The 53886-nt window shown below is 36.2% G+C and overlaps 2 protein-coding genes across 4 annotated transcripts in view; both read right to left on the bottom strand.

Moving 5' to 3' along the window:
* The window catches only part of LOC136968647 (uncharacterized), a 2663-nt gene extending 208 nt beyond the window's left edge, over nt 1–2455 (bottom strand). The window contains exons 1-6 of the mRNA XM_067262650.1: nt 2060–2455; nt 943–1673; nt 713–865; nt 467–595; nt 200–403; nt 1–128 (exon numbers count right to left, since the gene is read on the bottom strand). The exon at nt 1–128 is cut by the window's left edge and continues 208 nt beyond it. Of these exons, the coding sequence (XP_067118751.1) occupies nt 1–128; nt 200–403; nt 467–595; nt 713–865; nt 943–1673; nt 2060–2444 (1730 nt within the window). The 5' untranslated portion in view covers nt 2445–2455. The remainder of the gene's footprint in view (nt 129–199; nt 404–466; nt 596–712; nt 866–942; nt 1674–2059) is intronic.
* A 17263-nt stretch (nt 2456–19718) lies between these two features.
* LOC136968624 (procathepsin L-like) lies at nt 19719–52340 on the bottom strand. Of its 3 annotated transcripts, none has more exons than XM_067262625.1 (8): nt 52318–52340; nt 50718–50845; nt 44364–44503; nt 44086–44274; nt 43780–43971; nt 42577–42742; nt 41439–41547; nt 19719–20035 (listed from the first exon to the last, which is right to left on the bottom strand). In XM_067262625.1, the coding sequence occupies exons 2-8, from the start codon at nt 50842–50844 to the stop codon at nt 19936–19938; spliced, it is 1023 nt and encodes a 340-aa protein (XP_067118726.1). In that variant the 5' UTR covers nt 50845; nt 52318–52340; the 3' UTR covers nt 19719–19935. The 3 variants fall into 3 exon arrangements, with proteins under 3 accessions (XP_067118726.1, XP_067118725.1, XP_067118724.1); XM_067262624.1 differs by lacking the exon at nt 52318–52340 and adding an exon at nt 52027–52115; XM_067262623.1 differs by lacking the exon at nt 52318–52340 and adding an exon at nt 52001–52032.
* Nucleotides 52341–53886: the final 1546 nt, after the last annotated feature.

Raw genomic sequence — 53886 nt, 5'->3', positions numbered from 1 at the left:
TGAACTGATGCTCGTTTGGGAGGACGAACCAAACTGTACACAGTCATCAGTCTATACAGGTATAAGAACTGTACTGTTGTGGGATGAGAATTGCTTCCACTTCCTTGTCTTATCATTCCAAAGAAACGCTAATTGAAAAAAAACATAAGTTAAGAGTTTAATACAAGATTATATAATCATTACACTAAGTCAGTTTTACCTCTAATGGGTCCTGATTAAAGTGAGCTGTCAAGATATAATATGAGTTTGGAAGCAATTGTTTAATGAGTGCCGAGATACTAGTTAGCGTCAAGCGTAGATTTTTTGCTGTCTGGTGGCTCAAAAATCCCTTTTGATCACTGCTTTCAATCTGTAATCTGAATGTTTCCCATCTATTTAACCATTCTAGAGATTCTTCAATAACCTATTTTAAAAAAGTTGTTTATTAAAACATTTATAGTTTTTCCTAGTGAATCATTACTATTACCTTGAGATCATTTGAATCGTGTCTGATTCCATCCTGTGGCAATCTGCGATTTAAAGCATCAAAAAGAGCATTGATGCGACGTATGAAACTTATTGTAACATCTGCATTCTTTAGGCTAGCAACCTCACGCTGTTTTATAAACAGCATAGCATCAGCAAAAGTATTACTAAATATCTATAAAGAAATGAGATAAATAAAAGTATTCTTATCGAATCAGATTATATAAGTAAAAAAAAAAAGTGTTACTTGAGCTGCCAGCAATACACTCATTCTCTGGAAGTTATTGGGATTAACATGTATTTCAGTTACTTTGGGACATGCCTTTAATCCCTTTGGTAATTTGGAATCTTCATCAACAACTGCTTTAAAATGCTGTAATTCAACCCTTCCTTCAGGAAACTAAAAGTAAAAATGAAGAATAATGCAACGGCTTATATTATAAATTAGGTGAAAACACTTTATTTTCTTAGTTTTACCTGAAAGTATCTACTTTTCAAAAGATTGTTTCGCATACATTTTAAAATCTGTGGCAACACAGAATTATCGCCACAATCAACAAGTCCAATCATTTCACCAGTAGCTTTTGAAAGTTCTATATGTTTTTGAAGTGTAATTTCATCAAAAATTAAAACTCCCAGGCATTCTGTTTGTGGAATAGTCTCCAATTTTGACTTTAAAATAACAAAAAGATCTTCATCAAATCCAAATTTGGCATTAATGCCTCTGATATATTGATACAGTGTAGACTGACAAGGTAAAGGCAAGTAATCATTATTTCTCAAAAATTCATAGACAGATGGTGACCTAATTTTTAAAAGCAAACAGTCAAGTAACCAATTAATGTCATATCTCATACCCTTTTTGCTTTTTATATGGCATGCTTTCAGCATGTGCTCTATTACAAGTTTCTGTCTCGGTGGTAAGGAATCGAGTTTATCAGCTGACAACTGTTTTATTTTAAGTTCAGCATTTTCTTGATGAAGCTTGAGATTTTCTGTTTGAAGAGTTTTCAGTTTCTTCTTATAGATCATCTTTTGCTTTCTGCACCGATACAAATCCTCTTTGACTTTTAACAATTCAGACTGCAAAGCAGAGATTTTATTGACATATAACAGCTCAGGATGCTGTGTAGTTGCTGCTTCAGATGTGGAGGGTTCTTCTATTTCATTTTCTACAGTTGTTACTTGAGAGTGTGTATCATGCAAATCTAATGATTGATAAAAAAATATTAAAAAAATCAGACAATTAATCTTAAAGTATTTATAAGAAAAGTTAGGCCACAGAGAGATAGCCCTCAGTGAATCACAGTGGGTCTCACAAACCCAGCTCAATCTTTAGTTAGCATTTTTTAAATATAAAATGTTCCTTAAAAATACTGAAAAAATTTATATTTTTTCAACTTTTCGGCCCGATCAACATGAGATTAGAACGTTTTTTTATTTGATTTTACTTAGACTAGATGTCTTAAGCTTTCAATCGAAAAATTTATATTAAAACACAGGGTCCGAGAGACCCACTGCAACTCAGGCAAGGGCAAAAAGTTACATGGCTCACTAAGGATTAAGATTACATAAAAAACATATAAATATTTACCTTTGGTATTGACTTTTCGGTATCTCTTCGTAGATGGTTCTTCATTTCTTGTGAGACATCGCGTTGATCGTTTTTGAGGTACAGACTTACTAATGTACTTAGGACAATTAGGGAAGTTTGATGGATATGCATCTGACGTTAATGCCCAGCGATCTCGTGGAATTTCTACTTTCTCTCCATTTATAACATGGGAGTAGGTTTTTAAAATAAATCTACTCGCAAAATGTACGTCACAAACATAACATTTACTTGTTAGCTTCTTGTCGTCTCGTGGAATGCATCGCATCCACTTCTCAATCTTATAGCTAGGAACACGGAAGAAATGTCTCTTCTCGTTCGATGACTTATATCCTGCCTTGCATCCTGGCACAAAGCACGTTGGCATTTTTATGTAGCTAAAAAAAAACAATTATTATAGGTCGAAATCACCGAGTTCTGTACATCCAAAGCAAGAACAAGGCTCTTCTGCCAACAGTGGCGCCAACTAGCGGCAAAAATTGGCTCTAGCTAAGTTTGAACTATGAGTCGAAAGACCAGGGCCGTATTCTGGTCACCGTCTCTGGTCTCTCGTCTCTCACAAGCCGGTCGCTGATTGGCTACTCGTTTGGATTAGCCAATCAGCGACCGGCTGGTGAGAGACGAGAGACTAGAGACGGTGACCAGAATACGGCCCCAGTTAATCTACCGACTCTGATGATGATAATCGAGGCTATCGTATAGTTAAAAATTATTTCTGCATTTTGTACAAACAAAATAAATATATTGAAGAATATAAAAACATGAAAATTATACTTTAGAAGTAAATTTAGTATCAAAAACGTTCGATTCGGCACGACACAGTCCGACCGAAAATCGTGCCGATTACCGGGGTGCCAATTTACGAGTCTCTACTGTAATAAAATTTAGCTATTTTTTATTTTCCCAAATACGAGTATACCTAATCGAGATATATTTTGAAGTAGAAAAAAGTAGTATTAACATTTCTTACATAAAAATTATTATACAAATAAATAACGCTACAATAACTGCCGTAAAGCGGTCGCTCTACCGCGGCTCGACTACGGATGACGTATTTCCGGAATCCGGCGACGAGTGGCTAAACCGGCCGTACGAGGTGACCTTATATTCTAGGATCTTGGGTGTATAACACTAAGAATACGTAAACCAAAATACACGATACAGAGTAAACATAAAATTAGTATCGGGCTTTTAACGAAAACTAAAATGTAAAACTAGAAATTAGAAATTATAAATAGTCTTTTCTTCCATATTTTTTGAACGTAATTGTAAAAAGGCATCGAGCGGTGGCTTCCGAACGAGCGTGTCGAGTGGACGTGGCCACCCGAAACCGAGCGTAAAGATTTCTAATTTCGGAATAAGTCTATATCGATCGTAAATTGGACGACGATAAATCGTACTGTAAGGAACTGAGTCCGAGCGTTATTTTTATTTTATTATTATTTTTCCGTTTTATTATATTTTGTTTGGGGCTTATGTTTATTTAGGACGAAGGTTCCCCACCACTCTCTTGTTAGTAACGAAAAAAAGAAGATAAAACAACTCACGGAGAAATAAGCGCCGTAGGAAAAATCTCGCGCACTTGCGCTGCCCGGCGGAAGTAAACGGTCCGCAGAAAAAAATGGAGGGGGGCGTCCCCACACTCACTAGTAAAGAAATACTTGATAAACCGTCTTAACATCCCAGAAAATTATGATAAATACTTTGTAAACGGTTTATAAGCTTTGTAGGAAACTTAAAACTGCCAGAAAAGAAAATTAATGTTAGCAACTAAGTATGTAAATAAGGGGAGTAACACAGCTGAAGTGTGACGTCACCTCACAGTATAAAACCCGTACGTTAACCGAAGAAGGAGAGGTGATTTCCAAATCGAGGCGACTTTGAGAGCGAGGTGAATTCGAAAGCGAAGTATTTTCCGATAGAAGTCCACATTGATAATTGGACGATCCAAGGTGTTAAAGAGGAATTCGATTGACGATTTGACGATATCGAAAGGATCGAGGAAATGGGTTCTTCGTATAGTGAGGTGACGGATAGACGTTTAATTAGTAAGAGATTTTGTTCATAGTTTCTAAGTATTTGATTTGTCGAATTTTCAAAGGGGAATTAATATTAAGTTAAGCTAAGTAGCTGAGTTTATTGTCGGGTTGACTCGTTGATTTTCGTTAATAAATTTTGTCTGCATTATCGACATTTGTACGTAGTACGTTCTAGTTACTAATAAAATCAAAAAGTTCAAATATATTTAGACTTGATATTTATCGTTATTCTTACTAATTTTTCGGTGCACGCTTAAAAGCCCAGGCCTGGCAAACTAATCTCGAATCCGCGTAAAGTACCCGTTAGGTTAACGGAAATTTTACCAACCGCAGTTAGTGTCGGTTTCCTAAGATACTAAAAATAGTACTTTACAGTACGGTCGACGGTGTCTGGGTTTACCCGTAGAGCAAAAGCGAGAGGCGGTTTCTGTCCGTTCGGTTAAACGTAACCGGGTAGCTTCTAAAATTATGCTTGATAAGTAGTCGAGTGGTAGCGAACGTTAAATCTCTTTAAGCGGTGACGAGAACCCGATTTAACACTAGGAAATTATAGTCTCGTTGGTCGAGCAGTAAAACTTTTACTGCTCGACCGTTGTCGATTCCACTTTTGCGGGCGTTGTCACGAATATAATTTTTAAGGCCGCTACGTGAGAGAGGGACGCGAGCGTAGTCCGAGTCGGTGTCCTTCGCGGCCGACTTAGCCTCAAAGTCGGCTTTTCAGTTTCCTAGTATGCCCGTATGGCCGGGAATAAATATAAAAGTTATCTTAGTACACCCTAAAAATCTTGTAAATATAGATTACTCCCTATGGAATTTCAGGACTCTGATTTATATATTTGAACCCAGGCAACCAAGACGAGTTCAACCATACCCTACTTTTGGATCAGAGACGAAAAATAAAAAAGTTATCATACTTTTTTCGGCGATCGCGCGATGATAGGGAGTCGCGTCGCTCTCCGCTAAGTCGGCCTCGCTATCGCAATCGGGAGTCCCGTCGGTTGCCGTTAAAATTGCCTTTTAGTAGACGTTTCCCCCCCTTTTTTTTTACTTCGTTCAAGAACTACCGTGAATCGATCACTAGTTTAGCACATGGCGGCGTGTGGTGGCGCCCATACGAGAGCTCAGTCGGGCCGCCATGTTCGCTGCCATAACCGAAATGGCGATCGCGCGATGATCGGAAGTCGCGTCGCTCTCTCCGCTCTCGTATCGCATGTTTAACCCTCCGGGAGATGACTGTAGTCTGACGTCACGGTTTGCAGACTTTACCGCAAGATGGCAGTACTAGCAACTATGGTGCCGTCTTCATGAGTGCATTAAAAAAGTATGGTAAGTGAAAAAGTAAGATAACTTTTTATTTTTCGTCTCCAGTCCGAAAATAGGGTACCATTGAACTCGTCTCGGCCCCCTGAGTTCAAATATATAATCAAAGTTCTGAAATTCCATAGGGAGTAATCTATAGTACACCCGATTTTGAATACAGTGCTGGATATATGTGATTTTTTTATTGCTACTGCAATTGGGATTTAATACAGCTTTCGGGAATGACTGAGGAGCGCTGTAAGGTACGGTACTGTACATGTTGATACAGTTTTGTTTGATAACGAAGTGACCCACCGAACGGCTTGGTAGACACTGTCTACCAAGCCGGCCACTTGTTGAGCCGTTTGATGGGCTAACTTCATCCGTTGTTGCAATTCTGAGGCAAAGTTGTCATCTATATCATAACGCACTTCCGCCGGCTTAGTAACGATATCAAACGGATAGGTAGGGTCTCTACCATACAAAAGAAAGAATGGGCTCTCATTCATAGAAGCGTGAACCGAGGTGTTGTACGCGAAGAGAGCGTAAGGTATCCACTCGTCCCAATCGTGTTGATCTCTGGCTACATAATGTGCTAAAATATCAATTAATGTTTTGTTAAATCTTTCCACAACGCCATTACTGGCGGGATGATAGGCGGTGGTGAGGAGCCTGTTTATGTTCAGGAGCTTGCATACTTCGGTAAACATTTTCGAAATCAGATTCGGGGCTCGGTCCGTCAGTAAGTGCGTCGGCGTCGAGTGACGTAATATAATATTGGTAACGAAGGCTTTCGCGATCGTCTTACTACTAACATCCGGTAGTGGAATAGCTTCAGCATACCGGGTAAAGTGATCGACGAAGACTAAGATATATTTATTCCCCGTAGTGGTGCGCGGGAGTGGTCCAACAATATCCATGGCGGTACGTTCAAAGACGTGTGAAAGGGGAGCAAATAATTGTAATTCGGCTTGGGCTCTGCGTCCGCGCCGACGATGTTTCGCGCAGCTTAGACAGCTTTGACAATAATTTCGTATCTCCTTGGTCATTTCTGGCCAATAAAACGACTTAGCTATTTTAGTACGCATCTTAAGTTCTCCCAGATGTCCAGCGATGGGATTATCATGGAAGGTATATAGGAGATAATCCTTAAGAGTGGCTGGGACAACAATTTGTTCCCACCAGTCGGACTGTCCTTTATTGGTGCCTTTGTGGCATAGGGCGCCTTCTTCATTGAGATAGAATTCGTCTAAGGTAAGGCCGTTCCAACTTCCTGAGATTGCTCCGTCTTGCAATTGTTGGATAAGGGGTTTCCACCGCGTATCTCCTTGTTGCGCCTTCGCTATTTGCGTCAGGGAAAATATAGGGTCTACCTCCTGGATTTGCCGAATAGGGATGCGGCTAAGAGCATCTGCATTTTTATGCGACTCTCCCGCTTTGTGAACCACGTCAAAATCGAATTCTTGGAGGAAGATAATCCATCGTGAAAGCCGCGAATTTGTAGTTGAGTCCTTACAATCTAATAACCAATGCAGAGGTCGATGATCCGTGAGTATCGTAAATTTTCGTCCATATAAGTAAGGTTTAAAATATCTCACAGCCCAAACAGTAGCTAAACACTCCTTCTCAGTCGTGCTGTAGTTAAGTTCGGGTTTTCTCAGTAATCGACTTGCATAAGCAATCGGTTTCTCTGTGCCATTTTCCTCTTGGGATAATATGGCTCCTAAGGCAACATTCGAAGCATCTGTAGCAAGGAAAAAAGGCTTCGAAAAATCCGGTGATTTTAATAATGGAGTGGAGGTTAGAATTTGCTTTAGCGTCTCGAAACTTTCTTGTTGAGCCGGGCCCCATTCGAAAGAGGTATCTTTCTTCAATAAATCCGTTAAGGGTTTGGCAATTTTTGCATACTTGTCCACATGTCGACGATAATAACCAGTTAATCCCAAAAAGGATCGAATTTCTCGCTCATTTTCGGGCCTAGGGAAGTCTAAGACGCACTTTATCTTATCGCTATCTGGTTTTATACCCTGTTCGGAAATTTCATGGCCTAAAAATTTTATTTGCCTCTGCAGAAAATGACATTTTTTTGGTTTTAGCTTAATTCCGGCTTCGCCTAATCGTTGGAATATTTGTTCCAAGCGTTTGAGGTGAGTAGGGAAGTCGGGACTGAAAGTCAAGATGTCGTCCATGTAGACGAGGCATGTCTTTCCCTTCAGACCATGCAGGACGAAGTCCATGGTTCTTTCAAAGGCTGCAGGTGAGTTACGGAGCCCCATGGGACACCTGTTCCATTGATAGTGCCCATCAGGTGTGGAGAAGGCTGTTTTCTCCTTATCACATACACTCAGTTGCCAAAATCCCGAGACTGTGTCCATTGTGGAGAAATATTTTGCTTGGCCCATCAAGCTAAGGGATTCCTGCACTAAGGGCAGTGGATATGGATCTACTTTGGTGATTTTGTTTAACTTGCGGTAATCTATCACTAATCTTAAACCACCCAGTTTTTTCTTAACGAAGAAGCGCTGCTGAACTCCAGGGTGATGTAGAATGTTCGATGATGTTATTTGCTAAAAGTCCATCGATTATTTCATTTAATTGCTGCCGTTGCGCATATGGAATTCGATAAGGGGGGGAGTAAACGGGCGCCGCATCGCCGGTATCAATTTTATGTTGCACAATATCGCAATACCCCAAATCGTAATCATTTACGGCAAAAACGTGTCGATATTTATATAATAAGGCTAAAAGCTCTTGATGTTCGTCTTCCGGGATATCAGTCCAGTCAAATAATTGGTTAAATTCGGCCGCTGATAATTGTGCCGTTTCTCCTTCTCGGATAGTCCCGACCGGGTCTGTTTCCTGGACCGCCTCGAAATACATGCCTACTTTTTCTCCTTTCTTTAAAGTTATCGTTTGGTGGGTCGAATTACGGAGACGGATGGGTACTTGTCCCTTTTTGTTGGGGGTGACCAATACATCGGCTCCGAATATTCCTTCCTGGGCAAGGGGAAGTGTCTCAATTACTCCCATTTTATTACTTGGAAGGCGACGTCCTCGGATTGTCGCGCTTACGATATTATCCGTCATGGGGGGAAGTCGGCACGGTTCTATTAAGACTACCTCCTTTCCTTCTTCTCCGTTTACCTGTCCTTGTGATCCCTTTTTAGATCTTATAGCCGCAGTTACCTGGGCCTTTTCCCTCGATTTATTCTGACTTCCCTGGACCTGTCGGTTACGCGTTGTCGTTTCGTCGGGTAGTTCCTTCCCCGACTCGTCTCCGGACATCGTGGAGTTTAATAACGTTACTACCGTAACAGCAGGTATAATCAATTCTCCTTTCTTTAAGTTGATGAGAAAGCCCTTATCAGAGATCATATCTCTCCCAATAATGCCGTCGCAAGGATATGTAACGTCTATATCTACTAGACAACACGCGAAGGGGAACTTCAGGTCGCCGATTTTGAAGGTAGGGTTCGCAATACCGTAAGTTTGAATGAGATGACCGGTAGCGCTTCGTAAATCGGTCTCTTTATGGTGGTCGATTTGTATCCTTTCCTTCATTGTTTTGGCAAAAGCTTTAGACAAGAGGGATACCTTAGCTCCAGTGTCTATCTGCACAATGGCCGGACTTCCTCCTATATAACATTCAAAGGTAGCTTCACTTCGAATATCGGGATAAGTAATAGCAGTTACCGATTGAGCCTGTGGTCTCCCGGTGTGTGGTTTTTGCTTTTTGTCCTTTATGGGAGTGTATCCGGCACGTGAGGGTCGTCGCCGCTTATTATACGGGGATCGCTGGCCCTGGACGCTTTGCACCTTTCCTTTCCACCTGTTGGGTTTCTCCTCTCTAGCACGACCCCGATAGCTCTCACCGCTCTCGCGCCTTCTTGGGGCCTCCGAATGCTCGACGTCGCTTCGCGTACGCGTAGGAGCATCGCTAGGGTTGTTCTCTCGGCGATCGGAGGGATTCCGGTTCCGATAGGGTTGATTATTCGGTCGATTGGGCATACGACTAGGGTTACCGGCGCGGTAGCCTCCTCGCCGGGAAGGCGGATTATTCTGATTACCTCGATTATCTCCCCAATTATTTCGCTTCTCTGGAGGGATTCTAGCATTACCGGTCGCGGAGGTTCGGGTTAACCCTTCCACTCTGGCTTGCAGTTCTTGCATAGCCGACGTTAATTGAGCTATCTGATCCTGTGAGGGGGAGTCTGTCACCCGCTCGCTGTCCCGGACTGTTCGTAATATTCCCCGCAGATGGGAGGTGAGCTGTTCGATCGTCTCCTCACTGATCGCGGCTTTGAGCGCCTCATCGAAGGTCTCAGCCTCGCGACTCATTACTCTTCTACGGATCCTTATAGCGATCCCGTTAAGGAATTGCGCCTTTAACCGTTCATCTAACTCCTTCTGTTGAATGCGCTGAATAATAGCGGCATCTGCTCCGGGCTCCGGCGTGATCTCGATTTCCATCGCAAGCGCTTGGAGCCGGGCGGCGTACACTTGCACGTCCTCGTCCCGTTTCTGTACGCAGGTATAAAATTTACTAAGCCTAAACGAATAAGGTTCCCGTTCGAACTGCGCGATCATTAAGCACTTGAACTTGTCAAACTCGTCGACCTCTTTGATTCGTCGATCTTTTCGGACGAATTCCCGAGCTATTCCGGTGAGTTTGAGTTTGGCTACGGCCAACATTTGGGCCTTTGACCATGCCGCGACTTTCGTTACGTCCGCTAACGAGTCAAAAAAATCCGTAACTCGGAGACCTCCCGTTTCTCCAGAAAATACGGGCAGGAGTGGGATAATTCCGCCCAACCCTCCTAGGGTGAGGGGGTTTGGATTCTGATTTGCGGGAGCTGGTCCTGCCGCAGGTTGCGGGTTGCCCTCCATTTTTCCTAATAGGACTACCTCCGATACTATTCCTAATCTTTCTTCCTATAATCTAGGTCCCTACTTCGACTGGAATGGTCCCTTTTTATTCGAATATGATCCTTTCCGCTCTATCGATATTTCGAAGGAGTCGAACCCCACTCCTGACACCAATTTGTGGGTGCCGGGAGGCGGCCAAAGTCTCGTTCCTCCTTTTTGTCGGCTAACAGGTCCGTGAGACCTGCCCACGTCAAGATGGCGGTTCGGATGAGTTACGCGTTACGCGTTATGCGAGTGGAGGAAGTGAATGGGGTCGACGGTAGAGCGGCGGATGATAACATTCAAATAAAAGACATAGCCAACGGATAATAACAACAACAAGAATTTATTTAAGCTAGCAGGATAATTACAAAAAGGGGCGCGCGACGGTCGCCTCTTTCTGGATTCGCGGAGGGAGAGTTTACATAAATTCGGGTCATACCTCGTGATCCGGGTCGGTCCTCGTAGTCGACACGATTCCGTTGATTTCAGGCGGTTCCCCTCGATTTTGTCCGCACACGCACAGTCTAAAGAAAAACGTAACCGACCCCCCTTTTCTCTGTCGTCGCCTTTTTATTCTCTCGGTCACAAGTTCCAGTTTCGCCAACCCGCGTTTTTCGACTCTTGTTCCTCCTGATTCATATTTTCTTTTCCTTCGACTCATATCCCTTTTCCTTCTACACGCGCGGAAAAGGATGTATCATTACCGGCTTAATTCCGGTGAGTTCGAACTTTCACACTATAATAATCTCTACTCTGTGCGTATGTGCCCCGTTATGCTTCGGTACGAAGTAAACAAAGCTACTTGCACACGGCGCACTCTCTCGAGGTCTCCCGTGCAGAGCACGTGCGTTTCGTGATCGCGTCTTGCTGCACTGTACCGAGCCTCGATGAACCGTCGTGTCAAATACAAACACATCGCATCACGTGCAACGGATCGGACCGGCATCGATCGAATATTGAGATTTACAGATTAGTCTTCAAATATCAAAAAGGAGGACACTTTTCAAGGGAGAACCTTACTAATAATAGCACTACTCTCGGTGGGAAAATATCAAATTTTAAGTTCCCTATGTTTTATTTTATTCGTAATTTCATCTGATACTCTTACAATATTAATTTTTTATACTCCGGGCAGCTCAAGACATGGCTATAACTGATGATGACTATATGACATTGTGGAAAAACTGCTGGGAAACAGGAATGGGATCCCACTTGCATGGTCTGTTCTGTCGTGGGGGAAAGGTCCAGGGTTTCGACTTACCTCGCAAAACATGGTCCGCGTTAAACAGTGTCAGGACGGGCCATGGCAGGTGTAGGGACTCTCTGTTCAAATGGAAGAAGGTTTCAAGCCCGGGGTGTGACTGTGGTGCCCCACGTCAGACTGTTTAGCACATTGCACGTGAATGTAGCCTCCGGGCTTACCCGGGAGACTGGAGTGACATATTAATGTCCACTTCAGAGGCCTTGAAGTGGATAAGCGAGTTAATCTACAACTCTGAACGCTCTTTATATCTTTGTGTACTGTAAATGTGCAGTCACACTTTTGTACAATTTTACAATGGTTTAATTGCTTATAGACTTACTGCTTCTTGTTCTTTTATTTCACTTATAGTTTTGTATTACTCCATTTTGTTACGCTTCGTTCATGTCATGTATAAGCCATACGCTAAATAAATAAATTTTTTATAGAATAATTCATTTGGGTGCAGGGTGTCTATTCTTAAATTTATTTTATTTTGACTCTTAATTAATAATTTGACTCAAAACTAACAAAACCAGTTTCAGCGAGTGGCGCCTGATCGCCGTAGCGGCATAATTTAGAACTAAGACTTAGCAGACTCTAGACCAGGGGTGGCCAACAAACGACCCGCGATTAATTTTTCAAAATTAGCTACTTAACTTCCAATGATTGGTCGAATGGATTGGCGATACTTCATTTTTTTTTTAATTCCATTGTAGAGATTTATAACTTTTGTATTCGTCTGTTATAAATTTACACTATTTGAAAGACCCCGCACTCACTGTTTATCTTAATCTTAATATTGTCGGTTGGACGCTTGCTGCGAGGCTTAGGTGTCCCGTAGATGTTTCGTTGCTGGCTGGTCGTCCTCTAGCGGTGAAGTCAGGCAACAGCTTGTAGGTGTGTGTTGATGAGAGCGGTGGTGACGCCCACTAGTAGCGGAACGTTTTGACGTACTCTTTAAAAAAAATAGAGCTTCCTGGCAGGTGGAGAGAGGATTGAGGGTAAGGTAGTTGGAGATCTTGGGGTTGTGGCGTGGTGAGAGGATAGTCGTTTAGAATTTTTTGCCGGATATTGTTGAAATTGGGGCAGTAGTCGAGTCGATGCGAAGATGTGTCGATCTGGTCGGGGCAAGTACTACATTTGTCCGTCTTTTTGATTTTCCGGGAGAAGAGAGAGTGGTTAGTAAGCAGCGAGTTGGTTCTGGCACGGTTGATGAGGATGTTTGTGTAGCGATCGGTGATGGAGGGAATGCTGGCATACGAAGATTTGTTCAGCCAGGGGTAATTGGAGTGGTTACAGTAGTGATTCCAGTCGTCTTCCATGTTCTGATGGTGATCGTAGCGCAAGATCACGAAGAAGTCTTCGGGTGTGATGTAGTTGGAGTTGACAGAGGTGGACGGGTAACTTTTGGCAAGGACGTCAACCCTTTCATTGATTCCGATACCCAGATGAGCCGGAGTCCAAACGAGATGTAAGTTTTTGCCATGACAGTAGTGGATGTGGAGACGTTCGTGGATGCTACGAATGATGGTAGGGGAGTTGACATTATAATTTATCAAAGCAGAGAGGACAGATTTGGAATCTGTGCAGATGACTGCGTTGTTGCAAGAGGTGGTGGCATAAGAGATTGCTTGTAAGATGGCATAACCCTCGGCTGGGAAGATGGAGGACTCGGGGTGGAGGGTATAGTGGGCTGTGATGTTGTGAGTATTGTCGATATAGGCAGCGGAAACTCTGCGAAGGGTTTTGGAGCCATCGGTGGCGATGAAGGTGAGGGAAGGTTGGCGACTGTGCCAGATCTTGAAGAAGAGACAAATACTGTCGTTAGGCTTGTTTGTGCACTGGAAGTCATAGTCGTCGAGAGAGATATGATGATCAATGTGAAGGCGGGTGTTGGGAGAGGGAATATTGTCGGGCGAGATGTTATGGCGAATAATCCAGTTGCGGGTGAAATGATTGAATGGGATTCTGACCAGGGTAACACCGTCTGGGTGGTGAATATGATGTAAGATCTCGTAGAAGAGGCAGTCGTCGTTCGCTTTTTTTAAGTACATGCTATACTGTTTGATGATGATCTTTTGGAAGTGTAGTTCGATCGTGGTCCTATTAACGGCACGGAGGGTAACGGTGTTGTTGGTTGTGAGGAAAAGACCCAGACATAACTTAAGATATTGTATTTGAATAGAATTGAGGGTCTTGTAGTGGGTGGGTGTGAGGGAAGCAATGCCCGGAATTGTGTAGGTAATAATGCTACCGATGATGCTGTCGGCAATGGTAATGAGGTCTTTGGGGGATCCACCGTGCTTCTTGTTGCAGAAAATCTTGAAGATATTGAGGAGACGATTGCATTTGCTATGGATGTAATGGATGTGGGCGGACCAGGTAAGAGTAGAAGTGATGTGGATGCCGAGGAGATTGACCCTGCGGACAATGGGGAGGGTTTGGCCATGAATGGAGAGCTTCTGAGTGTTAAGAGTATTGTAGGGAATAGGGAGAATGGCACACTTCTGAGGTTGACAAGCGATGGCGTTGTGCTCGGTCCAATCCGCAAAGCAGGTGAGAAAGCAATTGGTGTGATATTGAAGATCAGAGTAATTTTGTTGGCGTGGATAATGGCGGTGATATCGTCAGCGTAAATGTAGATTTGAGTGTGATGATTCTCCAAATGGAAGATGTCTTGCATGAATAAGGCAAAGATGAAGGGAGATATGACACTGCCTTGTGGGATGCCTTTGCAAAGAATGTGCTCAGAAGACAGGAGGACTCTCCATTTCAATGTGTTAAGTCTGTTGGTGAGGAAATCCTGAAGCCATAAAAGGGAGTTGCCTTTCAGGCCTTTCTGAATGGCTTTTTGGAGAAGGATGTGATGTTTGACGGAGTCATAGGCATGATAGAGGTCCAAGGAGATGATGTTCAGACGCCGATTAGCGTTCCGTAGAATGTGGATGCAGGTCAACAGATGGGTGAGGAGGTCTCTTGTGCCCTTGCCAGGAAGACTACCAAGATATTTATAATTGAACCATTTTTTGGTGTTGGCAAGGCGGGTCCAACGTTGGAGGATCATTCTCTCTAGGGTCTTGCAAATTGTAGACGTGAGGGCGATGGGTCGGTAGTTCGCCACATTTGACGAGTCCTTATTGGGTTTACTGATGGGGATGATAATAGTTTTCTTCATGTTGAGGGGGATTTTGCCTGTGCTCCATATATGATTTAGGATAGTCAAAAGATGTGTTCTGTTCTGCTGGTTGGCTTTATGTAAGACAGACATGGGTATGCCGTCTGAACCAGGGGTCGTATTCCTCACCTTTTGGATGGCGACGTTCAGCTCCTGAATTGAGAAAGGCGAGTTATAATCGGTCTGGTCAATCGGGGTGTTGTCGATGGAAGGGAGATGGATGTCTAGAGTAATTTCAGAAGAGTGCGGAATGAAGTGATGTGCGAAGGCTTCTGCTTGACTATACGGATTTGTTATGATGTCACCGTTGATGTTGAGGATGAAGTGAGTCGGAGGAGTGGCAGAAGTTGTGCGTAACTGGCGGATGATTTTCCAGATGTTGATTTTGTAATGTTGGGTGTTGGCCATGCGTTTCCAATAGTCGCGCTTGCTCTCGAGAATTGTTTGCTGGAGAGTAGCTTTGGCATGCTTGTAAGCCATCCAGTTCGTCACGTTAACGTTTTTGGTAAATTTGTGATAGAAACGACGCTTGCAGGCCAACTTCTTCCTACAGTCGCTAGTCCACCAAGGTTGTCTTGGGCGACTATGGTAGGTCCCAGAGGGACAGGACGTAGTATAGGACTGGTAGTGGTCAGCGAGATCGTCGTACGACCAGTCGTTGCCCTCGGGCCAGAAGTGGGTGCAAGCGGAGTGAATGGGATTGGCAGGGGAGGGGAGGGATGGCTTTGGGGAAGGGCGGTGGCCCTTAACCGAGGGGAGGTTCGATGGCGATCATGCAGTGTCTGCTGCCATGACAAAAGAAGAGGGGGGTCCAGAGTGCATTTGTAGCCAAAGAGGCAGAGACGAGGGACAAGTCGATAGCAGTATTGTGGTTGTTAAGATTAAGAAAGGTGGGTTGGCCATTGTTGAGGGACACGAGGTCGGAGTTGATAATCAGTTGGGCAAGATAACGGCCCCTGGGATCGGTGGTGTCATTGCCCCATAGGTCGTGGTGGGCATTGAAGTCGCCGCAGATGATGGTGGGGATGTGGGGGATGGGTGAAAAAGGGTGTCGAGATGGGGGTTCACACTGCAAGCTGCAGACTGGGGGGAAAGTAAGCATTAATGAGATGGATGGAAGAAAGGGTGTAGATGGTCGTGATGATCCATTCGGGGTCACCTGGAGCGAGGGACTGCTTCAAAGATACAAGAGAGCAAGGGATTTGTTTGTGGATGTAAGTGATCAGCCCACCGCCTTTACTATGGGTACGGTAGGTGTAATAGGCATTGTAATTTGGTAAATTTATGGTGCGGTTCGGTTGAAGCCAAGATTCCTGAATGAGAATGATGTCAAACCCTTTCCACGTGTCCTCAGCTTTAATTTGAGTGATTTTGTTGGAGAGACTGGTAGCATTCCATTGGAGTAGCTTCATGAACGCTTGGATTAGTTTTTAGGTGGCTTGACGTACCAATGTGGAATTTTTATGAACGTTGCGATCGGGTGTGGATGGCAGGCGTTTGTGAAGTCATGGAAGGTGGGTTGTTGCTGATCTTGCCGTTTTTGTTTTTGGGTTTTTTGGTGGTTTTACTTGGGTTCTCTGTGGAATGGTCGTTTTGTGATTGTCGTACTTCCTGACGCATCTTTAACAGTGGTCCCTGTCTCGCTGGGTTTCGTTGGTGGTTGCGGTTTGGGTGGAGAGCGCTTCAGCTCCGTTTGCACGTTGCTAGTGCGGGCGTCAGGTTCCGCAAGGACCTCACAAGCGGTCTTGCTGTGTTGTTGGATAGTACTTAAGGTAGTTTGTATACTTTGTTGGGTGAGGGACTCAGTAGGCTTGCTTACTTGTAGGATTTGTAATAACTTGGATAGTATGTCGTTCTGTCTGGTCATAGCTTGTTTTATTGTGATGAGTTGTTCCCACGGGTCGTCGGGCGAGACTGGTTGAGTCGCAGCCTGACAGGGCCGTCCGTTTGATTCTGGGGATGGGTTGATTGTTGTGTGACATTGCTGTAGGTACCACGATTGTTGTCAGAAGGAGGGTGCATGGCAGCCCAAGTGTCTTTTCATGAACAATTGTACATACGTTGGTGCCGTAGTATGGCTATTTCATATTGAAATTTGGGGCATAGTGGTGAGGAGTATGAGTGATCGCCGTTGCAGTTTATGCAGCGAGTAGACTCTGCTGCACATTGTGATTCATGTTGTGGGTCTCCACACCGCTTGCATCTTGGAATGCCTCTACAGTAAATTTTGGTGTGACCCAGTTTCCCACATTGTTGACAAATTTTAGGGCGTTCCTCGTATGATTCCACACGATACGCCATCAGATACAGCCGCAGATGACAAGGGAGATCAGTCATAACTAGCAATATTTTGATTGTTCCGGTTGGGATTGTTTGACCGTCTACTTTACGACTAAAACGTTGGACACTAATTGGGAGTTGGCCGTCCTCTTTGAGTAATTGATAGATTTCTTCTGCGTGTAGCTCTAAACGGACACCTTTTATTATGCCTACGTGGGCATAGGAACCTCTGGTGAGACTAATGCGTACCGGGATATCGTCGATCTGGGTAAGTGTTAGTAAAGTGGGGATGAATGATTGGATCGCTGTTATGTATATTTTCCCGGTTCTGGTGGTCATGATGTTCGATATTTTCCCGTTTATATTGTCGTGCGAACGCTTAAAGTGATGATAGATTCGTTTGCCAGATAGAGAGGAGTGCGTTCTTTCCGTTTTGTAGGACGCATGTCGGGTTATTTAGAGTAACAGTTCGGGAGTTTATCCGCTGTAGGAGGTCCGCATTAGATGGTTCCATATGATAAAGCCAGTAAGTAGGGTTTGGTTGGGGAGATTCGGTCGTAGTGGTCAGCGGGGAGTCAACTGACCACATGTCACGTCCGTTCAGTTGGTGAGATTCCATGAATTCCACCTCCTCCTCCTCCCGGCCGTGGCCGCGGGGAATGTTAACAAAAGATTCGTACTTACGCAGGTTCTTTGGTCTCGGGTTATCTTCCAAATTTGAGACGATAACCGATATAAAAATTTACTTTGGTAAACTTTAACTGTTCGGTTCGATTCGGTCCGTTCCAGACTGGTCCTGGAACACCTACCGTCGCGCTACTCATTTAACATCACACCATCTGGGGCGGTAACAGTAACTAGCTTGATATAATAAAAAAAACCTTGTCGATTCGATCCGATGCCTTCTTCTTGGCTTCCCGCCAAAAAACTACTAATTATGCTGACGTGTGATGCGCAGCGCCGCCTGCCTGTCAACCTTTATTTTTGTATACGTTTCTTTACATTGTAAAATGACATTGCGCATGCATCAGGAACTTATTTCACACGATTTAATTTTAATATTTTATTCGGCCCGCGAAGAAATTTTTCTTGCCAATCCGGCCCGGGGGCAAAAACTGTTGGCCATTCCTGCACTAGACGCTCGTAGCAACCGATAATATCGATGTTTTGTATAAAAATATCACAGGCATCGCTATCAATAGTATCCAACTACTAATAGACACCTTGACATAACGAAACTTTCTCTTCATATAAAGCAGCATCTTGTTTTATCAAACTGCGATAATAACCCACTACAAAGGCATCTTTTTTAACTTTTTCCACGATATAAAAATACTGCAGTTTTATTAAGTTTAAATTGAAAAAAAGAAAGTGCTGCTAACCTGTCAAATAACAAACCATGTGCAAGCTAAGCGAGCAGAAGCTAAACCACAAGCATGGCGAAGGGGCGGAGCAAAGGTGCCTTTTATTGTGTGACACGACCTTGAAACCTCTCTACACCAGAAAATAAGATGGCAGCCACCACGAGGCTGGTAAGAGCTCTATTTTGCGTTGAGAATTTTGAATTTACTTCTTTGTGAATAAACCACGACGAAATTAAAATTCGGTTAGTACAGTACATTAATAGAATATTTTAATATACTAGTATATTTACCCAAGACATCACATAATTTGTTTTAGTTGTTAAATCAATTCTAAGATTACACTTTAACTTGAAACTCCCGTGGAAATTTAAGTCTTCATTCCTATTTCTCTTTTCGAAATATTCATTTTTCATTAAGCTGTTCTCATTAAATAAGTTCAAAAATAAATTTAACGTAACGTGCAAGTTCACATCAATCGTCATTTTTCTTGTTTTTCTCTCCCGTTTATGTTCTCTGGAAAACGCCATCTTGCTGGATCGATGCCGAGAGTTCGAATACGCCCGTTGCTTTAATATTTCAAAAGTAACCCACGTCTTGCAGCAAATACTTTGAATTCGGCATTAAAACCCCTTTTAATCATGCAATTGGATGTGAAATCAAAGAATTTGGAAATTGTTCAAAAAATCTTATCTAATAGAAAGAATGCAAATAAGATATTTTCATTAAAAATTTTCTTTAAAATAAATACAATTCCCAATGTTTCAAAAAAGGGATTCAAAAAATGCCAAATTGCTTTATTCAATCCTTATTCTATTTTGGCATTTTACTTTTCAGTTTTTTTCTACAAATGTCAGATGTTTGCAAGAATAGTAAGCAACTCAATACAACTAGAAACTAGAGTGAATGTACTGTGCAGTATATGCATATGCATACTGTGAATGCATACCATGGCATATGAAATGAATCATTGCATGTATTTCTTTTTCCAGCTCAAAATTGAGTCAGAATCCTGTAAGATTTACATGTATTTGAATTCTAGTCACGTACAGAAAAAAAAAATTTCAAAACCCGAATCGTGTGTATTTGAATTCGCATAAACTGAAAGTTGATTAATAGTTTCGTATATCAGTATTATATAACAATCTAAAATTTCTTTGTACCATTTAAAATGCATTTGTACTGTAATTATAAATATTTCTCCTTTAGAGTATAAACATAAAATTAAAATAAACTTAGTTGTAAAATACAATTAAAAATAAACACAGCAACTATTTTCAAGTTTGGCTTTAATCAGTTTAATGACTGCATTTTTAATTTTTTTTAAACAGGTTTCCTAAATTTAAAAATATAAAAAATATATTGTGGAATGAGTTGGTAATGACAGTACCTTTATCAGTCTTACGTTACAACAGTTTAAGTTAAAACAACGTAACGAACATGGATTAAAGTATGCCGACGTAAGTATAAGATGACAAATCAACTATACGGGATTGTAGATATTTTCAAAACTTCTTTCGTTGATTCACATCTGAATTTTGTTTAAGTATAATTTATACCAAAGGATAACTAGCTTGAGTAGCAATACCACATTGATTTTTCTTATTACGACTCATAAGAATATAGCCATTATCTCCCCATGTTGTTCCCCAACTAGAAAACACAAATAAATATTAATTTATATAAATATAGGTAAATAAAAAATAAAATTTGAATAGATTCACTAGACATAACATTAAAAAATTTAATAGAAGTTAACTATACATATACACATTTTTAACAAACAAGACTTAACTTTATATACACACTAGCTGTTACTCGCGACTTCGCTGCACAGATTTTGCGAGCAAACACCGTTTATATTCGGTATTTCGACGACCGTAGTAATTGTTATATAACACCTACTGACGCAAATGGCCGAGAATCAAACAAACTGTTTTCAATTTGATCAATTTTCTGGAACGTTTACAATCGTTCTATAATTGAACCAATATGCAATAACAAATTCGAATTTAAAACGGTTCGAACATTTGATAAAATATTTTTTATATATTTTGATTTTTTAATCTAAAATGTTATCAATTTAATACACCTAAGTACGTAGTTAAAAAACAGAAAATCACATCTAAAACAGTAGAAGCCGTTCTTCTGGTTAAGTCTTAATGCTTTCCCACTCCCCCCGCGGGGAATTTCCAAAAATTCCCTTCTTAGGGTACGTAACGAGAATGCACACTGTGTACCAAATTTCACCACCTCAGGTTCGGTGGTTTGCTCTGGGCGATGATGAATCAGTCAGTCAGTCGGGACAAGTAATTTTATATATTTAGATTTTTAACACGCATACAATATACACTTTATGAAAGAAAATGATGTTTATAAACTAATACAGTGGTACCTTGGTATTCGAACATAATCCGTTCCAGAAAGAGGTTCGAGTACCAATATGTTCAAACTCCAAATCATTTTTTCCCATTACAAATAATGTAAAATAGATTAATGCGTTCCAATCCCCAGTTGATTTGCTAGTATGTTTTTTATTGTTTCTTTATTCTTTAAAATAGTCGATATCGTCGACTTAGCCATAGAATATTTGACAGCGAGATCCGAAACACGCCCTCCATTTTCGTGTTTAGCAATGATTTTTTTTTTCGGTTCGATTGTTGTTCTCACTGTTTTCTTTTTCACTTGACCACTTTCACTTTTATTCTTCTTGGGACCCGTGTTTAAGGGCTAATAAATCAAAAGAAAAGGATGCTAATTCAAAAAATATAGCACAGCGTAAGTTAATGCGCATGCCAAACAATGACTGTCTCGTAAAGACCAACAACTGCCGTATTATCGGGCTAGCAAATGGCTATAGTAATATTAATAATTTAAAATAATTTGGTACTAGAGTTAGGCGTTAAGCGCCATCTCTTGCTAAATTTAATAATTGGAATTTTAATTAAATAATTTAAATAAATTTAGGCCTAACTGGACTGTCTCGTAACTGACGCCGCCGCCGTGGCGTCGGCGTCGACTTGGCGGGCTTTCCCATTCGAGTACCAAAATTTTGTTCGGGAACTGGGGCATTTTTTTTTCGAAATTTTTGGTCGAGTACCGATTTGTTCGGGCTCCGAAACGTTCGAGTACCGAGGTATGACTGTACTGGAAATTATTTTAAAACAAAATAAAATTTTTTTATATATATGTATATAAAATTCAGAGGAAAGATAAAACTACAAATTGAAACATTACAAAATGCTAATATTTTTTTCTAAATTTCAGTTGCAGCAAAAAGAATAAAATTTGTTCCAAGATGCTCGAGGCTTCAAAACTCAATATTGCATTATGTATTGACGATATATACAGTGGGTGATTGGTTAAAGAACATAATCCATTCTGAGACTTTGTTCGTTAACCGATTATCGACTTACCATAGGTTTTTATGGGAATTTGATTAATTTGTTCTGGCTACTCCAAAAAATATATACTTTCTTACTACGTTTATTTATATGTAATAATAAAAATACATATATACACAGTCTTGCATTTTTATTAATCATGTTTTTACCGTTTGTGGGAATTTGTCTAATGTTAAAGAATTTGTCTAATGTCGGTCGTAGAGAAACCATGTTGTGCTAGATTGCTATTCGAATTGTTAAACACAAGGTTGTGTTATTAACTCGTGATTCAGTTATCAACTAAATAAAGGTGGAGTCAAAAGCCAAGTGATTGAGTTAATAGCATGATCTTGTGTTTAACAATTCGAATAGCAATCTGTCTAATGTCGATTGCTTTTCTCTCTTCTTCAGGATTTTCGGAAGTAATTAATATCATTGAAATTGTAGAGATCCCCAAGTCTTTAACCTCAACCTGGTTTGGATGCCATTCTAAGACCATTGTTCTGACATCCTCCAACTTTTTCAAAAGATCTTTGATAGCAAATATCTGTATTAATCCTCTTTTGGCAGGATATGTTTTCTTCTGAAAGTTTCTTGGTGTTCTTCTGTCATCGATCTGATGACAGAAGGTTCCATTTCAGGTTCCATTATCAGCTATTGAATGTTCTTTATTTCTCAGATGTGATTTTTGTTAATCCTTTGGCTGCTGGAGTCTTCTTGATTATACTGTATCTTTCTTAGATAAGATGAACTGTGGCTTATTGTAGAACTGTTTGAGCCATACTGTCCAGCAAATCAGACATCTTCTGCCCACTCTCTACCTTTGATACTATACTCTCACCTTTCGAAAATAAAAACCGATGCAAAACTTAACGAGTGCCTGCCCGACGGTCTCACAAATACTTTAAAAAAATTGTTTGTCAGAAAAATAAAAGGCCGAAATTACGAGGGAGAGTTTCAAAGTTCGGAGGAATACTATCCGATCGGTATATACCGGGTTGAGTGTCGATGTCGACGTTTCCCGCGCTCCGAAAAGTTTCGAATTGTTGCCCAAAGACGAGGGAAGACCGATCGGTATTCATTATTTTACGTCTCTTTTTGTGTTTGTTCTGTGAGGTGTTCGTTGTCCGAACATAAAAATCCTTCGTGAAAGTGTTTGTTATCCGATTTGTTTGTAGTCCAAACTCTTTGTTAACCGATCACCCACTGTATATACAGTGTAAGGTAGCTTCAAAAAGTTTCCGGAATTGGTTTATTACTCAAAAGTATGAGTACAATTGACAAATCAAGCAACGTGCCCTTCAAAGTATTGTCCTTTGGCAACCACATACTTTTGCCAATGCTGGTGTACCTGGTGAAAACATTCTTGGAAGCCATCTCGCAACAGCACCTGTAATGCAGATGTTGCACTCTATAACCTCATCTGCATTCTTGACAAGGGAGTCGCCAGGGGGCAGAGAGGAGCAGCTGCCCTTCCCTAGAAATTCAAAAAAATTATTTAAATGCTAAGTTTTAATTACAAGAAGCCTAAGAAGATTATTTTAAGTTAAAAAAATTTTTTAATTAAGATATTTCTTTTCCGGTACATAGTAAATGATTAAAACTTTATGAATCGTTTTTATTTTACCTACATACAATTCATATCCTCTATCAATTTACATCATCTTGCCCCCTGGCCCATTGGCTGGCTTCGTCCTTGATTCTTGAAGTGGCATCTTTTGACCGAGGGAAGAGGTAGAAATTACACGAGGCATGCTGTGTGTTGGCAAACATGGTGCATGTTCAATTGATCATGCAGGATGGAATGACAACTTCAACCAAAATTCCTGCTGTCCTGGCAATCTGCTCAATTGACTGCCATCAGTCTGAACTCACAATCTCTCATACAACAGACACTTTCTCCTCAGACATTGATGTCAATGGATGACCACTTTGCAAATTATCGGTGATATTTTCCAGTAGCTCTCAAAAACATTTATGCCAGTCAAAAACTTGATAATGCTTCGTGGTGGATTCATCATAGGCGTCCTGATGCATTTTCAAGGTCTCTGAGGGTTTTTCCCCAATAACGTACAAAATTTAATATTTGCATATTTTTGTCCCCACTTTGACCTACGCTTGCGGCACCTGGGGCCATGCAGCTTACAAATTCCATCCTCGCAGGTCCTCAACATCTGCTCAACGCAAAGCCCTGTTCCTTATAACAAAGGCTTACCGTACTGCTCCAACTGATGGTTTGCAGGTGATAGCAAGAAAACCTCCAATTGAGAAGACTGAAAAAAATCAACAGACATTGGAGGCTTAAATGGGGACACAACATCAATATCAACCCCTCCCAAAGCATCTGTGCCAAAGATATAGAAGTGAACACTCCTTTTTATTTTGTCCAATACCCAGGTCAGCGTAATCCAATCAATTTCGATGACAACATAAATACCGTAATTGAAGTCTTTACTGATGGCTCCAGAATAGACAGTCATGTTGGGTGCAGCTCTGTTGCCTACTGTGATGGCAACGAAATCTACCACAGGCGACTTCGTCTGGCTGACCACTGTTCCGCTTTCCAAGCCGAGCTCTTTGCCATCAACTCTGCCCTCCACTGGTGTGACGATAATCACAAAAGTCAAAATATTAATATTGTTACCGATAGCCAGGCAGCCATTGCCATCATTAAAAACAAGCACCCTCACGAACTGGTTACCGACATCTACCGAACTGCAATGGCATCCTCCAACAGCTACTCCTTAACCTGGACCCGTGCTCACCAGGGTAATCCTGGAAACGACAGGGCTGACATTCTTGCAAAATCCGCAGCTAAAGACACTACTATTTCTATCACCTACAATAAAATAAGCAAATCCACCCTTAAGAAATTACTCTGGAACAACCTTCTTCACGACTGGCAAAGCACGTGGAATGCCCGGCAGTCTATCACAAATAAATTCTTCCATATCATCACTGATTTATTCAACTACAAGTGGATTAAAATTAATCATCGTAGCACGCAGTTCTACACCAACCATGGAAACTTCTTTAATTACCTGAATAGATTCGCCCATCAATCAACCAACACCTGTCCTTCTCTGTGACATACAGGATGGTGCCAACCATTATATTTTTGAGTGCCCTATGCTTGAAGCTGAGAGGTTACATCTAAAGACCATCATTAATTCTAGAGGCATTCAATGGCCATGCAATCTCAACGATCTGGTCAATGATCAGACCACCTACACCCACTTTGTCCAGCTGGTCACCCAGTACACAGCCTCGTCAGTCATCGTTCTGCCACTTCTCTTCCCTGAACCTCATCGCTTAGTCTATGTCCCATCAGCTACACTGCGTTCTTCCTGCTATTTTAGGCATATTGTATATCATAACCATGTACAGAATATTCAATGTGATTTTTAGCAACTCCTGTACATTATTTATCCTGTACCTTCAATACTCTCACTGTATTGTAAGCTTTAACATTTGTATAATATTTTTATTCCAATTTTATTTGTATAATATGTATCTTATATTTTATTTTCTGTATTTTGCATTTTGTAATTTTGCATTTTAAATTTTCTTTGTATATTATATTTTATACTTTCCACTTTATATCATTACTTGTATTATGTACTTTAAAAAATTTTGTATCTTCATATTCTTATACTACATTTTGGATTTGTACTTTAGGGATACAATATACAAAATATAATATGTTTTTGTACTAGTGTTGTTATCGGTTGTGCTTTTTGCGGCAGCACCGGATAAGAGGAGCAGCCAAGCCAGGCACCAAATTTTGAGGGGCACCGATATAAAAATAAAATATTTTTTACATTCATTATTTTTTTAGATTTTATAAATTAAAATTGATCATTTTTCATGAGACATCAATTTTTTTAGCAAGCAATAAATTGTTTTTTCTTTAATAATACCAAATAAAGGTTACAATGCTAATTATTTTATTATTGTCAACAGATATCAATAATATTACAATTATTCAAAGAAAACTATTTGTATAGTCAGAATTTATAATAACTCAAACAAAAAAAAAAGATTAATAGACAAAAACAAAAATTTACTAATTAAAATAATGAAACCTAAGAATTTTTATGGCTTTTATCACACAACATTGATGCAGACAAATGCTTTTTAATCTCTAAAAAGTTTACAAATTATCTTACGTGATTCAAAATAAATAAAAATAATCAGTAATCACAACAATTACTCAAAAAATAGACTAGATCAAATTTATAAATTACAAATATCAACAAAATTATGAATAGTCAAAGTGATACTGGTGCCTGTCATATGCCTTAATGGTTAAATAATTTTGTCTTTCTGTAAACTTTGCATTAACAACACTTGCCGTGCTTTAACCCTTCTATAGTCACGTGATTATGCCACCCCCCTTTATCGCGCAATAAAAATGTTATATACTGTGTATTGCATTTTTTGCAGTTCAAAAAGATTGGAGAACTTAAATTTTTTGAAAAATTTCAGGAAAAATGCCACGAAAATAACCACCAGTGGGCTTCTCACAGAAGCCAGACGTATTCGTTGTGGAATTAATTAATTATTATTATTTTTTAAGTTACATAAATTTCGGTAAATAGGTATCCACGTAATAAATAATATAAATTAATAATTAAATTTATGGTAAGAAATCAATATTAATATAATTTCAGACTAAAAGGGCTATTATAATGCCTCCAAAAAATTATCAGGGTATCAAAATCGTAAAAGAAAACAACAACGAGAAGAAGAGTCAAAAAAAGCAAAAAAAATTACTGGGTTCTTTAAATGAGAAGAAACCCAGACCCAGTTAACTGAAAACAATTTTCAATTACAAATGAGTCTGGATTTCAGCAAGACTTCTGCATCTAGTTTCGAAGAAATACCCTCAAATCTAAACAATCAACAACCGAAAACAAATCTGGAACTGACTACTGTTAGCGAACAAAATTTTAACAAAAATTTTAAATATAATGATCCGGGTACTTGGCCACCTGAACTAAATTCTAACTACAGAGATCATATCCTTGCATTTGATTTTTCGATAACAAAAGAAATTGATTCTAACTTCACGTATCCACGAGATTCGGATAATCGTAATTTTAATAAAACAATGTATTATAGCAGTGATTCTCAAAGTGGGGGTCGTGAAAAATATTTGGGGGGGGGTCGCTGAAAAATTGATGCCAGATCAATTTTTTCAAATATTTTATAAATTTACTATGGATTCATGTTTAGAAATAAAAAAAATATATAAAATAATTTTTACTTAAATAAATTGCACATATAAATAATAAAAATAATATAAATATTTAAATACGAGCCTAACCCCCTCCCTCCGAGATGTTTTTTGACACACTTATTCTTCGGGGTCCTTTGAAATTTTTAAGTGCAGAAGGGGGGTCGCGGTCCAAAAAGTTTGAGAAACACTTTATTATAGGATAACTTCAAATGGAGAATGTTTTCTACGTTCATGGTTATCTTATTCAAGAAGTGAAAATAAGGTATTCTGTATTTGTTGTAAATTATTTTACACAGATAGTCGAGTCGGCCTTAGCAACAACAGGTCATTTTAACTGGAAACATTTAAGTGAGTATTTAAAACAGCATGAAAATTCTACTGAACATTTAAATAAGTTTATTAAATGGTCTGAGGCACAGAAAAGATTTTGAACTTGTACAGTAATTGATAAAAATATTCAATCAGCTATTGGTAAAGAACAGGAACACTGGAACAATGTATTAGAAAGACTAATGAATATTGTGTTATGTTTAGCAGAACACAATTTGGCTTTTCATGGTTCATCCGATCAATTTTTCACTAAAAATAATGGATATTTCTTGGGGTTGGTTGAACTTGTTAGTAAATATCATGTTACTTTGCACGAATATGTTTGTCGAATAATATCAAATGAAACATCAATTACTTATTGCAGTAAAACAGACTGCGGATTTTAGCGGGAAAATCTGTGTAAACGAAAGAAAACTTTCATTTTTTTTTCTCACAAAGTAGTGTAAGTAATCCCCAAGAGAAACAATTCCTCGCGGAGAAACGGAGCAGAGGTCTCCACAAATTATCAACAGTTAGGTGGGAAAGTTGACACTTGGCTGTCAAGAATTCGCAAGTCATCGTCAACAACCGACAGCTTCCCACACTAACTCTATAAAAGCTCGCGCAACCGGAACTTTGCGCGCTCGCATAGGAAGTTATTATTGTACTTGTGTCTGTCTCCATGCCCAGGAACGAAGTCCCGTCGGAGAGGACCTACGAGTAACTCTTCCACATCGTCTGCGACCGCCATATATCGAGTTGTATCGTCCAATCTCACACCCAGAGGTATTTTGTTAGGACCTTTGTAAACTCTCTCTCTCCTGCAACGGCATTAGGCTTAACGCATAGCCGTCTTAGTTAGAATCTGTAAACTTGCATATAGTTGCATTCAAGCGTATGTTAACCGCATTTAATCTCAGTCTATCGTAGAATAGTTTGTAATCGCCTTGTATGTTATTCTAGTTATTCAATAAATGTTTTATTTGTTAACCTGTCTCCTGTCAATCCAACACGCCTGTCGACTTACCGACGCACCTCCCCACTCACTTTCTTTATGCCCTCCTAGTCATCTGAAACGACGACGAGATCGGGTTTTGCCAACCCGTGCAGTGTAAGTGGTCAGCGAGGATAAACCCCTGACCCTCTGCTTATCTCACAAAGACAATTACAAAATGAGAATAATCACATTATTGGCATCTTCTGTTCGTGATGATATTTTGGAACGTACCCGTAAAGCGAAATATTTTAGTATTATTTTAGATTGTACTCTTGATATTAGTCATAAGGAACAACTTTCATTTACGTTACGTTTTGTAGATATTGGTGACGGCGACTTAAAGATCAAGGAGCATTTTATTACCTACCAAGAAATTGAAGAATCAACAGGCCACTCATTATATGGGATAATAAAACAATTAATGAATGATTTTCAATTGAACTTAGATGACAGCAGAGGCCAAGGATATGACAACGGCTCTAACACGATGGGAAAAAATAAAGGTGTTTAAGCTCGTATTTGTAAAGAATATCCTCGTGCTTTTTTTATGCCAAGTGGATGCCACTCCCTCAATTTAGTCATTGGGGATGCAGCTATATCTTGCACACAATCAACATCTTTTTTTGGTATTGTACAACATTTATACAATTTTTTTCTGCTTCCGTAGGGCGACGGAAAATTTTAACCGACAATGTGCCTTTATCTTTAAAACCTTTATGCGAAACTCACTGGGAAAGTTGAATTGATTGTATCAAACCTTTGAGATTCCAAATATCTGAAATACACGACGCACTTTTACAAGTACACGAAAATTCTAAAGATGCTGGTGCACGACACAAAGCATTTATCTTATCAGAACAAATATGCGAATATTCATTTCTAGTATTAATAGTTATTTGGTATGATCTGTTGTCTCACATAAACATTGTTAGTAAAGCCTTACAGGCCAATTCAATGGATTTCAATAATGCTGTTAATTTATTACAATCTTGTTCTAAATATCTTGAAAATTATCGTTTCAATGGTTTTGAAAAATGCTTGGTAGACACGAGAGCTAGCTGAATTAGTAGTAGGTACTGGACCGATCTTTATACAAAAACGCATCCGCCGTATAAAAAGAGAGCATGATTATGAAGCTATTGATGATGATGCAAAAGAACATTTCAAAATAAATGTATTCAACATATTAGTAGATCAAATTAAGTCTTCTTTGGTAGAACATTTTGAACAAACCAATGATTTTTTGAATTATTGGGGATTTTTGTGTAATTTAAAAAAAAAATCTAAATAATGATGAATTACGCAAATGTTGCATGAATTTACATTTGCTTTTAAAAGACCAACAAAAATCTGATATTGATGGTACTGAATTAATGAATGAAATTATATCTTTCAGAAACCTAATTCCTGAAAATGTTAACAGTCCTTTAGAGATTCTCAATTTTATAAAAATTAACGACCTATATACAATTATGCCAAATTTGTGGACAACTTTAAGGATATTGCTAACAATTCCTGTAACCGTTGCAGCTTGCGAACGTAGTTTCAGTAAATTGAAACTTATTAAAACATATTTAAGATCAACGATGACAAATGAAAGATTAAATAACTTGGCAATTGTGTCAATAGAAAATGAAGTTGCAGAAAATATAAATATGACCGAAAACATACAAAAGTTTGCAGATTTAAAAGCTAGAAAAAAATATTTTTAAATTATTTTTATGAAACATATTTACTTTATTTGTCATACATTTCATTTCTTTTTTAAGATTATAATCATTGTTTTTGTACTGCTTTGTATATAATGGTGCTATAGCATCACTTCCGGTACGTATTGCAAAAAGTCATATCATAACTAGAGCTGCAAAAACTAAACAGAGAACCAACACTTTTATAAAATATAACCGACTAAAATTGTTAATTATGGTTTCAAATTACGGTAAAATGCGATATAAATCCAGAAATAATATTAAATATTTTAATAAATTCATAAATAAAAATGGTTTTTATTGCAGGGACCATTGTGTGAAAGTTAAATATGCCGACAATGGTTTGAAGTAGCCAATATTGCCCCTCATAAATTGCAAGATATTCCATATACCTAAATCCTGTCCCTCCCATTTCCTCCCACATTACATCTATCTCCATGCCATTGTTTAAGTTTATGGTGTTGTTTTTATTAACATGTATTTACTGTTTTATTTTATTAATTGTTAATAAAAACAACACCATAAACTTAAACAATGGCATGGAGATAGATGTAATGTGGGAGGAAATGGGAGGGCAAACTGAAAGAAGGACCATTAGAAATGCCTTAGGGGACGGAAACATCAACACCTGATAACAATGTCTGAACGTTATATAAAAAAAGAAATGTAACATCTGATGAGGGGTGTAAAATAGACGAAAAAGATTGCACCCGAAATGCATAGTGGAATAAATGATGAGGATAAAACCCAATAGTCTTTGTCTCTGATAAAATGCGGTACAGACAAAATAACAACAGTTAAACTAACTGTGAAGTTAAATCAATTAATTTTTAAGAAAAGAAAGTTTTTTTTTAAAGAAATTGATATTTAAACAATATAAAGAAACCGCACCATTAATATCTAATACTTATAGAAGATAGCATTTATATAGCATTTATTGTCATTCTTGGACTATGTACATATTTTTATTTACAACCATGTCATTTGTGGTCATTTTATTGATCTTCAATTGGTAAAGTTAAAAGTAATAAACACCATTTCTGAGTTTTTGAAGTATAACAGTAGTAATCAGCATCTGCTGTCGCTGTCAATATTATGTCATTTAAAAGTCATAATTCGTTGAAATAATTTATGTATGATGAAAATAATACAAAAATATCAAAAATTGGAAGTATTATATTTTAATAATATCTAATATAATAGCAAAATAGATGTGGGCAAGTTTTATGCATTTTTTTATAGTTTCAAATAATGCAATATTTTAAATAACAATAATTCCAAATGGCATTTACGCATGTATACCTGTATTCTAATATTGTAGAATATGTCGTAATAATTATTGTTAATATAACAAAATTATTACGATATTTAGTAAAGTTTATTTTATTGTGGATGTTGTTTCGATTCGTGGCGTATCCAATTGTACCAACTTAATTAGTATGATAAAATTTCCCTAGTGTGATTTTCAAAAAAATTAATTTAATTAACTATGTTATTGAATTTTTGACAAATAGCATTACAAAAAATCTTGTATATCACGTATGCAACAGGAATAGCATAACTGACTTTTCAAAGTTCAAATGCACTCGTTATGCTATTCCATATGTTGCATCACTTGTAAGTAAATAACTATTGTATTATTTTTTAAATAAATAAATTTTTTACACAGTTCTTTATTGTGTAATTTTGATTTTTTGCCTTTTTTACTATTTTTTTTAATTTGCAGTAAATGTGTATATTCTTGTATGAAAGGGCGCCAAATTTTGTTTTGCCCGGGGTGCTCAAAACCGTAGAACCAGCCCTGGGTACCGGTGTTGTACTTTTTTGTGCAGCAAATAAAATTGATTGATTGATTGACTGATTGTTCTTCCACAGACATTTTCACTAGACTCCATTTCAATGTCTCACTAAAACGACCTTCAGTGAATGGTAACTGTTGTCATTTTTGCAGTGAGTATGGACTTTGTTGAACACATTTCTCTATTCCTGACATGTTTGGCTAAGACATGCATTATTCCTTTTTACTTTGCCTTTAATTGACTAACCCAACATAATTTTGTGAACTTTTTGAAGCTACCTTGCATATGTATTTTGGTAAAAGTGATTAACTGCAATTATACATAATAGTCACACAATAATAGTTATTACACATAATCACCAATCATCTTGGTGAGTTTGATAAATTTAACTTTTACTGACAATTTTACATAATTTCCAAATGAATTTCATAAGTTTGACAGATACACTGAATATATTACTTTTAAGTATATTTTAGAAATTATGCAAAAATCAGTTAATAAATTTGATATCATGAAACTTCCTGCCTTTTCTGGTTTTAATAAAGTAATTTACTGATTTAAACAAATTTAAAAAAACAATCAAAAAGTACCTTTTTTTGTTTTATTAATATTAGAATGATTTAATTAATATAAGAAATGCTGAAACAATTTTTATTAGTTATTAGAATTGTGTGTAGAAAAATGTCAAATAATTTGTAAAAAATATAAACTTTAATAATTCTTACTGCCTATTTGAACATGGCAAACTATTGTGACATTTTGAGTTATGTGATTTTTCATTTTTCTTGCGTCTGCATTTGGTTGAATTACTCTCTCCCTTACATGAGCATCTTTGGTACCCCAATCTCCTAAAACTGATGTTTTTCTTGCACACTCCCTAAGAAAAGTGATATTTGGTACATTCTCTATTGTAAGAAATTGTTTGTGACATAGCACACTTGTGAATGATGTCTCTCCTTTGTTCTCGAGTGACGGTACTCGTTATTTTCAGTAGTTAATATTACTGCCAATGTATTCTGTGGATTGCCTCTTGCCCTGTCCGCATCTGGTATCTCCTACTCGGGGCCGGATTTTAGGCGATTGGAGCGATTGGTGCCAATCGGGCCCCGCGCTTGAAGGGGCCCCGCGCTTGAAGGGGCCCCGCATCACGCCAAAATTTATATATTTAAAAATAGTACATGTTACAAAAATAAATATCTAGGTATATTATTAAAAATAAAACAACATATTTCAATATGTAAATTAACAGTTAGTTAATTTTTGTTATTTAAAGTTTGAGGGGCCCCGCAAAAAAAATTCAATCGGGTCTCGCACCTATTGGATCCGGCGCTGCTCCTGCTCCTACTTTGGCTACAGCAAACTTCAGCTCTGATATTTTCATTTTCCTCACTTGAGCTTCTAAACCTGCCTTTGCATTTGCTCATTTTTTCTCAACTTCTTTCTGTTCTTGATTGTAGAAAGATGATCACTTCCATACTGTACTTTGATTGACTGATGACTGTTCATTTTCAATACTTTTTCTGAAATATTTTCATTGTGTCCTTCTAATTGACATTGATTTTGATCTAGTAATTAATTATTTCTTGTAGCTCCTCTTTGGTGCAAACATCTGCTACAGCATCATTAGAAAGGGATAGTGTCTTTGGCCCAACTTTTAAAGGTGAACCAAACATGGCTTCATAAGGCTTTGATCATATCATTACGAGCTGCACAAATCTTAATTCCTAGGTGCAGTGCTGGATTTGGTTACTTTCTAACAAAGAGTTACTCAACAAGAATGCATTATTTATCAAATTTACCATTCTAGACCAACGATTATGCATAATGTTCAGTAAATTTTATTAAGTGCAATTTATCATTTTTACCACTATGAACTGGCAAGTATGCACACAATCAGTGGTAAATATGATTAATTCACAATATATGAAAGAAAGAAATTTATCATATTTACCAAAATCATTGGCGATTATGCGTAATCACTGGATTTATCACTTTTACCATAATATATATGATTATTCATTGGTCATATTGAGATTAGATAATCAAATTAATGAAATTTTAAATAATACACTCAAACCTGTTTTTGTGCGGTCTTTTTTTTGTGCAATTTTTTATATGTGCAATGTGTTTTGTGCAATTATTTTTGTGCAGTTTACCAATTTGATTGAAATTCATATACTGCACACAAAAAAAAAAAAAAAATCGCACAAAAACAGGTTTGAGTGTACAGTAACAATTGAAGGGAGGAAAAACAACAAATGTAATGAATTTCATTACAAGTATTGAATCAAATTTATGCATTATTAAATTCAAAGTATAATCCTCTTTACTTCGTATGTGGTAGGATCCAAAACTTTAGGGACTTGGAATATAGTTCCATGCCTCAAATAGTTTAAAACTCCAATACACAACCGCCTTCAAAATCACCTTGGGTTACAATATAATTTTTAAAACATTTACAGCAATGCTTCATTAAGCTGTATAAGCCATTGGTTATGTATGGTCATTTGGCACTATAGTCTTTGTCTGGTTGAAGCGGTTGGATCTCGATCGGTATGTGTCTGACCTCGTGAGTCGCCAGAGGAAAAAATAAGATTCCTTCGGTGTTGCTGATGTCACTACTACGCGAAACCCTCTGGTGGCATCCGTAGGCGTTTGCGTCCTCACCATCTTTTGCAACAATCTGTGATGCTGCTTTTACCTCATTTGTTAACTCAAAATGACAACAAGGTGATCTCAGGCTGTTTACAATGAATGGGGACTCACCCAAATACTACATTTTACATCAAGATATATCATTTAGAATCATCAAATAAGGTAGAAGCAGCATTGCAGAAAGGATTATGAGGCAAAAGATGGCTTACAGCAATGCTTCTGGAAGCTGTACAAGTGCTGGAAAAAGTATCATCCAAGGTGATTCTTTTGAAGGTGGTCATTCATTGGTGTTTTAAGCTATCCAAGGCAAGGAACTGTGATATGTTGTATACTGCACTATTGAGACGACTAACAAAACTTAATGTATTATTTATTACAACTAAAGAGGAGGCACACGTAGTACGCTCTATGACAGACAATTGACAACTCTCGTTTGCCACTAGTGTCTCCACTAGTACATATCATAACATGCCCCCTTTTTTTGAAAAATACAAAACATTAACAATATATAGGGTATGTTTACAAATTTTGTGGACTTTTGTCACTCTCAGTAAATGAAAATCTGCAAGGCTTATTTATCTGCCTGCCAGAGCAGGTTGTCAGAACACGGGGTTGTGCTGAGACAGGTTCAGTTATTTTGTCAGATTCTGCTTGACTGTTCGCCTGTTCAGGAGTAATTGGACTAGATGTAGGCATGCTGTTAACTGTATCTTTTATTTTCCAAATTGGCACTTCTGTTGTTCTAGGAGTCTTCAATAAATGATGTCTGTTTCTTCTATAGTGAATTCCATCTGGTGTTGTAATGACATGTTATGGGCATCGGGCCAACTTTGACAACAGATGCAGGTGACCATGGTTCTTCTGGACTCTTTTTATAGTATACTTCATCACCTTCCTTTAGAGGTGATAAGACTTTAGTATGCTGGTCATAATAGGATTTTGCTTTACTCACTTCTGCATGGATTTTGTTGTAGTATTGTATATCTATGACTCTTGGCCTCAACAGTTTTGCTGACAGGGAGTTTCATTCTCAGTGCTCTAGACATCAGAAGTTGTGCTGGAAAATATCCACAAGGCGAAGGCATATTTCTCTATATTGGAGCATTGCATTGTATGGATCTGAATTATTTTCACAACACTTATTAAAAAGGTGTTTAATAGTGCCAACAGCTCTTTCAACAAGACCATTGCTCTTGGGATAGTGTAGGCTTGATGTTCTATGAGTTATATCCCAACACTTTAGGAATAATCTAAATTCTTCTGAATTGAAAGGTGGACCATTATCAGAAACAATGACAGCAGGAATTCCATGATGCAGAAAGATTGCTTTTAGATTTGTTATGACCAGTTTAGCATTATTGGAACTGACAGACTAATTCAAAATATTTAGAAAAATAGTCTATGACTAGCAAATAAGTAATAATATTATAATAAAAAAGTCTATGCCCACTTTTTGCCATGGCAGGTTGACATGCTCATGCAGAATAAGAGGCTCTGCATTGTTTGCTCTTCTAAATTTAATGCAGGCGTGACACTGTTCTACTTTGTTTTTTATATCGACATTTAAGCTTGGCCAATACACAACACTTCTTGCTTGTCTTTGGCATTTTTCGATGCCTAAATGACCTTCATGAATACTGTCTAATATTTTGGAACGAAGACTTAAAGGAATTACTAGTAGACGACCTTTAAACAATAAACCATCGATGACATGGAGTTCTTGATGTATATTAAAATAAGGTTTTAATTGACAGTCAAGCTTGTTTCTTGATGTAGGCCACTCAGTAAGACAATATTTTATAATAATTTGAAGATTGCATCCATCAGGGTTGCTAGTTTAATCTCTTCTAGACATTCAGGGGACACTGCATGATTAGTCATCAATAAGTTTTCATGTATACAGAAATCCTCCTCTAGAGAATCCTCTGCATCGGGTGGATCTACTGGAGCTCTACTTAAAGTATCTGCTATGAACAGGAACTTGCCCGGAATTTGCCTGAATTTGCAACACTCTGATCATATTGTTGCAGATTCAGCATCATACGCTGTAGATGCACTGGCACTTCAGACAATGGTTTCTTAAATAATGTCTCCAAAGGTTTATGATCAGTTTTGTCAATATATTTCTGATGACTGTAAATATATTGATAAAACCGATTACAACCATACTGAATTGCATACAGCTCTTTTTCTATTTGTGCATAACGTGACTGACACTCTGTCAATGACTTTGATGAATAGGCTATGGATCTCTTGTTTTGTAGTATGACTGGACCAACTGCCACCTTTGAACTATCCACAGACAATGTTAAAGGCTGGTTAAAATGGAAATAAGTTAAGACTGGGGCATTGCTTATTACCACCTCTAATAATTGAAACTCTGACTGCTGTTTCTCTTACCAATGAAATGCTACATTCTTTTTTAACAGTAGATGTAAGTTGACGGTTTTATCAGCTAAGTTATCAATGTAAGATCCCAAATAATTTACCATTCCCAAAAACATTTAAGCTCCATTATATCCTTAGGTGCTGGTAGGTGACATATTGCACTAATTTTTGCTGGATCAGGATACATCCCATTTTGACTAAAAATGTGACCTAAATACTTGACTTCTTTCATTACAAAATGACACTTATCTTTATTAAACTTTAAACTGATTTGGCAAGCTTTTTCTAGGACTTTTTGTAGTATCTCATTATGGGATTCTAATGTTTGTATAAATCAGTATATCATCAAGATATATCATGATTTTTTTGTAAAAATGGCTGGCAGAATTACAATTTAATAAAAAGTAAAAATATATTACAGATGGATACTAGTCCAATCTTCACTGCTTGCCATGTCCAATCACCAGGAACAACTATTTCCATTGCAGAGACAATCTTTCTTTAGAGGCCATGCCTCTGCACAAATATGCAAAACAGTTTAAAATGTCCACAGGTGACAATCCCAACACAATTAAAAATATAATATTTTTATATATTACTAGTAATTATATATTATTATTAATATTTTAATAGAGACAATCTTTGTTTAGAGGCATGGCCTCTAAAGAAAGATTGTCTCTGCAATGGAAATAGTTGTTCCTGGTGATTGGACATGGCAAGCAGTGAAGATTGGACTAGTATCCATCTGTAATATATTTTTACTTTTTATTAAATATATCATGATTCCTTGTATATCTGAGAACCAATCAGTCATGATTTTGTGGAAAATTTCTGGGGCACTTGACACACCATAAGGAAGACACTTAAATCTAAATTTACCAAAAGGCGTATTAAATGTAGTTAACCTCGAACTGTTTTCACTCAGTTTTATCATCCAGAATCCAGACTGTGCATCTAAAGTTGAGAAATACTTGGCACCAGCTAGTTTTGACCTCAGTTCTTCTACAGTTAGTAATGGATAATGACACCTCTTTATTGCTCTATGCAGATTTCTCGGATCTAGACAGACTCGCAAAGACTTATCTTTCTTTTCAACAATAACTGAATTTACCCATTCGATAGGCTCACTTACTTTTGCTATAACATCTAAAGATTGCATATGTTCCAGTTCTTTTTTAAACCTTTTGTTTAACATAAACAGGATTTTCCTAGGCGGTTCTATCACTGGCACTATATCTTTGTTAATGGATATTTCATATTCACCTGGTACCAAGACCCTCAAATATATCTTTATACTGTGACAAGACTGACACATGATTATTGATATTACTTTTGACTAAACTCTTTTGACCTAGTTGATTAAATCAAATCAATATTATGACCATACAAATAATTTTGGGTCTTTGCAGAATTATCTTTTTTAATTGTCCAATCAGAAACAGATGGTAACAACTTAAAACTGACAAATGACATTAATCCTTGGAACTTTGTTAATAATGTAGATATGCAAATTAAGAAGGCTGTTCCAGAGTTCCACCAGAGGTCAGCAGATGGATATAAATACAACTGTTTTTTACCTAAGTGATATTGTGAAGAATTGTGATACTGTGTTCTTGGTGTCGGATCCTCAAAGAAAAGGTTGACGTCAATTGTATTGTATGTATTTTTTAATGTCATTTGTCGGTTTTAAGTTGTTACCATCTATCTCTGATTGGACAATTAAAAAGGATAATTCTGCAAAGACCCAAAATTATTTGTATGGTCATAATATTGATTTAATTTAATCAACAAAATTAATCCTTGGAACTTTGTTAATAATCTTTTGACCTAGTCTTTGGATTGTAGGTAGCCCTATAATGGTCTATCAGCATTGATAATTATGAAATGAATACTAGCTGACAAATTATCATTGATTACACCATTGACAAACACCTTTCCCAAAACTGGTATGTCATTTCTTGAGAATGACGTAAGCCTTACAGCCATAGGTCGTATTTTTCTAGCAATTTTTAAACTTTTATAATTTCTTACTAACATTACATTAGCCTGAGCACCCATATCCAAATTGCATTCTAACACTTTGTTATTAATCTTAAGTTTTAGGATCCACAACTCACTTAACCTATTAATAGATCTAATGACAAAGAGATCCGATTTATTACTATCATTGACACAATCATCACTAACATTAACATATTTTACTTGTCTAGTACAACAACATTTCGCATAATGACCTACTTACAAAGCTTGCAGACAGCATTAATAGTTGGACATTTATTTCAGTGTAGCTGTCCACAATGTATACGTAATAATTGATGTCCTGACCTGTTTGACGAAACGTTGAGAACTTTGACGACGACGATTCTCGACGACCACCTAAGACTGTCTTCCTTTCACTACTTGTTGCTTTATTTTGTAGATTTCCACAACGAGTGTTGTTGTGATTGAACTTTTCGACCAAGTATCTGTGCATCACCATTCTTTTCAATCTGCTCCGCCTGACAATGAGTAATTTCGATGCTTTTGGCTATGCTGATGGAATTAATGTTAAGCCTTCTTTCTGATTCTGAAGTAGCCTAGCTCTGATAACTATTATTTGACAACAAACCAACAATAAACATATCTCAGACCAAACTCTCTGAGATTATCGAACTCACGTGTTAGGCTTACGTTCTTAAGTGAAGTTACAAAGTCTTTTGATTGACTCATCTGGTTTTTGTCTTCTGGTCAAAAAATTATATATCTCAATCATGAGATTAGTTTTAGGTTTGCAACAAGACTTTGGATTTTTTTACTAAATCCAAATATTGACAATTGTCCATATCCAAGTTAAAGAAATTGAAAACCTGTAATGCATCTCCAACAAAACGTAAAAATATGGCAACTTTATGGGAATCGCTTTCACTTTCTAAATTACTAGCCTGCAAAAGTATTTTAAATTTCTGATACCAGATTGACCAGTTATGAGCTAAATTTCCTTCTAATAATAACGATGGAACTGGATTGCCAAATAGTTCCTGTTGACCACTTAAATGGGACAAAGTTAAAGATGGCTGACCTGTGTTACTGACTGGTGAACTCATTATTTCGAGCTGCTGCTAGTAGGACGACGACGACAACTATAATTCTAACACCATGTTATGTTATATGTTGTATACTGCACTATTGAGACGACTAGCAAAACTTAATGTATTATTTATTACAACTAAAGAAGAAACACACATGGTGTGCTCTACAACAGACAAAGACAATTGACAACTCTCGTTCGCTGCTAGTGTCACCACTAGTACATATCGTAACAGGAACTATACATCAAATCTCCGAACTTTTGGATCCTACCATGTTTGTCTCTCTTAAACAATAAAATTAAGGAGAGAACATCTGAAGACAAACAATCACAATATACACAACAAAAAAAAAAATCACATCTCTAGCACAAAGCTGCATTTATGGTGTTGTATGATGCACTTATGGAAAAAAAAAAGTGAGAGAAAAAGGAAAAATAGCAAACACTCATAATACAGCATATTACTAAATGTCACATTTTATGTCTGTTTGATTAGCCAATGTTTTACTTTATCCAAAGTCAAATAATCAAGACTATTGTATTTTTCTGTTTTACTGCAATTTTATTAAACCTGCTTTTTTAATTTATAAACTATCACATTAGTTGGAGAAAGTAAGAGGGTATTTCTGAATAGTTAGTGCTGATTAATTAAATTATGCTAAAAGTTAGTAGTTAAATGAAAATGTTTTTATTTGATATAATAATAAATTTGTTTTTAAATAAACCTTCTTTGAATTTTAATTTTAGCATTAAATTATGTTTGTTGTTAATTTTTTTCAAATTTCAAATGTTGTTTCAAATTAACATATTTGAAACAACATAGAATTTAGAATATATTTTGATTGATAAGATCTACAGTAGAGCATCGATTATCCGACCCCCAATCAACCGTCACACCGGTTAACCGACTGTGTTCTAGTTGGCAAATTCAAATGTCCACTAGTGATGTGGCGCTACAATATTTGGCTGTCTTGGCTACTTTAATATTATTTTTGTTAAATTTTTGTGTGTTTTAGCTGGCAACACTGGCTCGACCGTGAAAGGGAGGCTAGTATTTAAACCAGGCTTAATTTTCTACTTTTTCTTTATTTTTGTATTTATTTTGTGCAAAATAAAGAAATAATTTTTAACGATACAATATTATTTTTTAAAAAAATTTGTTAGGCTTAACATCGATGAAAATTCAACGCAAAGTAGGTTAATAGCAATATACTAATATACTATACTAATAATGTATTTTTTTCATACTTTTTGGTTATCCGTTTTTTCAGTTATCCGACCAACCCCAGTTCCCAACCGAGTCGGATAATTGATGCTCTACTGTAATAAATTTATAATCATATTCAACTATTTGTTCTGAAAATGGAAGTCAATTTATAAAAATTGTCAATGTTTGTTAGATTGTTTTTTCTTCTTACTAGATTTGTTACTATTAATGATTTATACAATAAAATTTTTTCACATTTATTTATTTAATTCATTTACTTTTTTTAAAGAAAATGCATACCTGTTTTTAACAATCCAGTAATCATCTCCCTCTTCAGAAGTTCCATAACCTACAACTAAAACACCATGATCTAATTCTTCAGAACTGCAATCTGGTTCATCATAAATACCTAAATTTAAAAAAAATCAGACATTAAACATCAAATAAGTTAGTCAAGTGCATAAAATGCAAATGAATAAAAAATATCACACTGTTTACAAAAATAAATCAATGAGTAAATAAAATAAAATATAAATTTTAGTACTGAATAGCTTCATAGTATTATATATTTATATAGGCAACAAATTAAAATTTGCATTGAATCTTAATTAAAATGTGTAGATTTTTCTAATTTAAAGTATACATGATGTTTACAAATTCCACCATACAATTTTAAGCAAATATGAAGCTTTGGACAAACACGTGATAAATGCACATAATAAATAACCAAAAATTCATAATAAAAACAAATGAATAATCAATTTGCCTCAAACTAACCAATTTACATTTGGCACCCTGGAAAACTCAAGTATATATTTTGTGCTTGTTAAGAATGCAGTAATCATATGGTACAGAATAGTGCAATTTCATTGATCAGGTAGACAGGAATAGATGTTTTTCAACAGAAGAGAGTCATTAACCTGCCTGCATGAGAAGACAATTCGACATCCAAATTTTTTCTAATGTTAACTCTTAATGTACCATTCACAACTGAACATCAAATGGTAATCAGCCAACTAAACAAATTTTGTAAAAAGTGGGCCAAATATTTAAACTAGGCATCATTGAAAACCCTAAAAAGATTTTGTGCTCACTGATAACTTCATATTAGGTAATTTTCCTGTTTGAATGTCACCATCTCACTGGTCAGATAAAAAGGGGGCCTGCTGCAGTGGAGGATGAAGTTAACTTGACCAAAAATAGTCTTTGACCTCCTCCTGGATGAGGGGATGGTTCCTGAAAAGTTTCTTTGACCTTGCTCAAACTGTGTCAAAATATATAAAAAACAAAAACTTTCTTCTTTATATATTAGCTGTTTCATTTTTCTCTCTGATTTACAATAATTAAACTGAATTTCTACTAGTTGAAATTTTATAAAGGATATAAAAATATAACTAATGCAGAAAAATTCAACATTTATAAATTTTCTTAAATTTACCTTCATTATAAAATTGGAAAGATTCATGACTGGCATCAATTGCAACAGATACTGGACCAACTGTAGCAACAGCTTCTTTCAGTTTTTTTTCACTGCCTTCGGGAACGTCTACAAATCCTGTATCACTAGCTCCAATAGTTCTTTTAGAAAATCTACATTTCCCATCCTGAAATTTAAACAATACAATAATAAAAATTTTGAACTTTGATTTAATGATTACTTTAATTAGACAATAAATTTTCAAAATTATTAAAACAATTAATTTAAAACTTAATATATGTTCTAAATATTTAAACTTAGCTTATTACACATTCTTAAAACCCATGAAATGTTTCTCCATTACATCAAATATGTTGCTTGAAAATGCCATAACATTACATGTTAAAAATTCTTTGAAATATTTTCTGCATAAACTATTTCAAAGCATTTTGAATATAGTTTGGAGAGAGGATGCAATAAAATTACAAAAAGTTTTTATAACAGTCATTATTACAGCCAATTCTGATTCTTCAGTGGTCTGGACTATGTACAATAAAATTAGAAAATAATAAGGAGAAATGTGAGATTACAGTGAGATTGGAGGTAGAGAAGGTAAGAATCATCTTCCACCTCCTACCCTCGGTTAACCTCACACTGGACCAGTAAAATTACTGGGCTCTCCCACCAGAACCAGGTGGTGACCACGGATGAGTTATCATCATCATCATCATCATCACCATCATGTCTGGATTATATATATATAGATAAGTTGTTTTTTACTTGTTTAGAAGATGAAAGAATATTTGTCATGGGGCAATGTTATGTGTAAAGTGACATTTGAAACCATGGTTTTACAGTTTAGATAAGAGATCAAAGACAAGTTCTCAAAAACAAAGAATATTTTGCAATTATCAAAATGCATCTCATTAATATGAAAAAACCCTTTACATATTATATCCATAAATCTACAGTATATGCCATTTGACATTCTATAAAATGGCTTAGTCCATGCTAATCCTTGAATCAACTAGCACAAACAAACATATCAAATACAAAATTGTATTAAAGACAGTCAATCTATTATTGTATGTATTAAAGCAGATACTTCTATTACCTGCATTTTTCCTATTATAATATGTAAACTATCAACATAAAAATATTGAAATTAATATTTCACTTTTTAATATTAAAATAAATATATCTAAAAACAAAAATTAATTATACCTTTCCTTCATAGGGATAGGATAATTCAGTATCAATTCCATGATTTTGTTTTATATAAGTGAATGCTTGATCCATTAAACCACCATTGCAACCTTCATTACCATATTTTTTTGAACAATCTATTAAATTCTGTTCACTTAGAGAAACTAACACACCAGTTTTACGAAAATGTTGTCCCTCTAAACTGCCAGTCTAAAACAAAAAATTATTAACTTTATGCATAAATTTTTAAGTAAATTATTTTGCTTAAATAAAATACTTTTTAAATAAAAATGCATTACATTCTTAAATATATAATATACATACTGTACTAAAAGCCCAACAGGAGCCACATTCTCCCTGATTTTTGACAGGCGTAACATAACCTTCTTGACGCCAGTCAACCGATTTTGGAACTTCAATGTTTAACGGAGAAAGATAAGTAGAGCCATTTTCGTATTGGTTTCGATATTGTCTTTTAAAACCATTCATATTCCGAATAAATTCATGATGAAGCTAAAATATAGATAAAACGATTATTTCCGTATCAAGTATCATTCAAATAAAATTTTAAAATTTAATTTACACGAAGCTTAAATGTTTACCTTATCACCAAATTCATTCATGGCTAATTTGTATTTCTTTATACCTTTTTCATATAAAGTATTATGTTTGGCAATTTTATGCTTGTTGTCCATAAATACCTTCATTCGAAAGGAATCTTCAGAAGGTTCATATTGTTTACCTAAATAGAAATTTATAAATATATAATGCTCTAATTCCTTAACTCTCAATATTTGTAACCGGCATATTTTAACATTTCATAAATATTGTGTACAGAGTAGTATTAGATTAATCCGAGTATCCACCTTTTATACAAAAGAGTAATTTTACTAATTTTGATAAAGTATATAAGCTTCATACTTTTCACTTACAAACATTTCAATGTTACGTCTACATTGAAAAAACTTAAACATTAACAGATAGAAGAATGCAAACTGAGTTATGTTTAAATAGTAATTTATATATTTTGATTTATTACTAATTATTATTAAATAAAAACAGGACATAAAACTAAAAAAAAACATTTTTTCATTATAAATAATTTAAGAAAGACTAACAAGGAGACTCTACGGCTTTGGGGAAACGGATTTTGATGGTTTTCGGTGTGGAGGTAGTACACCGTGTGAGTGTACTACCTGTAAAATACTAAAGTGCAATACTCAAATGTAATCGAGAAAAATGAACTTAGTTTTTTTTAGCACTTTATGTACAAGTTATGCGTACTATCGCTCGAGCGCACTGTGGCGCAAGTGGTAACGCTCCTGACTCGTGCACTTGCGTTCGAGTTCAATTCTCTTGTGTATAATTTTTTTTTTTTTCATAAATTCTTATAATGTATTTATTTTTTATTATTTATTTATTTTAAGTTAATTTTTACTGTTCCAAGCCTAATATTTTTACTTCGAAAACCCACCTTTTTCAAGTTGAGAGAGAACTATTAACACTTTAGACCCATGTTCAAACCCGGCATAAGTCTTTTTCACTCACTCTTTAACTCTTTGTTGACCAATTTCCACTACCCCTTGTTTACTTTTAGTTTGTAAAACGACCGAGGGCGATACTGGTCGGTCAGGAATATTATTTTAAAAAATTCACCAAAAATCAAATCATCATTATATTCGTATGAAAGAAAATCGCATACATTTATTAATATCTTTAGTTTTAAACATGATATTTTTCAATATATTTTATTAGAGAAATTAATAAGAAAATATATATATATATATATAAAATATATATATATATATTTTATTTAATATATATATATATATAACTGACATTTAAACTTGATAATTTGTAACTTTTGTCAAAATTAACATTGTCTAGTTATTTTTTGGCACTACACTAGAAAGACGTAAAATATTGTTATGTACAGCTCTATATAACAGTTGATTTCTGAATTTCGACACGAATAGACGTATTTGTGCAGTGAAATTTATTTTGAAAAGTTATTTTATAATTACAAAAATGTCATCAAGAGAAGCAAGTTCTTCACATTGTGACGAGAAAACTGTAGATGATCACTCTTTATACAGTGATGTATCGAAGCAGCGGCTAAAAGATGGAGTAGTGTATTATGAGAGTTTACTTTTTGAAAATAATTTAATTGAAACAACATCTTCTGATACACTATCTGAAGATGCTATGCTGATAGGCAGAGCCGTAACTAGGATTTTGGACGCTTACGGCCAAGAATAAAAATGGTGCCTTTTTAATTTTTATTATAAAAAAAAATAATTTTATTCTAAAAAATGCTATTGTAAAAAAATTATCTAATGACATTCAAAATACTATATAAATATAAATATAAAAAATTTTTGTGTGTTATTAATTTCGAATACATATTCCAAAACCTTCTCATTGGCGCCTTTATTAAATCGACGCCTATGGCGGGGGCCACATTGGCCATACCCTAGTTACGGCTCTGCTGATAGGCACAGAATTATACAATAATACATTGGATGTGTTGAATGAAAAATATTTATAATTGATAACAAATTGATTTCTGCTCAAGAAGAGTGTATTGAAGGAAATTTCGAAGCAGTTAAAGATGACTCATCTGATGCCTATGTACCTGATGAAAAAAAATATAGAATGAAGGAATATATTTCACTGGAATATAAAATCAAAGTTTTAAAAGTAGCAGAAGCCCACCCTATGTGGAAACTACAAACTTTACAAAAAAAACAGATGTAGTCATTTGAAAAAAATGGATCATTTAAAAGTATGGGAAAAAGATATTGAACGTGGTGGAACTATTTTTGATAAATATCATTTGATTGATTCTTGGACATATGACTGCTTTATCGAAGCGAGACAAAATTATAAACAAGTGACCACAAGAAATTTACAGCAATGGGCTTTAGCTGCTGCTAGTCAGTTTCCTGATTTGCAATTTAAAGCGTCAAACCAGTGGGTGGATAAATTCAAAAGAAGACACCACATTTGTCAAAGAAAAATTACCAAATTTGTATCACAAAAAGAAGCATGTACCATGGAAGAAATCTTGGCCTCTGCAGAAATGTTTCGTATTCAAACAAAACGATTGATATCAAACTTTGATAGTGACTTCATCATCAATACAGATCAAACAGGTAAATAAAACTTTTAACTATAAATCAAGTACTTTATATTCCATTATTACGTTTAATCAAAGTAAAACATAAGACATCATAATTTTGTTACATTTTCAGGATGTCAATACCAATCAAATTTTAATAGAACATTAACGGAAAAAGGAAGTAAAACAGTGTTCGTAAGAACACAAGACATGAACAAGGTTTCACACACATATACAGCACAATACGGTATAACATTATCCGGAAAATTATTACCATATGTTTATATTTGTTTACAAGAGCCTACAGATAATTTTGGGCCAAGAATAAAGAGAAACGTGGAAGAATATATAAAAAAATATACAAACATTACAGTCACATCATCAAAATCAGGAAAACTGACCACTGATCTCTATACTAATTTTCTGACAAAATGTTTGATGCCTTATGTTCAGAAGAATAAATTTCTTTTATTTATTGACTCGATGGACAGGACAAACAAAAGCAGAATTGTATGATGAAGTATTCCAAGATGATAAAAAAAATGCCTACATGCACAATTAAAATTATACCACCAAAATGTACTTTGTTAGTCCAACCATGTGATGTCTATTTTTATAGACAAATAAAAAATTTCATTAAACTGATTACAAAATAACGCTGAACTACTGGACAAAAATTATAAAATTCATTCTCGAGAGGATTGTCTGAAAATACATTCGATTATCCATCATCAATTATCGGCACCAATATTTTGCAACATGATAAAATATGCTTGGTATGCCAGTGGACTCTGTGATATAAGAAAGTTTTTTACAAATGTAAATGAAGCGTGTTTCTCATCAGACCGTTTACAAATACCTTGCAATTGTAAAAAAGCAGCATTTATTTCTTGTTCTTGGTGTAGACGGAATTTTTGTTTTGATTGTTTTTACCATAAATATCATTCAGGATCATGTACTGTACCTGACAATGATATGTAATTATATAATATTGCTTCAATAAATTAAAATTATCAAGTTTAAATGTCAGTTGTATATATATATATATATATATATATTTTTTTCTTATTAATTTCTCTAATAAAATATATTGAAAAATATCATATTTAAAACTAAAGATATTAATAAATGTATGCAATTTTCTTTCATACGAATATAATGATGATTTGATTTTTGGTGAATTTTTTAAAATAATATTCCTGACCGACCAGTATCGCCCTCGGTCGTTTTACAAACTAAAAGTAAACAAGGGGTCGTGGAAATTGGTCAACAAAGAGTTAAAGAGTGAGTGAAAAAGACTCTAGACCCATGTTCAAACCCGGCATAAGTGTTAATAGTTCTCTCAACTTGGAAAAGGTGGGTTTTCGAAGTAAAAATATTAGGCTTGGAACAGTAGAAATTAAATTAAAATAAATAAATACTAAAAAATAAATACATTATAAGCATTTATGAAAAAAAAAAAAATTATACACAAGAGAATTGAACTCGAGAACGCAAGCGCACGAGTCGGGAGCGTTACCACTCGCACCGCAGCACGCGAGCGACAGTACGCATAACTCGTACGTAAAGTGCTAAAAAAACTTTAAGTTCATTTTTCTCGATTACATTTGAGTATTGCACTTTAGTATTTTACAGGTAGTACACTCACACGGCGTACTACCTCCACACCGAAAACCATCAAAATCCGTTTCCCCAAAGCCGTAGATAAGTTTCCAAGCTTAAGTTTTAGGCTTAAGTTAAGCCTTTTAAGATAAGTTTTTATTTGAATATAAAATAATTTATTTAAAATATTGAAATAAAATTTAGTATGCGGCTCATTTTTGATTATAAATTTTACGTTAGGACCGTGCAAGTTATAAAATTATACACTAACTGTTTAATTAAGGCAACCTATCATTACTAAAAAATGTTTTCAGCTTCACATAATACATAAAGAGTAGAATTGTATAGAATATTAATTTTAAATTGTTTTAATTTAAACAAATTTGTTTTTTATGATAATGATGAATTTAAATAAGAGAACAAATTTAAACAGGTTAATTACTTCTTGGAATTTTGGATATTTCAAAATTTCTTACAATTTACTTTTATCAAAATACAGGATTAACAATATTATGATAATAAGATCTAAAATAATATTTTTTTAAATTCATATCCGATTGTTCAAATTTCACTCGAGAACAACGAGTTCAACATTTCTTTCCATACGTAATTTACATAGCATGCATTAGTATATGTTATATAATCTTTCTAAATAGGATATTATGTAATTGTTCTAATACTCTGGATGGAAAACACTTCTATACGAACTCAGAAAACAATCTTATATTAACTTTTTGTAATGCCAGTGCCAAGGATATCAAATTCTTTGTTTTTGTTAACCAAAGTATAATATTCCTCGATTCTTCTATCTCATATCATATTGCATCAACATTTAGAACTTTTATCAGAATTTAATATTTTTAATCAAATAGCTGTTTTGTCTGTTTCTTTCGTATTATCTTTATCCGATTCTCAACCTTTAATGTAATAGGAAATAATCTCTCGTACTTTATATTTTATTTTAATAAGAGGAACGCGTAAAGCGATCGTTTATCGGCAAGGGTGGGAGAAGTAAATTACTTTCTTTAGTCGCACGATTGGATAATTTATTTGAAGGATAAAGACACAGTATAAAAAAATTAAACTATTATTTTGCTAAGAAATCCACGCGCTTTTGTTGTGCTAATAATCTTAATTTATCTCATTTTTTCCGAGAATCGAGCGTAACTGCTTTTATTTTCTTATTTTTAATATAAGGACATGGAATAATGCTAATTTGTGCACGAGATCATAGAATTTCCAGTTTATTTAAATTTGTTCTCTTTTATTTAAAATCATCAACTTGCACTTATATTTATTCTAATTTAAACAAATTATTATAATTTCAAATTTTGGACCTAACGTTTGCAACCCATTCTTTAAAAATTATTCGAGCCGAAGACGGTTATAACGAGGCCGAAAATGTTTCTTCAATAAACACGGGATTAGTTGCCTTAGGTAACCAGTTCCGTATATATAATTGTAATAACGGTATTCGGTTTTATTCATTTCGAAGATAATTTTATAGATACAAATATAAATTAATGTCGACATCAATATAAATGGTCAATTTACAAGGTATTACTATGTAAGAAAGTGTTTTTATACCAACCAAAAACTTAATTTTTTCCCTCGAATATTACCAATAGAATTTTGATTAATACAAACAAAATGCAAAATTTATACGTAAAGGAAGAGTAAAATTTTCCCAAAGTCGAATAAATTGTTTAAATATTTAGCATATTTAATATATAATATTTATCGTAACATTTTTGATTTAAATTGGCTTTTTAATCGAACGAACAATTTTGTAATCTAAACAAATCCAAATCGATTCTTTTACAATAAAAATTAGAAAATTTTTTCTATATTGTGTAGGTATAAAAGATTTATTAAAATATACAAAATATACTCGTATAAAATTTATAATAAAGGTCATTTGTGTTTTATTTCGTTGTTAAATTTCTAATCTTAAATGCCAGACGAAAATAATTAAGGAGAATAGTAATCTTTATTTGTTAAATTTTATTAAACTACGACATACTTATCCGTAACGCATTAATAAGCAATTACCGTATTTTACGGACTACAAGACGCACTTTTTTCTTCGAAAAACTGCCTCCAAAATTCGGGTGCGTCTTCACGGTCCGTAAAATACGGTACGTCAGATATTAGAGCGGAATAAATCTACACGTATAAGATTTTTATAATATTATAATAATTTGCATACGAAAAATAAAAACATTTGCATTACCGTGTGTCAATTTGAATACTTCCCATTCTTGTAACAGCACATCTCTATAGGAAATGCCGTCTGCACTTAATGCTGGAGATAGTAAAATTACTAATATATATGTCGAATACGCTGCCGCAATATTCATGCTGAAAAATATATTAAAATATATAACAAATATTTAATTAGACACTTTAATCTAGAATATTTTTATTCTAACTAACCGAACAGTTTAAGAAATTTTCACGCGATACTAACAAAGTTCCGTCGAAAACAAAATCGTTCGATTTTATCGGAATACGGCCGGAAATTTCCGAACGCGGATAACCCACGAGGCCGACGGCTCGATAAACTGCCGTAAAAATACGACGGACCACAATTACTAGCAACGCGTCGTCGTGCGAGAAGTAAGTAGTACCGTATCCGTAAGGCAACTCCTTACACGACACACGCAAGCCACACGCAAACCAGTGGTAATTTACACTCAATAAAAAAAAAAGAAAAGGCTAATATATCGAATTTTATTCTTTACCGCGCGACTGTTTATATAGCCAAATATTCGAGTCTGTTTTTCTGTTCTATTCAACGGTCAACTCTGGCAACATTCTTTTTTTACACTATTTACTTTTAAACTTGGGCGGTTAGCGGCCGGCAAAGAACGAGGGACGGAAGAGCATCGGTGCGGGAAACGCGACCTCTCGCCACCCCACTCGGCCACATCACAAATTCTTTAAATCGCGTCGATAGAGGAATAAAGAATTTTTAAAATGCGTTAGATCGGCCACTCGGCGCGATAAACCCTTACGTTAAGATAATCTTTGTAGTTATATAAATCAAATACTATAATACAGCAAACATTAACAAACTCGCTTTAAGTAGCAATATCCACACGGAACGATTTCTGTCGATTTCGAATACGGTAATACGAGCATTCGAAATTTATTAACGGCGTGGCAAATCCCTCCGCGAAATTTCGAAAAATTTCGAGGAAGAATTAAAAAGAGAATCGAAAATTAAATTAAGAATTTCCATTTTCCTTTTAGAATAAGCGAAAATTCGCTCCGATAACGCGGGAAAATACTAAACGATTTTAGTCGCGCTTTTAAAAACGACGGCGTAAAATTATATTATATTAAACTAATTTTAAATCGATAAAACTCTATTACTTTAAAAAGAATTTCTCGATACTTTCGGTAATAAACGTCGATAATCGGTCGTATTAAAATTAATCGATTTCGCCATTAACTTAAATCGCGCGGACGAAAATAAACGAAATAATTAAAATTGTAACAAATAACTCGTACCTTTTATTTAATACCATCGATCTTACCTTCTATAAAAGTGTATCTAAAATATAAAAATCGGAGGCGCCCCGCTTCCACGCTCCCGCAGACGGCCGCGCTAAAGCGCGCGATACCGAGAAACGACGTTATATAGCCCGTCCGACGACCTACGTCACAATCGTACGAATCGTCACGCGCCGGTTAATCACGCGCCGTAACGGGAAACATCGACGTCCTTTAGGAACCGACGGCTACCTTCGGGTTTATTAAGAAACTTCGCCGGCTTAATATCGAATTAATGCGTAGAAATTTTAATTAAAACGTATAAATACACATACCGTAGTTTTCTCGAATCTTACGATAGGTGGCAACGACTCTTCGTTGTTGCCACCTATCGTACTAATCGAAGTAACTCTTCTTTTTTTTTTTTTTTTTTTTTTTTTAAACTCTTTCCGCCCGTGGGGCACTAAGAGGGCCTGTTATAGCAAGCCCATTACGGGTTCGGCCAGGCCCACAACGGGGCGACCGGGTGGCGAGGGACGGGGACCGACATATCCGGACGGACCACCCCCCGAAAAATTCCCGGGGATTATTCGACCCGTCCGGATTCGATCCCGGGTCCCCCGGGGCGGCAGGCCGCTAACCTCGACCGCTCGGCCATCCGGCCATAATCGAAGTAACTCGGTAACGGTTAATTTAACCGGTCCAAATAAACGAGAGATTAAGTTTTATTCGTTATGGTAATATTTACGACACGTTTCGATATTAAAATATAGTTTTTTTTAACAACCGAATAAAATATTTTAATTCGATAATTTTAGCCGACGATTTAAGACTTTACGCGCCGGCCTCGGACGGCACGTCCGAAAATTTCCCGTCGGACTCGTCGTTCGGCGACGTCTCCCCCGACGTAATTTTATCGTCTCGCCGGGGATAATAAATGCGATGGTTTTCTTCGGTATAATATAAATCTCGACGTAAGCGCGTAGCCTTAACGTATTATAATTATTATTTTCTTAAAGTATCGTCGTCCCACTATTTTCCGGACGACGCTACAAAAACCGATTAAAGTTTTAACGTAAGCGTAATTTTTTTCGGGATTAAGAATAAAAAACGACGGGCGATTTCGAAACGACTTATCGCGGATAACGCCGAATCGAAATTTTTTTTGCGTCGTTTTCGTAACAAACCGCCGAAGTAAGCTTTATATAAAGTTATAACATTTGTAAATTTAGCTCCAAATTCGAAATAATTATTTTAAAAGATTAACGGAAGATTATTAAAATTGCGGTTTAATAAATCCGTAAAAATGTTTTTTTTTATTTCTAAATTTAAACATTTTATAGCCGATGGCGTATTTTTCGTCTTACGATAGTATCGATAACTAGCCTAGTCGTAAATAAATGGCTCGTTATTCCCGTAGGGTTACGGTCGATATCGATGCGCTTCGATCGCGCCTATTAATTTAAAATTTAATTCTCAAAAATGCGACAAAATTAAACAACGACGTTTATTTTTTTAAAAAAAACGTAAAAAAATAACAATTTTAAAAAACTCTGTATTACGACATCGAGTCGTTGTTTAAGCTCGCGTTTGTTCCGTCACCGCCAAGCGCTTACGGTTTTTTTTTTTTAAATTTAAAAACGTCGACTTTCCAGAAAATCGTTTCGAACCGGATAAGATAGTCTCCGTTCTTTACGCGCATTTTTGTACGCGTAATCGTACGTTGCTCGACGACTAAAGAATTTGCCAATCGCGGTAACGAACGGGTCGCGGGACGCTTTTGCGTCGCGACTTACGCTTTAAAACGTACGATATCGTTAATCGGTAAAATAACTTTACGCGTAAAAACGAAATTAAACGAGTCGGAACGAAAACGCGCGATAAAATATATATTAAATACCGTC

This window comes from Centruroides vittatus, unplaced genomic scaffold, assembly GCF_030686945.1.
Source record: "Centruroides vittatus isolate TY-2023 unplaced genomic scaffold, ASM3068694v2 contig_150, whole genome shotgun sequence".
NCBI classification, from domain to species: Eukaryota; Metazoa; Arthropoda; class Arachnida; order Scorpiones; family Buthidae; genus Centruroides; species Centruroides vittatus.
This window is presented reverse-complemented; position numbering and strand designations above follow the sequence as displayed.

Excerpts from the sequence above, each read along its gene's own strand:
- LOC136968624 (XM_067262623.1), bottom strand. Across the intron at positions 44,504-50,717 it reads AGTATTCAAATTGACACACG|GTAAACAATATGAACCTTCT; the intron begins GTAATGCAAATG and ends ATTTCTATTTAG. Across the intron at positions 20,036-41,438 it reads TACTGGATTGTTAAAAACAG|TTGGGGAACAACATGGGGAG; the intron begins GTATGCATTTTC and ends TGTGTTTTCTAG.